Genomic DNA, 72089 nt, shown 5'->3' with positions numbered 1-72089 from the left:
GACTTGAAGACACGGGAAGGGAGAAGGATAAGCTGGGATGAAGTGAGAGAGTGGCATTGACATATATACACTACCAAATGTAAAACAGATAGCTAGTGGGAAGCAGCTGCATAGCACAGGGGAGATCAGCTCGGCGCTTTGTGACCACCTAGAGAGGTGGGATAGGGAGGGTGGGAGGGAGGGAGACGCAAGAGGGAAGAGATATGGGAACATATGTATATGTATAACTGATTCACTTTGTTATAAAGCAGAAACTAACATACCATTGTAAAGCAATTATACTCCAATAAAGATGTTAAAAAAAAAGTCATGCTATATAAATTTGTTTCTCAATATGCAAAGTTGCACACATTATATTCTGCCTCTAGCCGTGCTGGAATAACCAGTACTATTTGTTCCCTTCCTGCCATAAACAAGTAGACAACTGTATAAAATATATGATACAATTATTTTCAGATGTTGGACAGCAGGACTATAATCCCTGAGGGAAGGGAAACAAAACAAGGTGAAAGAACCACGAGGGAGCCATAAACAGAAACACTCTCAGCATTCACAATTATCTGGAAGACAACTGAGTTCCACCCAGTCAGTGTGGAGAAATCTCACTGACCACTGCCTTGGTTTTCTACGGCTGCTGTAACAAATTACTCTCAATGTAGTGGTTTAAAACAACACAAATTTATTAACTTACAGTTCTGTAGACCAGAAGTCTGACACAGATCTCACTGGGGTAAGACCCAAATGCGGGTATGATGCGTTCCTTTCTGGAGGATCTGGGGAAGAATCTGTTTCTTTGCATTTTTTCCCTCCTAGGAACCACCCACTGTTTTTTTACTTATGGCCCCTTTCCTCTGTCTTCAAAGTCAACAACACTGAGCTGCGTCCTTCTCACACTCTGTCTCTCTGGTTCTCTCTTCTGCCTCCCTCTTCAGCTTTTAAAGACCCTTGAGCCCACCTAGATAATCCAGGATAATCTCCCTAATTTAAAGTCAGCTGATTAGCAAAACTTAATTCTTAAACCCCATTTCCCTTTTGTCATTTAACTTAATTATTCCCAGATTCCAGGAATTAGGATGTGGACATTTGGAGAGGCCATTATTTTGCTTATTACAACCACTGAGGCATTTACTAGAGACCTCAGAACAGTTAGGCCATAGTAGTAGAGATAAATTAGCCCTAAAACAATGGATGTTCTAGATTCGACCTAACAAAGCTTGAAAATAAAAAAAAATTAAGCTAGTCCATAAGTAAATTAATGCTTGCCAAAATAAACATCAATACTCTAAAGAAAGACAACAAAAGCCAGACACAAAGCAATGTGAAATTTAAAATCACATCAAGGGGCTTCCCTGGTGGTGCAGTGGTTAAGAATCTACCTGCCAATGCAGGCGACACGGGTTCAAGCCCTGGTCCGGGAAGATCCCACATGCTGCGAAGCAATGAAGCCCCTGAGCCACAACTACTGAGCCTGCGCTCTAGACCCCTTGAGCCACAACTACTGAAGCCTGTGCCTAGAGCCTGTGCTCCCCAACAAGAGAAGCCACTGCAATGAGAAGCCCGCGGACCGCAACAAAGAGTAGCCCCTGCTTGCTGCAACTAAAGAAAGCCTGTGTGCTGCAGTGAAGACCCAACGCAGCCAAAAATAAATAAATTAATTAATTAATTTAAAAAAATTTTAAATCACAGTCAAAAGTCACTAAACATTCAAAGAAGCAAGTTGGTATGATTCATAATCAGGAGAAAAATTACTCATAAGAAACAGATCCAGAAATGATAGCAATAATGGAATCATCAAACAAAAACTTTAAAATAGCTCATATTAATATATTTAAGATATCAAAGGAAAACATGATCATACTGAGGAGAGAAATACAAACTATAAAAAAAGAAATGAATAGAATTTCAATGGAACCAAATGAAGTGAAGAATTCACTGGACAAGTTTTACAAGAGATTGGACACTATAGAAAAAAAAGATCAGTGAACTTGAAGAAATCACAAAGGAAACTATCTAGGCTAAAACACGGAGAAGAAAAAGTCTGAAAAAAATGAAAAGAGCTTTAGTGACCTGTGGAAAAAGATTAAGTGGTCTAACATATATAAAATGGGTGTACCAGAAAAGGGGGGACAGAAATGCTATTTGAAGAAATAATGGCCAAAATTTTCCGAAGTTTAATGAAAACTATAAATATATAGATTCAAGAGGCTCAATGAATCCCAAGCAGAAAATATACAAATAAAAACACATCACAATACATCATTATCAAGTTACTGAAAACCAGTGATAAAAAAAGTTATTAAAAGGAGCCAGAAAAAGAGACATATTACATATACAGAGCAAAGACAAGAATGCTCACAGACTTCTTGTGAGGAACAATGCAAGCTAGAAGACAAGGAAAATGCGTTCTTATAGAGCTGGAAGGGGGGAAAAAAAGGTTAAAGTAGAATTCTGTATCTAGAAAAAATAATCTTCAAAATGAAAGCAAAACAAGGGTTTTTGTCCAGGAGACCTACACCATAAGAAATGTTAAAGGCAAGTTTTCAGGCTGAAGGAAAAATGATACCAGTTGGAAGCTTGGCTCTACACGACGGGAAGAACACTGAAGTGGTGAATGTGTGTATAACTACAAAATAAATGTCTCCCTAATTTAAATTTTTCTTTTAAAAAGAATTGACCATTTAAGGAAAAAAAAATAATAGCTGTGTATTGTGGGGGTTATTATATATGTAGAAGTAAAATGAATGACAACAATTGTTTAAAGGACCCCAAGGGAGAAATGGAAGTACAGCTATTGTGTGGTTCTTAGGGTACATATTAGTGGTATATTACGATTTGAGAGTAGACTGTGATGTTAAAGGTGCTTATTGTGAACTCTATACTCCATCAAAAAAATAAGGCAAGTGGATATTGATAATAAGCCAATAGAGAGAAACTAGAATCTAAAAATAATCCAAAAGATAGCATGAAAAGAGGAAAAAAATACGAATAACCAAGTAGAAAACAAAATAGTAAGGTTGGACTTAAATCCAACCATATCACAAACTACCTTAAATAAAAATACTTTAATTAAAAGTCACATTGGATAAGAAAGTAAAACCCAATCGAACATCGCCTACAAGAGATCTAATTTAAATACAAAGGAATGGAAAAAGATATACTATACAAACATTAATAAGAAGAAAGCTGAGTGGCTATATTAATATCAGACAAGGTGAACTTCAGGATAAAGAATATAACCAGAGAAAAAGAGGAACAATTCACAGTGATAAAGGATCATTCATTAAAAAAGCATAACAGTTCTACACGTGTATATACCTATTCACAGAGCTTCATATACACAAAGCAAACACTAAAAGAACTGAGAAAAGATTTTACACCTCACAGTTATGAGCGTTTTCAAAACTAAACATTGTGGGGTATTTTTTTTTCCACAAATGGTGACAGGAAAACTGGATATTCGCATGCCAAAAAATGAAGTTGGACCTTACACCATATACAAAAATTAACTCAAAATGGATCAGAAACCTAAACATGAGTCAAAGGTATAAAACTCTTCAAAGAAAACATAAAGAAAAAACTTCATGACATTGGATTTGGTGATGATTTTGTGGATATGACACCTAAAGCATAGGTAACAAAAGAAAAAATAGATAAATTGGTCTACATCAAAATTTAAAACTTCTGTGCATGAAAGGACATTATCAACAGAGTGAAAAGCCAACCCAGGAAACAGGATAAAATATTTGTGAATCATATATCTAATAAGGGATTCATATTCAAAATATATAAAGAACTCTTACAACTCAACAATACAATACCAAATAACTCAATTAAAAAATGAGCAAAGGACTTGAATATATAGACATTCCATCAAAGAAGATATACAAAAAGTCACTAAACACATGAAAAGATGCTCAACATCACTGATCACTAGGGAAATGCAAATCAAAACCATAATGAGATACCACTTCACACCCATTAATACGGCCATTATTTTTTTAAAAAAGAAAAACAGAAAATAACAAATACTGCTGAAGAAGTGGAGAAATTGAACCATGGTGCATAGCTAGTGGGAATAGAAAACAGTATAACTGCTAAGGAAAACAGTGTGATGGTTCCTCAAATAATTAAACATAGATTTACCCCATTATCTAGCAATTCCACTTCTGGGCATATAGCCAAAGGAATTGAAATCAGGTACTGGAACATGTATATTTGTACACCGATATTCATAGGAGCATTATTCACAAGAGTCAAAAGGTGCAAGCAATGTAAGTGTCTGTCAACAGATAAATGGATAAACAAAATGTGGTACATACAATGGAACATTATCCAGTCTTAAAAAAGAAGGAAATTCAGGCTCACACCACAACATGAACATTGAAAACATTAAGCTAGGTGAAATAATCCAGTTACAAAACTACAGATACAGTGTGATTCCACTTATATCAGAGACCTAGAGCAGTCAAATTCATAGAAACAGAAAGTAGAATAGTGGATACCAGAGGCTAGGGGGAGGGGAAATGGAGAGCTGGTGTTTAATGTCGACAGTTTCAGGATGGGATGATGAGAAAGTTCTGGAGATGCATGGTGCGGACGGTTGCACAATGTGAAGGTACTCAGTGCCACTGGACGGCACACTTTAACATTATGGATATGGTAAATTTTATACGTATATGTTACCACAGTTTTTCTTAAAAAGAGGAGGAGGAGGAGAAAGAGGAAGAAGAGACTGAGGAGAAAGATAAAGGATTTGGGAAGAAAACCTCAGTACATTTTTGACTGAGATGACTGAAGTTCATTTTCTTTTTCCTTTTTTTCCACAGTGGAGGGAAATTCTGCTATTGCAGTCTGGCCCAGTTCCCCAGTTCTCCTTTAAGACAACTCCCGTGTGCTAGAAATCTGTAGCCAAGTGCGCCTGTGGGTCTGTATGCTGGCATGTGAACTAGTTTTTTCTTACTTCCCAGTTTAATTTAGGGGAAGGCACTTCACCAAAGTGCTTAAACAGGAAGGAGAAATTACCAACACTGTTATTCTCTCTTACAGCAGCCTCAGATTCAAGCTAAAGCTACCATTATCCTTTTCCCTCCGTTCCCTTAAAAATACTTGTTTCCCTACTGGATTCCACAGAGAAGGGAAATTTGCCTGGTTCCACAGGTGCAGATGGAGCCACAGGCTGCCTGGTCCTGACAGGCTCTTGTAGTGATAAGGACCCTGTCCTCCAGGTCTCTCCTATTTGTCCACGGGTGCTCCCTGTGGATTCAGGAATCAGGCCAGATCCCAGACTTGGATGTGGATTTCCTTCTGGGGGGGCCCCGCAGCATGTGGGATCTTAGTTCCCCGACCAGGGATTGAACTCGCTCCCCCTACACTGGAAGTGCAGTCTTAACCACTGGACCGCCAGGGAAGTCCCTTTGTAATTCTTTCTTTCTTTTTTTTTTTTGGGCCGGGATTTCCTTTCTGAATGATTGAATAAATGCTCAGTTTATCCAATAATAGACCTTATGGGTAGTTAATTCAACTTGGTAACAATTCAAATATGACTCCAAAGTAGAGCCTTCACATAGAGCAATAGAACTCTAGCATTGATATAATCATTTTTACGACGGAAATAACAATACAGTAACAATAACTAATAATAGTACCAATCGTATCAACATTTGGGATACTTGCATGTAACATTTTTCTTATTGACTTATTTAATCACAATAATGCCACGAGGGAGGTTTCATTATTATCCCCATTTCACAGATGCAGAAACTTGGGCACAGACAGGGGAGGTAACTTTCCCAGTTCCACACTTGTCCATAAATTTGTAGTCCTTTTTCTTTTGTTTTTTTTCAAGTTTCAGACTATTTATTAATCAGTGTAAACCCCAGCACAATACACCAACATGATTTCGTGCATTTAGAGGGGAAATATTTCCTGGTTAAGTGGAAAATTGTGCAGGTGGCTTGTGGAAGAACTTCATTCTAAGCAGTTTTATAGTGAAACATTTCATTTAGAAGTCTGGACCTTCTTTCTTCAGTTTGCTGTAATCTACATTCACTGAGTAGAACTGGTACTGATCATTGGAACCCAGTTTGTTCCAGGGTTCTGGGTTATTCTTTCTGTTCTAACTGACATCTGGATTGAACAATGCCAGGTGCAAGACATACAGTGCTGCTCCAGTATGTCCCAGTGCAGTAAATATGAAGATGGGGATCAAGCTAGGATGCCTCTTGGCCTGAATGATGATCTGGCGAAGCATGGTTGTGGCAGAAGCCTCGAGTCCAGATGGAGAGAACAACAAACTTTCAAGGCCTGGGACTAAACAGTCTACTGTATTCCTTTTTCTTGACAACTACTTTCACCATGGGATGTCCCACTGAGAAGCAGACTAGTTTGAGGCTTGCTCTGTGTTGTTGTATTATTCAAGTTATTTTGCTAGAAAGCCCGGGAAACCAACTCAAATTTGCTGAAGCACTATGGGAATTTATCGGTGGTGTGTATCCAGTTTCAGGCACGGCTGTATCCAAGTGACTAAATGGTGGCTCACGTGCTCTCTCTCTCTCTCTCCCTCTCTCTTTCTCTTTCCCTCTACCCCCACCATGCCCAAGCGTGTGCAGACCCAGGCATGAGTGCGCGCGCACACACACACACACACACACACACACACATTTTCTCCACCTCTAGAGTTGCCTACCTCTCTGCTAACATGGTTAAACTGACTAGCATCAGGCCTACATCTAAAAGTCTAGAGTTTGGGACTTCCCTGGTGGCGCAGTGGTTAAGAATCTGCCTGCCAATGCAGGGGACACGGGTTCGAGCCCTGGTCCGGGAAGATCCCACATGCCGCTGAACAACTAAGCCTGTGTGCCATAGCTACTGAAGCCCGCGTGCCTAGAGCCCATGCTCCACAGCAAGAGAAGCCACAGCATTGAGAAGCCCGCACACCACAACGAAGAGTAGCCCCCGCTCGCCGCAACTAGAGAAAGCTGGCGCACAGAAACGAAGATAAATAAAGTCTAGAGTTTGGTAAAAAGACAAGGCTTTTCTCTCTAAAGTCCCAGCATGAATCTGGGCTTGAGTCTTGTGGACCTGTCTTGAGTCACCTAATATCCCTAAACCAATCACTGTGGTCAAGTGGGAGGCAACCTTGGCTTGGCCTGACCTGAGCCAATTGCCCATCTTCGCTGGGTGGGGAGAGGGTTTGGCTCCACCTATACTGTGTGAATCAAGACTGAGAAAGGCAAATTGAGATGTTGGTATTCAAAGAAGGAGGGAGTCCATGCAGGACAGACCAAAATAACAGACATTCGTTGCCACTGCCAGTAAAGCAGTCAATAGTAGACACTGGATGATATTTGACCACGAGGTTGAGTGTAGGGAATCTTTATCTTTGGATTGGATGTCCAGTAGCCTGTTTTTTTCCCTACAAAGCTTGCTGACCAAAGTCCTTTTAAAGATTCTAACAGTTTTGAATTCATGACTCATGGATCACTCAAGAAACTGAGCCACTGCCATATTTTTACTTCTATTTTGATATTCATTTATTCATTCAACAAATATTAATGCAGCCCTAGCTAGGTGTAAGGATCTTGAAATACAGAGGTGAATCAGTGTCATGGCCCTGGCTTACATTCCAGCAAGGTGCTTAATATCCATTTAATGTAGGTTTGCTTGACTACCTAAATCACATGAAGCTTTTGAATATAATGTTGGATTTTCCTATGACACCATGGATAGAATTTCAAATAGTAGCAGGTAGTCAATACATGTTTGCTGATTGATTATATGATGGTAAAGATTCATCCTTGTGTATCATTATTTTTTCTCTATTGTTTATCTGTTCCTGGACCAATCAGATCATTAGTGATGGAAACCAGCTATGTTTCCGAGAACATTGATGTAATGCTATTCCTTACAGGTGGTGGAAATGGAAATTATTTGCTATGGGAACCCCATGTCTACTAATTATTGGCGTGGTGGTAAACGTGTGTGGGAATGGGAGGTCTTACAACTGTCTTTCTTTCCCTTCTGTATTTTTGCTACCTTTGATCTGGAATTTTAATCTTATTGGGTTAAATTATTTCTGGTGAGGTGTTCAAAGACTTTCAAGTATCTCTGCCTTTTAGAACATTAGCTTCTTTGTTGTGCGTTTTTTCCGAACTATTCCAAATATAGTATAATGACCAGAAAGCAGAAAGAAAAACCATGTTATGTTCTTGAATTTTTTTTTTTTTTTAGATGTTGGGGGTAGGAGTTTATTAATTAATTAATTTATTTTTTGCCGTGTTGGGTCTTCATTTCTGTGCGAGGGCTTTCTCTAGTTGCAGCAAGCGGGGGCCACTCTTCATTGCAGTGCGCAGGCCTCTCACTATGGCGGCCTCTCTTGCGGAGCACAGGCTCCAGACACGCAGGCTCAGTAGTTGTGGCTCACGGGCCCAGTTGCTCCACGGCATGTGGGATCCTCCCAGACCAGGGCTCGAACCCGTGTCCCCTGCATTAGCAGGCAGATTCTCAACCACTGCGCCACCAGGGAAGCCCTATGTTCTTGAATTTGATATCATATTCATAGCTTCCACTTAGTACCTACCTAGTTCTTAGGTTCATTTCAATATCATTTTCGAGGTGCCTGCCAGGATTATAATCATTTCAATCCAGGTTTCTATACATTTAGGGAATAAATTGGTTCATTTGATTTAAACACAAGACCTTAATATCTGTATTTATACATGGCTCAAAGCTCCTAGTAGAGTTATTGTAGAGCTAGACTACTGTGCATTATTTAATATATTTATTAATTCATTAAGCAACTATTTACTGAACACCTACCATGTGTGAAGGTGGTCAAAAGGTACAAACTTCCAGTTATAAAATAAATAAGTCCTGGGGATGTAACATACTGCATGGTGACTGTAGTCAGTAATATTGTATTGTACATCTGAAAGTTGCTAAGAAAGTAAATAGACCTTAAAAGTTCTCAGCACAAGAAAAAAAATTGTAGCTATGTGCAACGGTGAATGTTAACTAGACTTGCTGTGGTCGTCATTTCACAGTATATATATATATATATATATATATATATATATATATATATATATATATATAAAATCATTACATTGTATACCTGAAACTGACATAATGTTATATGTCAATTAAATCTCAATTTTAAAAAGTATCAACAACAAGGTCCTACTGTATAGCACAGGGAACTATATTCAATACCCTGTGATAAACCATAATGGAAAAGAAAAAAATGAAATGAAACGAAATGAAATTAAATAAATAAACAAACAAACAAACAAACAAATAAATAAATAAATAAGTTAGTACTCTCAAGGGCTAGGAAGAGATGTAAACCACAGAATGGGGGAGAGTAGTCAGGGAAGGGCCCTTAGATTGGGGGAGTGTATTGGCTTGGCGGCCATAACACAATATCACAGAGTGGCTTAAACAACAGAAGTGTGTTTTTTCACAGTTCTAGAGGTTAGAAGTCCAAGATCAAGGTGCCAGCAGTTTGGGTTTCTTCTGAGGCCTCTCTCCTTGGCTTACAGATGGCCATCGTCTCACTGTGTGTTCACTTGGTCATCTCTGTGTGTCTTTGTCTGTGCTAATCTCTTATTCTTATTAGGACACCAGTCATATCGAATTAGGGCCACCCTTACAAACCCTTTTTAACTTAATCACCTCTTTAAAGGCCTTATTGTTGAATATAGTCGCATTCTGAGATGCTGAGGGCTAGGGCTTCAATATGAACTCTGGGAGGACACAATTCAGCCCATAACGGGGATGCAGGGAGGTCCTCTCTGAGGAGGGGAGACATCTGAGCAGAGACCAAATGAGGGAACAAGTCACAGGTGTAGGGTGAGTCATCTGGGGGAAGAGCGCTTCTGGCAGCGGGACAGTGAGTGCACAGGCTCAAGGCTGGAGGCTGGAATATCAAGGAGGCCATGGTGACCAGAGCCCATGAGGGAGGGCAAGGATGCCACAGGTTCAAGCAGAGGCCAGCCATGAGGAAACCTGGAGGCATGGTGAAGACTGAATTTTCTTCCGAATGTCATGGGAAGTTAGGGGAGTGTTTTGAGCAAGGCAGGGACATAATTTCACATATGTTTGTACAGGATTATTTTTAAATTTGCAACAGATTTTCTGTAGACTCCCAAGAATTCTCTTGGAAAGATCATACTGATCATGAAACCCAGAAAAGTTGAGATGCAGACCTCAGCGGTTACTCTCCACTGATTTCCTAGGAATTCCTTCCCTCAAAGATTAAGGTATCAGCTAAGAATTCTCTGGATTACTGCTGAGGTTTCTCCTGCCACATGCAATGATGCTGAGTTTCTGACAAGAGAAATAGCTGGCTCAATTTGCATATATGGAAAAATACCCTTTTCTTGAAGAAAAACTTTGGTTCTGATGATTGGGTCTGTAGTAATTTATTTATAAGAAGTGATGTTAAATTGACATCACTTGGGACAACTTGAGTCAGGGCAAAACTCTGAGGTGTCTTTTCCATCTTTGACAAATGTCATCTCTAGAATAGATGAAGTAACAAGAGAGAATACCAATTACTTTGGAAGTCTTGAGCAACCTGTTGCCAAAAAATAAGGGATCTCCACAAAGCAAGTCATATACCTAGACCCTATTCTGAAATAACCAGAGACTGGCATTCTAAAGCCCCATGTACGGGAAGCCTGCACAACACTGGATTATAACCCAAACCATCAAGACATTTTAAGTCACTTAAAATGGCCATATCCATCTGTACAGGGTATTTATGTTGTACTCAGATTCAGGCACTATACTCAGTAGAAAACATATTTGTTGGATAGATTGGTAGGCATTTTCATGGGAACTTGTGAACATGAGCCATCAACTTTTCCCTCTTGTATCTCCATTAAACTTTGTTACTGAGGGCTGCCTTCTGGAATCTGTAAAAAACTTCCTCATATAGAAGAGTATAACGATTTTGGACACACACACACACACACAGAAACTTTCAACTGTAATTTCCTGGTTAGAGATGGTAGAATTTTAGGTGAGATCAGTTAGATTTCAAAAATAACAGTAGGTCACTTTTTCAGTCTCTCTTCTTTTGGAAACACACTCTCTATTTTATGAATGGCGAGATGGTAAATAGAAAACAAATTTATCTAGTATATGCCATGGAAATCGTTTAGAGATAACTGGAAACAACTTCAATATGAATATGAAAGCTTCCCTCACCCCCAAAGGGAGAGAAAATGGACTAACCTACTCTGGCCAAATAATTAGAATTATATATGTGTGAATTTCCATATCTAAATCCAAACGTTCCTTGTTTAGAACATTCCTCTAAAGATTGTCTTCAGGCACCTGAAGACACGAAATGGCCCAGGATCACAATACATTTTCACAGAGTCTTGGTACTGAAGGATAGAATTCAAGGCATTAACCAGAATATCTCAGTCAAGTTCTCCAGCATTTTGAAGCTATCCTTGAAGCCTGCATTAAAAGGATAGCACAGCGGTAAAGTACTGTCTCATTTGCTTCAATAAGCAAAGTTGGAGATTATTTATGATAATACAGTCATCAGAAGAATGTGTTCCTGTGCATTCTGAAGACATGAAGCCTCACTTTGAGTCTTACTATTAAGTCCTTGCTGTGAAGGGGTGGTAAGTGTGATTAAGCTGTTAGATTAGCAAAGGTTCTACTGCGTTTTTGCTTTAAGCCAGAGTGCTTTCACAGCTGAGCTGTAATGCTCTGAAAATGCCTGCATAACAAGATCCAGACGTGGAGTTGAATCCCAAATGGTAAACGGCCAATGGCATTTATCCACTATTACATTGCCGAAGCTATAAAGAGTCAGCACGTCTGAAAAGACACTGTGCCTAAATCCCAAAGCACAGAGGAAGCCAGCGCAGGAAATAGGTGGCTCTTTCAATAATAACATACCTCTACAGGGTGGGAAGGTAGTTCCATTTTCTAGAGACTACCAGCGTGAACTCCAATCCCTTCTTAGAAGTCAAGTAGAAAGAATGAACCTAAATTATCCTGTTGATGACTAAATGTTACATTTAGCTCCCTGGAGTCCATGCTTGGAAGAAAATTTCAAGGAATCGCATTTAGCTTGCTGGCCAAGTGGGACTTGCCACATACTTGAGTAAACACAGGTTTCCTAATAAACTGCCTTTCTTAGAAATCTGAAGTACTGAAATCCTGGAGTTCAGGAGGACTTAAATGTCTCAGGGAGGCAGGAAAATGGATCAAGTTGTAGAACGATAGAGCTAGAAAGAAAACCAAGTGCACCTTACAACAGATAGCTAAAGGAGTGTGAGAAATTACATTGTAGAAAAGTACATTGCAGCTGCCAAGGTGAGGCTCTAGCTTGCAAAGTTGCCTGGACCCATGAGTAGGTTGAATCTTGTACAGACCCTATTTACCTGGCTTGATAGACTTTCATTTCCCATGAGATTGATACGTTTGGCAGGTGTGACTCTGGACCTGTGCCGAGCAAAATAGGGGAACACAGAACTACAAGACTTGGCCTTAGGCTTGGAGAGGTAGGAAGTGAACATGCACGCCTGCAACAAAGGTGACAACATGCTGATGGGGTTTTAGGGATAGATTTTAATGAAGTTAGGAAGAGTTTAGTGATTGTGACCAAGAACAGAAAGGTAAATTTTTCCTTTGCTTCATTGGTAGCTCATCAGAAGAGTTTAGGGCAGGGCCAGGGGTGCTGAAGCACAGTGTGCTGAGTCACAATATCAGGAATGCTGGATCTAGAAAGGTGAATGAAATCTATCAGTGCCTCCATTGACAGCATCCAAAGTCACAGAGGGCGAAGGTATTACTGTTTTCTAGGAGGATGAAAGATAACATTTAATTGGTTATCTTTGCAAACTTTGGGATATAAATATGAAACGAAACCTTTACCCAGGATCGAAAGTAACCATCATTGTCTTAATTATATATACAAGCTCCGTGACTCCTTTTGGTCCTAATGGTTCCTCTCTTTCACAGACAAAACATTTTAGTACATTGATGTCCTTAAATGTATTACACTGATGTCCTTAAATGTATTACATAGAAATTATTTTAAATGGGGAAAGTCCAAGAAGAAAAAATAAGATACATTTTATCTTCTAAATGGAATAAGTAAAAATAAGTTTCTGACTGCGTATCTGCTATCACATCACCTAGGAGTGACTGGGTGGATTTTTACTGGGTTGGAGGGCACCTTTGCAATGATGTAACGTGAAATATGGGCTCTGTGGTGAAACTTACTCGGAGTTGGGTCCTGGAGGGCTACTTCAAAGAGAATGACAATCATCACTCAAAGACGTGGAGCTGGTAGGGTGGGGTGGGGTGTATGACTGCCAATGACCAAAGGAAAAACACACCATATGTATTATCTTAGGTCAGGTTCTCCCAGAAGCAGACTTGGAAATGAAGATTCATGTGCAAGGAATTTTTAAAGGAGTTGCTCCCTGGGGAAAATCAGAGGGAATGGGGTGGGAGTGGGAGGCCAGACAGGCAGGACAGAGAACACAAAGAAGCCAAGCCAGGGAGCCATTGCAGGCAAGTCCAAGCCTCAGCCTGACCCTGGGAGGGCTGTGGAGTGTAAGTTACACCTCAGACTTGATCCCAACTCTGGGCAGAGAGCTGAGCTTTCATGTTGGGTACCAGTCATTCATTGACCAAGGGCCCCCCAGGAGAATCTAAATTCCAGTCTTCTGAAGAGAGTCACTGGTGCTGGCCATTGGATGCAAACATAGAAGCCAAGGGTAGGGCATCCAGAAATGGATAAAGAATTTTGAGGGGATCAGAGAGACACCCAATAGTTCATCACATGTATTAAAACCTGTGTAAAGGACAAGGAATAGGTATTTCAGATGAGTCCAAAATTCTAAAGGCAGACACTTCAAATTGCAGAAGCTGGTTTTCAGTTGAGCGGCTTCTCTCACGGGTGGGCAACCCTTTGCAGCTGGCAGCAGCGGAGGTGTGTATACTTGGTCATACTTTTGAACAATGCCTGGTGATTCCCGTTCGTAGCTGCTGTATAATCTTAGGTGCCTGCTGAGCTCTTCTCCTGCTGCCCTCGTTGCGGTGGCTGCAGGGCTGCTCTGGAGGTACGTCTGACCCAAAACACCTAACAAGCCTCTTTCTTATTCAGCCTGTGTCTGGAGGAGCCCTTTTTTTCATTCTCTCCAGACTGAGGGAAGGAGAGGCTGAGACAGTTCTCTTTGAGAAGACTACATAGTCAAGGGCTAGATTCTGTGATACAAATACTGTAAGAGTGTCATGAAAATGCAGGTTAATTAGGATTGGAGGAATCATGGAAGGATTCTTGGAGGAGATGGGGCTTCATCTTGGCCTTGTAAATCAGTGGAATTCAGAGAGGTGGTCAACAGAAGGATGGGCATCCTGGCAGAGGGAAACAAACTGGGTGGAGGCACAGAAGCGAGACCCGATATGAGCTTTAATAGCACAAGCTGAAGACTGGCTTAGCCCAAGTAAAGAATCACAGCACAAAAGGCTAACTGTTGGGACTTCTCTGGTGGTGCAGCGGTTAAAAATCCGCCTGCCAATGCAGGGGACACAGGTTCGAGCCCTGGTCCGGGAAGATCCCACGTGCCACGGAGCAACTAAGCCCGTGCGCCACAACTACTGAGCCCGCGTGCCACAACTACTGAAGCCCGTGTTCCTAGAGCCTGGGCTCCGCAACAAGAGAAACCACAGTGAGAAGCCTGAGCACTGCAATGAAGAGTAGCCCCCATTCACCGCAACTAGAGAAAGCCCGTGCGCAGCCCCGAAGACCCAACGCAGCCAAAAATAAATAAATAAAGTTATAAAAAAAAAGGCCGACTGTTGGTCCCCCTGGGCCCGAGAATTGGGTCATGGTCTTAAGCCGTCTCCCACTTCTGCTTGCTTCTGCTTATTTCTGATTCTCTGCCCAGTTGCCCACTCAGGCTTGCTTTCCATCAAGCTGCGACGTGCGCTGGACCATCCTCCTCATTAATACGTGCCAGGTTCCATGAGCTGACAAGCTTTCAATACAGAGAAACAAATGATACAAGCCAGGACGAAAAGCAGAACAAATAAAGACGGCAGGGCGGGCTTCGAGTGAACAGCATCAGGAAACAGGCAAATTTCCGAGACTTTTTGGAAAAGGGGAAACCTGATGTGTTAATTAGGCGTCTATGCCAGTAATAAGCCTGCTCAGAGGAAGGTAATGAAAGAAACAAAAGGGGCAGCAGAAGGGGGCTGTTCAGGCAGAATGGAAGTTACGGTGTAAGGAGAGGGGAGAGAGTTTATTATTCTTCTCTGTTATTTTATGTACGTCTGTGGTCTGTTGGCTCCATGAGACAGGACTCAGCCTTCTGTGTTTTGTAAAGCCCCACGAATAAAGAGCTTTGGGTATAAATGACATTGCAGTTTCTGCCCCTAGGACCCAATTCAACAGGAAGTACTGCAGCCTTACCAGCTCCAACTGGTGGCGGATTTGGGCTTTTCTGAGCGTATTCGACTCAGAGGAACTGTCTGCTGCTGAGATGGGCCAATAGAAGGGTTCAAAGCAAGAGGAAGCACAGCAGGGCCATGAGGCACCAGAGCACCCACAGTGAGGGAAGAGGGCTGTGGAGCCTAAGCCTTCATCCAGCTTCAGTCCACTTGGCTGAGGGGATTTGAACTCAGGCACTGGAATCAGACAGATGTGGCTCTAACCCCAGCTCTGCCCCTTGCTGGCTCTGCGGTCGGATCTTCCAGCTGATACTACTGAGCCGAGAAAAGACAGTCTCTCTTCTACGCCGCTGCCAGATTCGTTTTCCAAAAGTGCAGCATCAGATGTATGTTTCTGCTGTTCAGAACTGGCTCCCAACTACTTAGCCGGGTGGATCCCTGCAGGCTTTGGGGACTGAGCAAGTTACTTACTCCTCCTACACCTCACTTTCTTCTTCTGTGAAGTAAGGATAATAGTCACTGCATTGTTGCACTGCTGTAAAAATTAAAGATAATCCTTATAAAGCATTTGGGACATACTAAGTGCTCAGTTAACATTCATTATCTGTTAAGGGACTGCTTGAGTGCAAAGCCCAGCTCTCCACTTGCTAGCTCTGTGATCTTGGGCAAATTTCTTTTCTTTTTTTTTTTTTTTTTTACATCTTTATTGGAGTATAATTGCTTTACAATGGTGTGTTAGTTTCTGCTTTATAACAAAGTGAATCAGTTATACATATACATATATCTCCTCCCTCTTGAGTCTCCCTCCTTCCCACCCTCCCTATCCCACCCCTCTAGATGGTCACAAAGCACCGAGCTGATCTCCCTGTGCTATGCAGCTGCTTCCCACTAGCTATCTATTTTACATTTGGTAGTGTATATATGTCCTTGGGCAAATTTCTTAATTTCTCTATGCCTCAGTTTCTTACCTGTAAAACAGAGTTGTTGAGAGGATTAGATGAGTTAATGCCTCTTAAGCATCTTGAGCAGTACTTGGGTGTGTTCAGTAAGTTTTAGTTTTATATTATTATGCTATCACTGTCATTAGCAGCGCCATCACCATCATCATTTAGATCTGGGAGAAAAAAGAAGGACATTGGGAATATGCGTATTGAAAACTGTCCCTGAGGTTGCCTGGGTAGGGGAAGCAGTGGAAGGAGCAACTGGACACTCTCCACGCTCCTCACCAGGGACTCAGGCAGGCCCCTTGGTCACTGGGACATTTATGATGAGGGAGGGGCTTCCAGATACCGAGGCCTATGGCTTCTGGCTGTTCTCTCCTGGCCTGTCTGGCTCTAATGCTGGGCCCCCTCCCATCCCAAGCCAACTGGAAATGGGGGGTAAATCTTCCCAAATTAGCCTGTGGTGATCATGGGGGTTAAGTGGAGAACTCATGTTCTCTCTGCTGTCATGAGTGTTCCTCAGGGAAAATTTGTTATGTGGACCGAGGTGGATAGTTATTGCTTCCCTTTCTAAAGGTAATGGGTAACATTACACCAATTTTGTGTCATGTCCCTGAGGCTGTCAAACATGTCCCCACCCCTTTGCCAAAGGGATGGCTATGCAACCCAAACAGGGTAAATCAAAATCATTATGGGGGTTTGTATGAGAGCTGGGGGTGAGGGTGGGGTAGGGGTGAGTTTCTTTCTCTTGCCGTGAGATCAAGAGAGGTAGGGATCATAGGAACCTAGATATACCAGGGCATTCTTGCTGCCACGTTGGAGAGATTCTATCTGAGAGAAGTCAAACCAAGTCAAAAGATAAACAGACAAACTCTTCATGTCATTGCTTGAGCCACTTGATACAGCCATGCCTGGAGGCAGCGCCCCCAGACATCCCAGGTACCTGAGCCAGTTAATTCCCTAAAACTGATTGAATGGGGTTCAGTCGCTTGTGCTGACTAACACGGTGCCGTTTTTTGCAACCATGAAAATTTTGCTTCATATACGTGAAACTCATTTCCGTTAAGAATAATCAGATGAAAAAGATAGTTGTTGGGAATCAGCTAAGAGTGAGGAATAGGAAACTGAGGTACAGCAGAAGGCAGAGAAGAAGCACTGAAGCCTTGGGAAAGATCAAGGAAGCTGAGAAGTAAACAAAGGCTGGAGACCAACCAGCTGGCTGAGTTTGAGAGGAGGCAGAGAACAGGGTCACATCTAAGAGGAACAGCCAGAGTAAATTTAAGAAAATTGAAATCATATCAAGCATCTTTTCTGACCACAATGCTACGAGATTAGAAATCAATTACAGGGGAAAAAAACGTAAAAAACACAAACACATGGAGGCTAAGCAATACCTTACTAAATAACCAAAAGATCACTGAAGAAATCAAAGAGGAGATCAAAAAATACCTAGAGACAAATGACAATGAAAACACGACAATCCAAAACCTATGGGTTGCAGCAAAAGCAGTTCTAAGAGGGAAGTTTATAGCTATAAAAGCCTACCTCAAGAAACAAGAAAAATCTCCAATAAACAATCTAAACTTACACCTAAAGGAACTAGAGAAAGAAGAACAAACAAAACCCAAAGTTAGCAGAAGGAAAGAAATCATAAAGATCAGAGCAGAAATAAATGAAATAGAAACAAGAAAAATCTCAAATAAACAATCTAACCTTACAAAAAAAAAAAAAAGAGGGGCCATGTTATACATCACTAGTTCTAAAGTTCCATCTTTTAGGATTCTAGGACCAGTCTTGCTTCTTGTTTGTTTCTTGGTTATTTTTCTCTTTTTCAGTCTTCAAGAGCTCGTCACAATAGTATCTCAGATTCTGGTTTTATTGTAAATAGCGCAGACAAGAGGCAGGGATTTGTCTCAGTGGCTGGAGGAGAAAGTTGAGAAGGTCAAAATGTAGACAGCTCTTGGGAGGGTCAAAGCACGAAGGGTTTTTACCCAGGTGAACTCTCCCTTGGTAGTGGGTTGAATTACATCCCCCCAAAAGATATGTCCAAGTCCTAACCCCTAGTACCTGTGAATGTGACCTTATTTGGAAATAGGATCCTTGCAGATGTTAAAGATCTTAAGGTCAACCTGGATAAGGTATTTGCTTATCTGCAGAAGTGCGGGCCCTAAATCCAGCAGCTGGAGTCCTTATAAGAGAAAGGAGATTTGAGACACATACACAGACACACAGAAGAGAAGGCCATGTAAAGATGGAGCAGAGATCAGAATGACGTGTCTACAAGCCAACAAACGCCCAGGATTGCCCACACCACCAGAAGCTAAGAGGTATGGAAGGCATTCTCCCTCAGAGCCTCCTGAAGGAACCAATCCTGCTGACACCTCAATGTTGGACTCCCGGCCTCCAGAACTGTGAGAGAATAGATTTCTATTGCCGCCAAGTTTGTGGTAATTTCTAACGGCAGCCCCAGGAAGCTAATACACCCTCTATATCTTATGCTCTCTTCTTTCATTTTATTCTTGTTTCCTGACTTGCCTGGTGAGCCATTGAATGCCTTTTCAACAGACCTGGGAAGTCAGTCCTGGTAAGTGGGGTCAGGCCTACTTCAGTTTCCTGAACAAAATGTTCAGAAAACATTGGAGTTTTTCCCAGAATAACAGCATAATGTACAAATTGGGCCCCCTGGCTCTAAAAATTCAAACTGATAAAGGCAGTTTAAGACTCTGAGCAAAACTACAGTAGTGATTTATGGTTTACAAAGTATTTAGACCAAAGTCCACTAGAACTTCCAAAATAGTAACAAAGTCCCAACTCCCAGTACTTGTTTTAAAGTCACCCCATTCTAGAGAGCACTGGGGTCCGATGAGGAATGCCCAAATTATCAAGTCTCATCTCTGACTCAACTGTTATTGCTGCTGATAATAGCTGAGGAGGTATCAAAGCAAGAGTGTGCCCTGCACAGAGAGAATTCCCTTCTAAATAAAAATCAATTTTGCTAATAAACACTATATTTTAGAAGCATTTTTTTTTAGATCTTCTTAGCTATTTTTCTGTCCTGTACTAGCACTACATGAAGCACATCTTACTGTATTTACCCTTCCTTTCATTATTAGGCCAGCAGAAGAAAATGCATGTCACACTTTCTAAGAAAAGTTGCGGAGGGAGGGTGAGAGGCAGCGTTGTCTAGGGGGGCTTATTCCCATAGAATGATGGGAGTCTGTAAGAAATGAAAATAGATGGATTTGGAAGCAGTACTGGGGTCTAACATTTGAGAACTGGTTTCCAATTTTGTGCTTTACATTACAGCAATGAATTTCATGTGGTTAACATTTCAAAAGTTAATTTTGTTTTCAGGAAAATTTTCTATTGTGCTAACAGCTTTTACTTTACGTAAACTGTCATTCATTTGGATTGAAATGTATAAACTGGACTAATTACAATTTAGATCCGCTCAAAGTAGAGAAACAAAGGTTACAGGAGAGTAATGAGAAATACATTCAACCGATTTTTATTTTAGTGTTTTTAGTTTCTTGCGTGAACCAGGCCCCTGTGCTGGGTGTCGAGACACCCTGTCTAGGAGTTCAGAGTCCAGCAGGGGAATCAGACAACGCTAACGCAGTGGGGCTGTGCCGGGAGCCATAGCACCCTTGAGGAGGGCACCGAGCCTCAGCGGAGGGAAGGCTTCCCAGGCGGTGACATCTTAGCGGGGACCTGTGGAGGCCGGCTGGGCTCGGGGTTGGGTAGGAGAGGAAGGGGAACAAGATGGAGGGAACCACAAATGCAAAGGCCCAGGGCTTTGGAGATCATAGAGAATTTGAGAAACCAAAAATAGAACAGAAGGGTGGGAATATGGAGGCTGGAAGGTGGGGAAAACCTCTGAAAGATGAAGTCAGTCAGAGGAGTAAGGACTGGATGACAGAGGGCTTGGATATCAGGCCAAGAAGTGTACCCTGTCTTGAGGGGCCTGGGAGAGTCAGTACAAAGTTTTAACCAAGGTGTGATGTGACCAGGTTTGTGTGGCTCAGCCAGGATGGCACGAAAAGAGAGGAAGAAGGCCAAAAAAGGCCAAGGAAATTAAGCTCAGTTGTTCACATCTTATTAGGGAGAAAATCCCACTGCCTGAAATGGCAGAGTCCACTTTTATGAAGCAAAGGATGACTGTATAGGCAAACCCTCCCATACGTTTTTATCTGTGTCGAGAAACCAAAGCAACTTAATCTTAAAAACTGTTAACTATTATTCTGATTCCAGTACCTGAAAACAATGAAATATGAGACAAGACTTGAGCTTCCTTCCTTCTTCGGACAAATTGTGTGGCTAAGCAACCATCTTTCACTTCATGTGCTTGGAGTAGGCAGGCCTAATAAAGGGTGATGTTTGAACATTTCAAACCAAATTCCCTCAGTGGCGGGGGTTAAACAACTTGTTATTTTAAGCAATTTAGACAGATATTTGCATATACAAACAAGCACATGCTTTGAACCAGCCCATTATATAACCTCGCTTATCCCTGCAGGTAATAAGCTGCTATAAAGGCAGAATTAGATATAATCCTGGGTTTTCTGTGTGTGCGCGTGCAGTCAGACCAGTAAGAAATGAACACACTTGTTAGGGACAATAGCCGCCTTCCACTTCACTTACCTCTTATGAATTATTTTCTGCTCTCAATTCCAAATCAAGAAAAACACATCCTATTTCCTAAGTCATGCTATCAGATAAGCACTGGCAGAGGTAATATTGGTAGCAACTGCAAAGAAACGTGTTGGGGGGTGAGACGTTTGAGTCTGCTGGTGTGATATCTAGAAACAGAGCCTTCTGTGCGTTCCCTTTTCTTTTCTCTCCACATCCTATTCAAGGCATCTCATTCATTCATTCATTCATTTACTCCCTCACTCATTCAGCCAACTTGTAAGGCTCCTACTATAGCCATGTTTTGAAGATTAAAAGTGAGATTTCATATCAAATAAGGTACATTCCTGCCCTCCAACAGTTGACGAGCAGCGGCTGACAGGTTGGAGTTCTTTCTGGTGCTTCAGAAAAGGACAGTGTTTGGGTGGCACTGATCCCCATCTCTTCCCAGGTCTGAGAGCAGCACAGGCTCTGGAGCCAGGCTATCTAAGGCTTGAATCCCAGCCCTGCCACTCACAAGCGTCAGACCTGGGTAAGTTATTTGTCCTCTGCAAGGCTCATTTTTCTGCTCCAAAATGGAAATCCTAATCTGATCATCAATGAGGATTAAATAAATTAAGATTTGTAAAGTGTCTACAACAAGGCCTGGCACATAGTAAGGACTCAATCCATTTTTGTTATTCTCATAAATGCCTGGATTTCCTACCTAGAAATCATTATCTGTGTGACTGCTATGTGCAGGGCAATACCCTAGCTGCTGCAGGGAGACCCAGAAGTGGGCACTGCATTCTAGCAGGTAGATATAATCTGTACACAGATAACCATCTGTAAGGAGGATATGCTCAAGCCTACAGGCCAGCTGCAGAATGTTAGCATTTGTTATCTATTGCTGCATAACCAGTTGCCACAGACTTAGTGGCTTGAAATAACATATCAATCTTATCTCACAGTTCTTATGGGTTAGGGATCTGGGATTGGTTTAGCCAGCTACTATCTTCAGGGTCTCTCAAAGGCTGCTGTCTAGGTATTGGCCAGGGCTGTGTTCTCATCTGAAGGCTCAACCCACAAAGAATCCTAAACTCATGCTGGTAGAATTCAGTTCCTTGAGGGCTATTGTACTGAGGGCCTCAGATCTTTGCTGGCTGTTGGCTGGAGGCCTCCACCTCTTCCTTGCCACGTGGGCCTCTCCAACATGGCAGCTTGCTTTATCAAGACATGCAACCCAGACATACAGTAGAGAGAGTGTACTAGCAAGATGGAAGTCATAATCTTATGTAGCCTAATCACAGAAGGCAATAATCTGCTCAGGGCAGTGAGGGAAGCAAAAGTCTCCATAGCACCCATCTCTGTGATGCTCTGAACGTCCATGCACTGTGCCCCCCATCAACACACATGGGGACCCAACCTCTCTATGTCTCCCTACCAGTTTCTTCAGAGTTAGATTCTGGGAGAAGGCAGAAGCTCAACTTAGTTTACCATCTTGTCAGCAACCAGAAGCTCTATGTCAGTTTTCCATATGTGAATCTTAGCTCCTTTAGCAATTGTGGCTCTCTGTCTAAATCCCTGTAGGCTCCCATTATTGGTTCAGTGCACCCACCCCCCAGTTTCTACAGGCTCTGCTCCAAAGAGTTCATATCTATAACTTTCTTCAGAGCATTACCCTGGATCCCCTGGAACCACTTCATTCAGATGCTTCCAGAACCAAAACAGCCTGGGAAATTTCAAATCCCCATTTTGGCCTGTAGCTAATGACTGACTGGTGCAGAAGTATTAAAACCTAGCTCCCTTACTTTCAGGCAGGATAAACTCTACCGGACAATTTATTCTCAAAAGCTCCTCAGGGGGTCAAGTTGAGTCTGGAACTTTACTTGAAATCACAACCTTGCCTGGCTAATTTTTGTTCCCTATTCTGCTTTTCCTACTCCCTTTCTAATTTCTCTTGAGGCAACTTGCTTAATAAATTATTTACACAAAAACCCTTTCCTCAGGGTCTGCATCTGGGGAACCTGCCTAAAACAGATGGTGCCATAAGTAGTCCCAGGAAGCTGACTTTAAGAAAGGGATTCTGGATGCAGCTCATTCACCAGCAAGCTGAAAATGGAGATCTCATCTCTGGTGGTAGGTGGCGTTCTGTATTTTTTTTCCTGTGTTTGTTAGAAAATCAGCATATCTTCATTTTATACAAAAGAAAATTACATATAATAATTTATCTAATTTTACATTTAAGGACATACATATTGATACAAACCTCTAAGTAGTAGTTTATGATGAAGCATCAAGAAAGCAGAATAGGGACTTCCCTGGTGGTCCAGTGGTAAGGGATCCGCCTTACAATGCAGGGGATGTGGGTTAGATCCCTGTCAGGGAACTAAGATCCCACATACCACAGGGCAACTAAACCCGCACACCACAACTACTGAGCTCGCGTGCCTCAAGGAGAGAGCCTGCACGCCACAACTAAAGAGCCCACACGCCCTGGAGCCTGTGTGCCACAACTAGAGAAGAGAAAACCCGCACGCCACAACTAGAGAGAAGCCCGCTTGCCACAACTAAGACCCGACACAGCCAAATATAAATAAATAATAAATAAACTTTTTTTTTTTTTGCGGTACGCGGGCCTCTCGCTGTTGTGGCCTCTCCCGTTGCGGAGCACAGGCTCCGGACGCACAGGCTCAGTGGCCATGGCTCACGGGCCCAGCCGCTCCGCGGCATGTGGGATCTTCCCGGACCGGGGCACGAACCTGTGTCCCCTGCATTGGCAGGCGGACTCTCAACCACTGCGCCGCCAGGGAAGCCCTAAACCTTTTTTTTTTTTAATGGGCAAAAGCACCTTTATCTTTAAAAAAAGAGGAAAGCAGAATATTTTTTATGTACCAAGCATTAATTGTGGCATTCTATATCTTTGTATCATTAAAGTGACTAAGACTTTCAGTCTTGGTGAACTGTGATGGCATACAACTAAAAGGAGCTGCATTGGCTTGTGCAACATCTCTAGCTTTTGAGAAATAGAGGAAATAACAACTATAAGGACTATGTAATTGGGTGGAATTGGGCTTGAGCAGGTCCAGAACATATGAGTAAATTGCACAAAGTAGGGACCCAGACTCTATGTTATCCACCAACCAAGACATCTTCATCAGCTCACACCTATGGCCTCATGGGGTATCCCCCATGACCAGCTAATAGAGGAAAGATCCCAAGTTTGGTTCACAGATGGGTTGACTCAGTATACTGGCACAAACTGAAAATGGACAGCTGCACTGTAGCCCCACCCAGAGGTGGCTCTGAAGAGACCAATGAAGATAAATTGTTGTAATAGGCAGAGCTTTGGGCATTGCACCTGGTGATCCAATTTGTGTGGAGAGAGAGGTGGCCCAAGGTAAAGATACAGATAGACTTATGGGCAATGGACACTGACTCCACAGGCTGGTCACGGAACTGGAAGGCACACAACTGGAAGATGGGGGACAAGGAGGTTTGAGGAAAGAGGACCCATGGGAGTGAAGACCTTTGTATTGTACACTGATGCCCACCAGGGAGCACTGACTGCAGAAGAGGCATTAAGCAAACTGGTGGGCAGGATAACTCATCAATAGATGTCAGCCAGCATTTGTTGTTAGCTACCTCAGTTCTTGTCCTAAAGGCTCTTGTCCTAAAGGCTCATTTTTGTTACTGTAGCTACAGTAACAAAAATGGAGGCTACACATCAGTCCAAAAGCCTGGGGCTCCTTCTCACTACAGCTGATCTAGCTGTTGCCACTGCTGAATGTCTGACCTGTCAGAGGTTGACTTTGAGTCCCCACTATAGGTCCATTCCTTGAAGAGACCAACCAGAGCCTTGATGGCAAGTTAATTATGTAGGACCCCTTTTACCCTAGCAATGGCAGCATTTTGTTCTGACTGATTGGTACAAATTCACTGTGTGAATTTGCCTTTCCTGACTGCAGTGCTTTGATAAGATCCACTATTTGAGGTCTCAGAATGTCTGATTTATGGACACAGAATCTCACAAAACATTTTTTGTCCCAAAGAGGTATGGTAATGGGCAAATGACTAGGGGATCCACAGATCCCACAACATACCACGCCATTCTAGCATAATATATTGTAACCACCTTCTGAAGGCACTAACTTAGAAATGATACCCTGTGAGGTTGGGGCACCATCCTTCAGGATGCATCATGTGCCTTAAACCAAAAGCCATTATGTTGTGTTGTCTCCAGTGAGTTGAATACATGGGTCTGGGAACCAAGGGGTGGAAAGAGGAGTAGCCTGGCTCACTGCCACTCTCAGTGACCTGCTTGGGGTCACTTCCTGTCCTCACAACTCTAGGGCATTGGGTCTAGAGGTTCTAGTTCCCAAAGGGAGAATACTTCACACTAAACCTAAAGCTACTGCTGTAGTCCTATTGTTTTGGACTCCATGTGAGCAAAGAAAGCTATGATCATACTGGCAGAGGTAACTGACCCCAATCATCATAAGAATGCAGGGCTGCTGTTACATAATGGGGAAGGAATGTGTTTGGCACTCAGCTGATTCACTGGAGTCTCTCTTGCCAAGTTTTAACTGAAAATAGGCAGTCGTGGCAACTACTGCCTGATAAAGACCTGGTAGCAAGGAACTCAGATCCCTCAAGGATGAAGATTTGGGTCACTCCACCAGGCAAACCCCTAGATCGGTAGAAGGGCTAGTTGAGGATGAGAGGAGTCTAGAATGGATGGTAGAGAAGAGAGGTGATGGATGTTAGTAATAATCTTGGGACCAGTTGCAGCAGCAAGGGCTGTAGTTTGTCCCACTCGATTTGTGACCAATTAGAATCTTGAATAAGCTGTGACAAGATGGAGACTTAATGTGAGAACATGTGAGTCTGAGTGTTGCAAGGGGTGGACTGTAGTGGATGCTTCTGGTGCTCTGCCAGATCCCTTCAGAGACCTTTGACTGGTTCACTGTACACATCCCCCAGCTACTGGGTGCTTCTCTCCTAATGGCTCACACCTCCAACCTTCAGAGAACTACCTTAATCTACCAGAGCCACTTCACCCAGGCTCACTCTGGAATCAGAAGTGCTGGGTGCTATGTCCCCCACCCCCTCCAGGAAGGCCTGGAGCCGGTGACTGATTAGTGCAGGGGTATAAAAATCCAGCTCCCTTGCCTCAAGGTGGGATCAACTCACTGTGTAATTTGTGCTCCAGAGAGCTGCCTTTGGATCAAGCTGAGGTTGGAACTTGACCTTAAATTGCTGCCTTGCTTGTCTTCTTCTCCTGCCCTATTCTGTTTCCCTTACTAGTTTCTCCTGGAAGCATGTCCTTAATAAATTACTTGCAAAGAAATCCTTGACAAGACAGTTCCCTAGTAGCACATAAACTCTTTGTGGATAGACACTAATTAGGGGAAAAAAAAAACCTTTTAATCTCCCACCATATGTAGCCCGGCATGGGATACCTACCAGAAGTTGATCTGGGTTTTGGCAAATTCTTGCGTTTAGACTCTCTTCCCTTAGTAAGAATCTGAGGATGCTAAGTGGCGATTGCATTAGTATATTACAGACGGGGACATCTGTAAATTATCAGTGATACATCAATGTAAAACACATGTCCCAGGTTTTTTGGACAACACTGATTTCAGTTGTTTAATCTCCCTGTCAGACCATTTCCAGACAGTGTGTCCCAGTTGGTGTGGTGTTTGGATAGCAAAGGATAATGTGCTAGCCAAGAGGCAGCTGAGGGAGAACACTTAAGCATTATGAAAAAGCAGGGACCTTGAAGTTAAGCAAGACAGGACCTCAAATCCTGCCTCCACCCAACCAGCTCTATGACCTTGGCCACATTTTGTTCATGTTCTAATGGAGTTAACTAGCTCCTACTTCACAGAACTGAAAGTGAATTAATGTAGGCAAAGTGCTTAGCGTTGCTCCTTGACCTAGTAAAGCTCAAGAAATGGTTCCTTTCGGAAGGGGAAGAACGGCGGATACTGCGTCTTCAGTGGAGTCCGGGGACATCACTACCCTTATAGAGCCAGCCTGGGCAGAGGCAACGCCCAAGTGTTTTCATTCACTTTTACTCCCAGGGCACAGGACACCCTACTTGCAAGGCAAAGGGAAAGAGGACGTCATGCCGGCCGGAAGGGCAGGCCTCAAAGGAGCAAGGCCCTGACACCCTCGGCCACCACGTGGCTCCTCGACCTCCTCTCCGACCCTCCGCTACAGCCCTCTCGGCAGGGTTGAAGTAGGTGAAGGGTGGAAGCCGAGAGCCCACGCCGCGGAGGCTGACGCCCGCCGGCGGTGTCCTAGCAACACCCGCCCCGCCCCATCCCGCCCGGCTTGGCGCGGCGGCGCCGGGAAGCTGGGGGGGCAGGCCGCCGTTGCCATGGTAGCGCGTCTGCCGCGCCCGACGCCGTCGGCGCCGGAGGGAAACCAGGGTTCCGGGCCCAGCGTGGGCGGCCGGGCGGCGCCCATCCACCTCCGCTGCTCCAGCTCCGGCTTAGAGGGGGCCAGGCGCTCGCTCGGAGCCCAGGGGGACCCGAGCTCTCTGCAACCGTGGCCGGGGCGCAAGGTCGTTGGTCCCGACTCGCTCCCCCGCCGCCTGAGCCAGCTAACGGCCTGGAGACTTTACATCTGTCTCGTGGGGACGGAGTTGGTCGTCCGGGCCAGGTCTAGGCTGAATGAACTGTTTGGTTTTGGAATCTTATCGCACCTTTTTCCCCCAGCTACACAAGAAACACGTACACACACGGCCTAGCGTCCCGTGCTTTTCTCTCAAGTGTTTCACCTGAAGGATCTTTAATCTTGGAAAGAGAATATGCAGAACAGAGCGGCTTCCAAATCAGCCTTTTAAAAACAACCCTGCAAATAAGTATCATGTTTCACGAGGGCCATTTTAAACTGAAAATGTCCATGCCTGGAAGGGTAGTCTGGATTCTGGACTTGAATTTGCATTCTCCTAAATCCCTCTGCAGTGAGCTGCGTTTGGAGAATTCAGCCCCTAGCTAGTATTGTGTGTTATGAATGCTCTGTTAAAGGACCCACTCACAAAGACAAAGCCACACGATTCTCACTCATTCTCTGGCCTGAGAATTTTTTTGTTTGTTTGTTTTTGCGGTACGAGGGCCTCTCACTGTTGTGGCCTCTCCCGTTGCGGAGCACAGGCTCCGGACGCGCAGGCTCAGCGGCCATGGCTCACGGGCCTATCCGCTCCGCGGCATGTGGGATCTTCCCGGACCGGGGCACGAACCCCTGTGCCCCGCATCGGCAGGCGGACTCTCAACCACTGCGCCACCAGGGAAGCCCTGACTTGAGAGTATTTTTAACAGAGGCGGAGTCAGTCACGTGCTCGTGAGTTTAATCAAATGGACAAGGGATCTGAGCGAGAAAAGCTTGCTATGTAATGCGAAGACTGCATTGGGTACATAGAGATGCATTCTCTTTGGATTTATTTGAATCAGAGCTTTTCAAATGGAATCTTCTCCTGCATATATTTTTTTCGATCTGCTGCAACTGGAAAATTTAAATCAAAATCCTATTTCTTATATTCATTTTTATGGTAAATGTGTCTAGGCTGAGATTATGCATTTCTTGATCAACAAGCAAATGCGCAGCAATCACTGTGAATTGAGCACCTTGCTGATTGAGCAACACTTGAAGCTGGAGGCAAGAACCACCATAATCTCAGAACGAGAATCCTCCTCAGCGTAGTTCACAGGCATGTTCACAGCTCACCTTTTCCCACTCTAAAGGATCATTCACTTGGAACGTCTTTATTCTTCATTTTGCCAGAATATTTAATCTCTCAGAAAGCCTCTTTCACATACTTTTTCGTTTGAAAATGTAATTGTAATTGGGCAAATGATCATATTATTTATATTTATATATGAATATGTGTGTTTGTATCTTTTTCCCCCAGTATCACAACAGAACCTTTATTTTGCATTCGGAAAGCTAAATCAAGGATCTGAAAATAATAGTTTTATGTTTAGCACTAATTGGAGGGGAAAAAAAGAATGTACAAAACTATGTATAGTAACAACTTTTTTTGTGCGTAAGGCACATTGCGGAATGTGCTTCAGATTCGGTAGTTTAAATGGTAGAAACAGCAATATATTTTATAATAAAATATTAGCATTTGCAAACATTAATTTTTCTTTGGTAATTTTCCTAGTATCTGATTCTTCATTCATTACCCTGAAGCTCTTTTCACAGAAGTTATTCATCAGTATGAGCTTAGACCAGCTTGATTGCAAGATATTGGTAAGGATCCACACGTGCCTGGCACGGCAAATAGAACTGACCAGCTCAGCTCTTTAACTGGTTGGTTGTTCTCTCTAGGTAGGTAGAGGTTTGATTATACCCATGAGTTAGCCCAGCCTTCACTCCTTAGAATTCATTGACCGTTTTAGAGAGTTACTGCATGCCCTACTTTATTAAGAATACATGAATGTCGAGAACCTTACTAGATTTTCTGCATAATTTCCTAATGTGAAAATGATCTCCACATAGCCATTGCAGTTAGTTTCCATTATTACAAGGTTTCTACCTTATCATTTATGGTTATTGTTTCTTAGGAACCTAATATTTATCAAACACAGGATCCATTTTGCATGCTCACCTTTCCTCTTTTCCAAATGATCAGTGGCCTTAAGCTTTGAGCATCTTATCCTTATTACTGGCTACCAGCCTCTTATTTAATCCTGTGTTAAACTTGATTTACTGCTTTATCTATACTACTTTAATCCTTTAGAGGCTTATCATAATATGGAATGAAATATTTTATCATAAGAATAAACTAACCTTTCTCTACTTTTCCAGATTTCTCTATTTTTGCTCATTTACCTGTGTACCTTTTTCCTTCTTTAAATATTCATGTTTCCCACTTTCATTATACGATGAAATAAACCAAAATGCTTACTTGTTACTACAGAAATGACTGTGTTACCACAAAGTGTTCTTGTTTAGTGCTTAATTAGTTAAGACATTAATTCTTAATGTCTTAAGTTTAGCTCTCCCGATCTCGGGAAAATATAAATGCATCTGTTGCTAGAAGGTTCCCCCATCTTGAAATCTCAAAATATTTGTTCCCATCCAGCTGCAAGGTCACCTAATATTCTCAGATCATTCCGTGCGATTTGAGGAGGCAATGTAGTATAGAAGTCAGGAGACTACTACACTGAACTCAGACTGGGATTCAAATCCTGGTTCTAACGCTTACTAGCTATGTGATGTTTTGTTTTGTTTTGTTTTAATTTATTTAATTTATTCTTTTATACAGCAGGTTCTTATTAGTCATCAATTTTATATACATCAGTGTATACATTGAGCTATGTCATGTTAATCAAGTTTTTTTAACCTCTCTAGGCCTCAGTTTCCTCATCTGTAAAATGGAGATAACAGCACTTAGTTCATTAAGTTTGGCAATTTTAAAGGATTAAACGACATAATTCTTGTAAAGCTCTTGGCACGCAATCAACACTCAGTGAATGATGTTAGTCAGCAGTGGCTGTGCTCATCATGATTATCATCTATATTAAAACATTGTTTCCACTGTCACCAATTAACTTAGGCTAAATTAGTTTATTAGATTAGACTATCCACAGATAGACAGGATTCTGACAGCACATAAAACAGACATTTTGACTAAGGAGGGGAGCGTACAAGGAGAAAAGTCCAGACACCTAGCAGGCTAGTATGGGCACCAGTGTTAACCTTGTTGACCCCAGTGGCTTCTTGAGCATGCTTGCTGGCAGGAACAGCCCAACCCAGAAGTGAACGTGGGATAGTGCCAGTGTGCCGTGAGAACCTAAATTATATCCAGAACTTTGCTTCAAGGAAGTCTGAATATTGTGGCGTTCCCACCACCTCTGCAGTCGAGGAAGGCATATGAAAGGGAGGTTGGAACTTGGTCCACTGCTCTTCCCAAACTTAAACTTCCAAATTATAGCAATAATGGGAATTACCTGGAGGTCCAGTGGTTAGGACTCTGGGCTCTCACTGCCGGGGGCCTGGGTTCAATCCCAGGTCGGGGAACTAAGATCCCACAAGCCACACAGTGCGGCCCAAAACAACAACAACAAAAAAACCCAAAGAAACAAAAAACACATTATAGCAATAACAACAGATCCTCCCTAACATACAAATGCACTTCCCTCCCCACGAAGGGAGACCAACACTTCCCTGTATCTATGTGGGGAATGTCCATTTCCTCTTAAGCCCAGTCACAATCCAGGCTTGATGTTCCACAACCTATGGACTGAACTGTAAAGTTAATCATGCCCCCCAGACCCTTTATAAAACATTAGGGGGCTTCCCTGGTGGCGCAGTGGTTGAGAGTCTGCCTGCCAACGCAGGGGACACGGGTTCGTGCCCTGGTCCGGGAAGATCCCACATGCCGCGGAGCGGCTGGGCCCGTGAGCCATGGCCGCTGAGTCTGCGCGTCCGGAGCCTGTGCTCCGCAACGGGAGAGGCCACAACAGTGAGAGGCCCGCGTACCGCAAAAAAACAAAAAAAACAAAAAAAATACACATTAGGGACAAAGGGGAGGGGAAAAAAATGAAAGTGGTTAATGTATGTAAATGATACATAAAGAGCAAGAAAAAACTATGATCTCTACTACGATCCTCCGTTTCGCTGTGGTTCACAAGTCCAGGGCTGGCAGTCACAACTTCCTTCCTCTGCTACCTGCTCCATGGTGTCTCTGCTCCCAGCAGGTTTGCTCAGTGGGCCAGCATCTTTGCCCAGTGGCATGATCTAAACCTTCCTTTCCCAGGTGTCTGAGTTCTAGGGCTGCTGACGTCTTCTCTAACTTTTGCCCCTGGGTGTGGAAGTCCTGGGAGGCGCTCCAGAGCACCTACTGGCCCTCACTGTGTAGCAGCGACCTTCATTTTCCCTCATAGTCAGGAGCCCAATGATGACCAGGTGGGAGCCTCAACTTCCAGTCCAGTGAAACCGTGTGTTCCCCGATGGGGGAGTCCACAAACCTCCAATTCCATGATAACTCCAAGTCACAGTGAGGCAAATAAAAGCTTTTACATAGCACCAGGTTTACTAAGGAGAGGTGCCGTTCTCTTTTCCACCCCTTGGTTTCCAGATCTGTGAGAGCCGCCTGTGGGAGCATCAGCACCCCCTAAGAGCACCTGTTTTGGAGTGTATGTCACACCGGGAAGGAAAGCACCTCGCAAGGTGTGGCTCAGCTGTGTCCCCTGGCCGTTGCTCTCTGCGTGGCAGCCTTCTGAGTGATGGGCACATAGGTAGGTCAGTGAGTCCCATGGAGGTCAGCCACCTGTTTTTTTCTGGCAGTAACATTCGTTTCTTGGTCAGAAATAATGTTGTGTGGGGCTTCCCTGGTGGCGCAGTGGTTGAGAGTCCGCCTGCCGATGCAGGGGACATGGGCTCGTGCCCCGGTCCGGGAAGATCCCACATGCCGCGGAGCGGCTGGGCCCGTGAGCCATGGCCGCTGAGCCTGCGCGTCCGGAGCCTGTGCTCCGCAAAGGGAGAGGCCACAGCAGTGAGAGGCCTGCGTACCAGAAAGAAAGGAAGAAAGAACGAAAGAAAGAAAGAAAAGAAGGAAGAAAGGAAGAAAGAAAGAAAGAAAGGAAGAAGGAAGGAAGGAAGAAAGGAAGAAAGGAAGGAAGAAAGAAAGAAAGAAAGAAAGAAAGAAGAAAGAAAGAAAGAAAGAAAGAAGAAAGAAAGAAAGAAAGAAAGAAAGAGAAAGAAAGTTGTGTGGAATATTGTGAGAATGAATAATGCATTTAATGCGTCCATAAATGACATTGCTGGCAGAATCATGGCAGGCGGAGAAGGCGAATCCAAACCGAAATAGTCCAGTGAGGACAAGTTGTCGCCCGCCCCACGATGGAGGAGGTCAGTTATATGAAACCTGCTGCCAGGCAGTACGATGTGGCACCAGGGGCTCAGCATTAGTCCACTGTTGGTAAGGTGGCCCTCAGCAGTGAGAGGTATCCAGATGTGCCTTGATACGTGGAAGCCCCTATGACTGAGCCCAGGTGTGACCCCCATCCTTGCTTTTTGGCTGCTTTCTGGGCAGTCTGGTGTGGTTGAGGAAAGCAGCTGACTCACAGGCACTGAACAAGACATCTTATCTGCCTTATCATTTGGATTCATGCCTCCCTCCCAAATGCCTGTGCTGCCCTTTGGCAAGCAAACCTGTGGGATGCATCACACTCTGGGTTTATTCCAGGAGGGCTATACACATCCCTATTTCCCTGACCACCGTGTCACCAGTCACCTCTTTTTATTTCCAAGTCCCTAAATAAACCCATGCTTTTCGTGGGGAACTCCTCATGAGGGTTTACGTGTGGTTTGAAGGAGACAAGCAACCAGAGCAGGCGCTGTGGGAGTGTGAGCTAACCACTTGAGCTCCTTGGACCATCTGAACATGCACAGGCTCAGTATCCCATAGACCACTTCCACTTCTGCCAGCTTTGTGGGTGAGTGGATCCATGCAGCACCCACTTCATGATGGGAAGACAGGTCACAAGATCACTTGGTTTTCCATTGTCAAGCATTCAGCAAACCGAGAGCTGTTTCTTAATAGTTCTTTGCAAAGAAGATGCAGCTTTAGTTTCAAAATATCAAAATCCGGGCTTCCCTGGTGGCGCAGTGGTTGAGAATCTGCCTGCCAATGCAGGGGACACGGGTTCGAGCCCTGGTTCTGGGAAGATCCCACATGCCACGGAGCAACTGGGCCCGTGAGCCACAACTACCGAGCCTGCGCATCTGGAGCCTGTGCTCCGCAGCAAGAGAGGCCGCGATAGTGAGAGGCCCGCACACCGCGATGAAGAGTGGCCCCCGCTCGCCGCAACTAGAGAAAGGCCTCGCACAGAAACAAAGACCCAACGCAGCTAAAAATAAATAAATAAATGTATTTAAAAGAAGTCAGGAGACACTTTCTAAAAAAAAAAAAAAAAAAAAATCGAAATCCTATGCTGTGACCCTCCCACTGGGGCTCATCACAGGCTCCAGAGAGCACTCTGACCTGTCATAGATGCTGGGCCCACCATTCGATACTCTGAGTCATAAGAACCAAATTGCAGAACTGCTTGCGTTGGATCAGCTTGAGGTCTTTCTCTTGCTCACTCTCTCTCCCACTCAAAACTGACTGCCCTATAGCCTACTTGGTAAATGGATCAGTCACCTTAATACAGTGTAGATTGCTTCCTTCAGACTCATCTGTTCTGGCCATGGTCTGGAAGGCTACCATATTCAGGGAGTGACCACAGTCAAGAATCTTTCACTAGACCCAGCTCCAAACCACTGTGGTCCGCCGAAAACTCTCATAGAAAAACAAAATGCCTCCATGCCCATGCTTTCCAGAAGAAATAGCAGAAGCAGGACCTCTGCCCCATTGTTGTCTTCCAAATTTTACTTGAGTACTGAATCTACGTTAGAGCCACCATCCCAATATCAAGAGAATTCAGGAAAGATAGTTTTAGCCTTCCAGTCTTTGCTGTCAAGACTATGGATATGGACTCTGTCCATGGATTTAATTGTGTCCCCCACAAAATTCATATGTTGAAGTCCTAACCCTCACTACCTCAGAATGTGACCTTATTTGGAAATAGGGTTGTTGCAGATATAGTTGGTTAACTTAAGATGAGGTCATTAGAGTGGGCACTAATGCAATATGACTGAAGTTCTTATAAAAAAGGAGAAATCTGAACACAAAGACATACATACACACATGGAGAATGTCATATGAAGCTGAAGGCAGAGATCAGGGTTATGTTTCCACAAGCCAAGGAATATCAAAGATTTCCAGCAACCACCAGAAGCTAGAGGACAGTCCTGGAACAGATCCTTTCGTTACAGCCCTCAGAAGGAGCCAACCCTGCCTGCTGACACCTTGATTTTGGATTTCTAGCCTCCAAAACTGAGAGACAATTAATTTCTGTTGTTCAAGTCACCCAGTTTGTGGTATTTGGTTATGGCAGCCGTAGCAAACTAATATAGACCGTTGTGACCACCCCTACTGTAATGTATGGTGCCCTTGTCATGGCTCATAAATGGAGCTCAGCAAGTCCCATCGCTGTTGCCAAGAAATGTCCAGTCTGTTATCTCCACTGCTATTACTGCAATATCCATCATTGAGAGGGGAGGCCCCCAAACTATTTATAATGACGATATAATTATTTCCTTAATGAGTTGCCATATTTTAACTCTGAGATGATTTAGAATTAAGCATAGAAACATGTAAGAGGATCCAACCTTTAATATTTATATTTTATTTCAAGAAGGAATCTGTTCATATCTGTTAATTTTTAAGAGAATTTAACCTCTTGGTTAAATAGGTCAGTCTTGTTATCTTAAATAGAAATTATAATTGATTTAGACGTCTGACTTCTAATTGAAACTTTTCCACATTTATACAAAGTATTGAAACATTCAAGGGAACGTAATAGTTGTAGGATTATAGTAATGGTTATGTTATATAAAAATAATATAAATATATGGTTATATTTACAAGATTCAACATGGTTTACTAGATTTACAAGAATAATACAAACACTTGGAAAGTTGTTTGTTAAGATAGACACCTGAGTTACATTAAAAGGAAATCTAATACATCAAGTATATACCTGTAGTTAAAAATGTTTGATGGCATTTTAACTGAATTTATAAAAGCCTCCTTAAAAGTGATTGTCAAGATTTGCTAACTTTATATAAAGAATAATAAGATCTGTAAACTGAACCCAAGAGAGGGATTGGCAAGCTTTTTGTAAAGGGCCAGTGGTAAATACCTTAGGCTTTGTGAGCCCTGTGGTCTCTGCTGCAACTACTCACCTCTGCCACTGTAGCACAAGAGCAACCATAAACAATGTGTAAATGAACAGGTGTGGCTGTGTTCCAGTAAAACTTTATTTTAAAAAGTAGGCAGCCTACCAGATTGGACCCATGGGCTATAGTTTGCCAACCTCTGACCTAAAAGATTGACAAATTTTTTAATTTATACCTTGCTGTATAATTTCAGAGCTAGAGGGAATCTTAGAAATCATTCTGTTCAATCCTATAACTATTTACAAATGAGGTTATGGAGGATTTGATGGGCTACGTGACTTGTCCAAGAGTACATTATTAGGAGCACATTTATAACTTAATTCCATTGTAAATTAAAGCACAAAACCAATAATGATGGAGTCTTTGTATTTGTAGAACCTATTTGGTGTGTATGTTCCAAACCTTCCACAAATAATGTGCAACTAGAAGGAGCAGGTAAGTGCTTTACAGCTAAGAATGCATACTATAGTCTTTTCAAAGTTTATTAGAGTGAACCACTTGGAATCATAGGTGTAGGAAAAAAGATTGCTCATTCCTTTGGGTTCTTTATTGTTCTCATTTGTACTATAATTCCTCTGTAGATTTCCTAGGATTTATCGATGGAAGAAAGTAGTAAACAAATCAACTCTAACATCCTTTTTCAGTGTTCGTCCAGAGAGGGTTTGCCTGTTTTGTTTACTACTTTATTTTATTTAGTCTAATTAGCTCCCTGTAAGAAATACCACTGAGGAAGATTGTCTAAGGTATATGTTTTCATGCTGGCATTGAAAAGCATTAATAGAAGTTAAATGTGGAAATCCCAGCATGCTGAAATCAGTTTACAACTGTAAAATATAATTTCCTTCCAAGCCTTTTCAAATCTGGAAGGTTGAGAATGGCTCGTTAAACTCAAATATTTATGTCATTTTGATAGTATCAGAAAAAGGAACTTATTTTCATTTTTTCTTTTATCTTAGTCTTGTTACAGAGTTTACAACACAATCCACTAAAACTAGGTTTTCCTCAATTTGGGGGACAGGCGTCTCACACAGACATGCACTTGTATGACCAGCATGGATTTATGGGGGTGGAGATCCTTCCTTTCTCACCGAATTGCCATCCAGTACTTTCTGTATGTATAGAATGCACATATGTGTGTACAGTTTATTACACAGTCGGTGTTATGCTTATACATTGTTGTGTAACCTGCTTTTGTCACTTAGTATGGATGTTTTCTCCAATGATGAAGTGTTCTTTTGCAGCCTGATATTTAATGGCCTCGTGGTATTCCGTCAACCACATGAACCATCATTAATTTACCCACTCTATTGTTGGACATTTGTGTTTCCAATTTTTCACTATTATAAATGATGTTGTGATGAATATCCATGTACATAAATCTTAATGCTCAGTTCTGATTATTTTTGTAAGATAAATGCCTAGCTATGAAATTGCTGGTCCAAGGAATGTATTTGTAGAACTCTTTGTTATAAGGATCACGAATATACATTCTATTGGACTCCATATGCTGGGGAGTATGCTATCAACATATTCCCATTTAATCCTCACAACAAATTCATGAGATAAGTACTATTAATATCCACATTTTTTTTCAGAAGAAACTGAGACCTGTGCCCAGAAAATGGTTACTACATGACAGTGGTTGGCAGACCTGGTGTTTGGGCCCAAGTCTGTCTGATTTTGAGACCAATATTCTTAATCACTGCACTATTTGGCCCCTTCCATATTGCCAGAATAGCTTCCCCCCAAAATTATTACAATCTAGATTTCTACCAGCAGTATGTGAGTGTGCCTGCTTCCCTGTACTGTTGAGGATTCTTTGATTACAAGTGAAGCTGAACAAATTTTTTCATGTTTGTTGGCCGTTTGTGGATTGTCTATTCACGTCCTTTGCAAAGAATACATGTCTGAAAAATTTCCCTTTGAGATAGAGAGTCAGATGATCTGAATTCTAATCACAGCTCTATCCCTAATTAGCTTTGCGATGTCAGGAAAAAAAAAATCACTGCAGAGTCTGAGTCTCCATTTCCTCTTGTGGAAAACTAGATGATTAAATTAAATCATCTCATTGTTGTTCTCTAACATTTTGTGATTCCATCCGTCGGTCCACCCATCAGCAGGCCTTGTCAGTGGTCAACGTGGGAGGAGATAGGTGACCACCTATGCAGTATATTTTCATTTATGTATTTAAGGAAGGGCCTCTAAATCATCTCTCCCATCCCCTGGGATTCAGGTGCCCGAAATCCCACCCTTCACTCCCTGGGGCTTTCATTCTTCATTTTCGTTCCTTCTTCTGCATCTCTCCTTGCTGCACGAAGGTTTCCTGTTCTTTGGCCTCAGTGGCTTTCCTTCCTTATGGTTCACTCCTTCTCAGGTTTCTCCCCCTTTCTCCTAAAATGTTGGGATTCCCCAGGTTTGCCCCTGGCCCACTGCTCTTTTAACTAGATCACTCTCAGCCACAATGATCCAGATGGGATTCCTTGCACACGCCATGATTCTTGCCTCTGAAACTTTGAAAGTGTTCTCTTTGCCCGGGATACTTTTTTTTTTTTTTTTTTTTTTTTTTTTTGTGGTACACGGGCCTCTCACTGTTGTGGCCGCTCCCGTTGCGGAGCACAGGCTCCGGACGCGCAGGCTCAGCGGCCATGGCTCACAGGCCCAGCCGCTCCGCGGCATGTGGGATCTTCCCGGACTGGGGCACGAACCCGTGTCCCCTGCATCGGCAGGCGGACTCTCAACCACTGCGCCACCAAGGAAGCCCTCCTGGGATGCTTTTAATCCTTTTCTTTCTAAACTGAGTCTGAGCGTGTCTTCTTCTGGGAAGGAGCCTGGCTAAAACATGATGCACGGGGTTGGAGTCAGTCAAGTCCAGGTTCTTCCATGTACTCACCGTGTGACCTTGGGTAAATTATGTATCCTTCCTAACCTCCATTTCCTCATCTGCATGATGGGAGTAATGAAAGTATGTACCTCTCAAGATTGTAGTGAGAAGGCACTGAAATCATGCATGCAGAGCTTGGCCCACTAGGCTTGATTTTTTCTGAGCTTTCAAGCACCTCGTGCATACATCTATCTTAGCATTTAACATACTGCATTCTGAATATTCATCATTTCATCTCCATTCATTAACACTGTGTCTGGCACATGTAGGCTCCCAGCCACCATTTGTTAAGGGAATAAGTGAATCACATTGTAAACACCTTAGGGAGACCTTTTTTTGGTGGCTATTGTTTTGGGTTTTTTTATTGTTATTATGGTTTGTTTCTTGGTTTGTTTCACTACAACCCTATCAGGAATGATTTCCAACCTGACATGTCAGGAAACAAAATAAATTCCCTAAAATAGATCTTTAGGGTTGGGGAACAAGGATGCCCAACCCAGAGACACAGAATGGCACCAAATAAGGAAGTAAGACTGTATGGAAGACAAACTTTGTATCTTGGTGCTTTTGCTGTGGATACTCTAAGAAGATCCCCTAATTCCCCTGCTTTTCTCCCTAATTCTAGCTGAAACTTTGGCCCTGTTAGTTCATCTTCAATGGGCAGGTTCAAGCGTATCCATATACGGAGATACCTAATGTCACCTGTTTCTCCCTGAACATCTCAACACAACCTCAAAGAACAAATGAGCAATAAAATATCTCAAACCAGATATCATCACTAAAATTTCTTTAAAAGTATACATGTTTAGGAAATGGACTACCTTGGAAGGTAGCCACAGGCTAGAGATAGCAGAGAAAAAAAGGAGAAGAGTGTATGGGAAGAGGCAGGCCGAAAGACTTGTTGAAAACTGAGATGTCTTTGGGGGAAGAAAAATCAATATGGGCTATGAATCTTTTAGTATAGACTGATGGTGAAAAGCATCACAACAGTCTTTTTTTTTTAAGCATTTAAAAATAATCACCCGGGCTTCCCTGGTGGCGCAGTGGTTGAAAGTCCGCCTGCCGATGCAGGGGACGTGGGTTCGTGCCCTGGTCTGGGAGGATCCCACGTGCCACGGAGCGGCTGGGCCCGTGAGCCATGGCCGCTGAGCCTGCGCGTCCGGAGCCTGTGCTCCGCAACGGGAGAGGCCACAACAGTGAGAGGCCCGCGTACTGCAAAAAAAAAAAAAAAAAAAAAAAATCACCCATGCCCATTAGCTGGTATTTCTTTTCTTTTTTTTTAATTTTTTTTTTTTTTACTACATTGGGTCTTCGTTGCTGTGCACAGGCTTTCTCTAGTTGTGGTGAGCGGGGTCTACTCTTCTTTGCCGTGTGTGGGCTTCTCATTGCAGTGGCTTCTCTTGTTGCGGAGCATGGGCTCTAGGCACACAGGCTTCAGTAGTTGTGGCTTGCGGGCTCTAGAGCACAGGCTCAGTAGTTGTGGTGCACTGGCTTAGTTCCTCCATGGCATGTGAGACCTTCCCAGACCAGGGCTCGAACCCGTGTCCCCTGCACTGGCAGGCAGATTCTTAGCCACTGCACCACCAGGGAGGCCCCCTTACTTCTTTATGAACACAGAGAATTGCATATTTTTGACATTGGATAAAAGTATTTTCAAAAATATTTTTCTTTTGCTACTTTCTAGTGTTTTCCTCTCCATCTTTATCCACTTTGGATGATTAATTTTAAAAAGGTAAAGAGAATGGATGTAGGCATAAGAGTTTGAAAGTGACAAAAGGGGGCTTCCCTGGTGGCGCAGTGGTTGAAAGTCCGCCTGCCGATGCAGGGGACACAGGTTTGTGCCCCGGTCCGGGAAGATCCCACATGCCGCGGAGCGCCTCGGCCCGTGAGCCATGGCCGCTGAGCCTGCGCGTCTGGAGCCTGTGCTCCGCAACGGGAGAGGCCACAACAGTGAGAGGCCCGCGTACCGCAAAAAAAAAAAAAAAAAAAAAAAAGAAAGTGACAAAAGGAAACACACCTCTTTGCCTCTGCCTAGAATTCCTTCTTCTTCCTGATGTTATTAGCATCTACTCATCCAGAAGACCTGGCTCAAGCGCCAGGTCCTCTGAGAATTGCTCCCTGACTCTGCAATCTGTGTTAGACATGGCTCCTCTGAACTTCTGGAGCCCCTTCCAGCCTCAATCACATCATCTCCCCCCAGTAAACCACATTGTTCTCAATGACAAGAGCTGGACCTTTCTTATCTCTATCCCCAGAGCAGTACCCAGCACAAGTACCCCTCAACCAATATTCGTTAAAGGAACAAATGAATGAATGAATGAATGAGGGAATGAATGAATGAATGAATATCCAAAGAAGGAAAAGAAAAAGGTGCAGGTGGTAAGCAGGTTTCAGAACGTAAGAAATAAGAGAACCAATACTCATTCAAACAATTTAAACACAGAGCAGTCTGAAATGAAATTTATTTTTCAGCCTCTGCTGACAGATCTGTTATACAGATTCTTGCCCAAAGTATGTCAATTTTCAGTAAACCACAGTCCCAGGAAATGAGGAAAACCGTGTAATGTGGAAGAGCTGAGGGCCATGTTTAAGCACAGTCATAACAATTTGATTTAAACACAGCAAAAGCTGTGTTTTCCAGAAATTTACTGCAGAAAAAGAAGTTCTAGAAAAAATCTATTTCTGTTATTTTCAAATGTAAATATTCAAATGAGTACATTATCCCACACTGTAGCAAATACTTCTGAGTGATCTGTAGCAGTGGAAAAAACTTGGATGGCAAGGGCAAAGGCTGATATGCTTGGTGGTACTTTTAGCATCAAATGTTTTCCTTCTCCAACATGTTTGCTCTACTGCCCTCTCTCCTAGAACTTAAAATACCCTTCATAAGAAAGTCAGTTTTTTGATGATGGCCATTCTGACCAGTGTGAGATGCTATCGCATTGTAGTTTTGATTTGCATTTCTCTAATGATTAATGATGTTGAGCATTCTTTCATGTATTTGTTGGCAATCTGTATATCTTCTTTGGAGAAATGTCTATTTAGGTCTTCTGCCCATTTTTGGACTGGGCTGTTTGTTTTTTTGATATTGAGCTGCATGAGCTGCTTGTAAATTTTGGAGACTAATCCTTTGTCAATTGCTTCATTTGCAAATATTTTCTCCCATTCTGAGGGTTGTCTTTTGGTCTTGTTTATGGTTTCCTTTGCTATGAAAAAGCTTTGAAGTTTCATTAGGTCCCATTTGCTTGTTTTTGTTTTTATTTCCATTTCTCTAGGAGGTGGGTCCAAAAGGATTTTGCTGTGATTTATGTCATAGAGTGTTCTGCCTGTGTTTTCCTCTAAGAGTTTGATAGTGTCTAGCCTTACATTTAGGTCTTTAATCCATTTTGAGTTTATTTTTGTGTATGGTGTTAGGGAGTGTTTTAATTTCATTCTTTTACATGTAGCTGTCCAGTTTTCCCAGCACCATTTATTGAAGAGGCTGTCTTTTCTTCATTGTATATTCTTGCCTCCTTTATCAAAGATAAGGTGGCCATATGTGTGTGGGTTTATCTCTGGGCTTTCTATCCTGTTCCATTGATCTATATTTCTGTTTTTGTGCCAGTACCATACTGTCTTGATTACTGTAGCTTTGTAGTATAGTCTGAAGTCTGGGAGCCAATTCCTCCAGCTCTGTTTTTCTTTCTCAAGATTGCTTTGGCTATTCGGGGTCTTTTGTGTTTCCATACGAATTGTGAAATTTTTTGTTCTAGTTCCGTGAAAAATGCCAGTGGCAGTTTGATAGGGATTGTATTGAATCTGTAGATTGCTTTGGGTAGTATAGTCATTTTCACAGTGTTGATTCTTCCAATGCAAGAACATGGTATATCTCTCCATCTGTTTGTACCATCTTTAATTTCTTTCATCAATGTCTTATAATTTTCTGCATACAGGTCTTTTGTCTCATTGCTGGAGAGGGTGTGGAGAAAAGGGAACCCTCATACACTGTTGGTGGGAAAGTAAATTGATACAGCCACTATGGAGAACAGTATGGAGGTTCCTTAAAAAACTACAAACAGAACTACCATATGACCCAGCAATCCCACTACTAGACATATACCCTGAGAAAACCATAATTCAAAAAGAGTCATGTACCACAATGTTCATTGCAGCTGTATTTACAATAGCCAGGACATGGAAGCAACCTAAGTGTCCATCGACAGATGAATGGATGAAGAAGATGTGGCACATATATACAATGGAATATTACTCAGCCATAAAAGAAACGAAATTGAGTTATTTGTAGTGAGGTGGATGGACCTAGAGTCTGTCATACAGAGTGAAGTAAGTCAGAAATAAAAAAACAAGTAACATATGCTAACACATATATATAGGGAATCTTAAAAAAAAAAGGTCATGAAGAACCTAGGGACAAGACGGGAATAAAGATGCAGACCTACTAGAGAATGGACTTGAGGACATGGGGAGGGGGAAGGGTAAGCTGGGACATAGTGAGAGAGTGGTAGTGTATATATGGACATATATACACTACCAAATGTAAAATAGATAGTTAGTGGGAAGCAGTCGCATAGCACAGGGAGATCAGCTCAGTGCTTTGTGACCAGCTAGAAGGGTGGGATAGGGAGGGTGGGAGGGAGGGAGACGCAAGAGGGAAGAGATATGGGGATATATGTATATGTATAACTGATTCACTTTATTATAAAGCAGAAACTAACACACCATTGTAAAGCAATCATACTCCAATAAAAATGTTTAAAAAAAGCCAGTTTTTAGAAGGGTTGTCATTACATTTCTAGGAACTATTCAATTCAACTGAAGTTCAATTATATTAACTTTTATTAGCTAATAGGAGTAAGGCACTAAGATACTCATTGTAATACATATCACCCTCGTACTGATTAAAGGGGAGCAGTTAAGTTTTGATAAAATAAAGTATATGAAAAAAAAAAAGAAAAGTGCGTGAAAGGCCTAATCCATCCTTCACACTGCTATTGGGATTTTCCTCCTAAAATACAGAGCTGATTGTCATAGCCCCAACTCAAATGCTTTTGATGACTCTATCTACTATGGAATAAATGTCACATTCCTTAATGTAAAAGATGTTTATCTGCCTTATCCAAACAAGAAAGCCCCCTGCCCTGTCCCCACCTCACCCCAACTCTCCCACTTAAGAAACAAATATCTAAAGCATTTTAACCAGGACAAGAGCACTGAGACCATACTGGTTGATTAGATATCCCTTCTTTAAAAACCTGAAAGAGTTCATAAAATCAGAGTGATGATCAAAAGGGATTTTTTTTTTTTTTTTTTTTTTTTTGCGGTTCGCGGGCCTCTCACTGCCGTGGCCTCTCCCGTTGCGGAGCACCGGACGCGCAGGCTCAGCGGCCATGGCTCACGGGCCCAGCCGTTCCGCGGCATGTGGGATCTTCACAGACCGGGGCACGAACCCGTGTCCCCTGCATCGGCAGGCGGACTCTCAACCACTGCGCCACCAGGGAAGCCCTAAAAGGGATTTTTGAGAAATTTCTAAGCAAATACTGTGGCTGATCTCTAAATGAAATTACTGAACAGTATATTGACAAGCATCCATTGAAGCAAAGCATATTACTAACATGACCTCCGGTGTACTAAAACGCGACTATGGCATTAACTGCCACCTCTCCTCAGCCAGCAACCTCTATGTACATGGTCATTGCTCCTTGCCGCTCATCATTGTCTGCAGTTCTCTTCTGGAAACCTACCTATGTCCCCATGAGATTTGTCACCCCCTTGCTGAAAGGCACCAGTTTGGTGACAGTGTTCAAACTCTTCTGTCTGCAGTGTCTCAGACCTCTGTCCTTAAAATTCAGGCTTTCTGCCTCACCTACAGAGGATTCATCAACTACCATTAATATATCTCTATAATCTGCTCCTATTTTTTTTGTTGTTTTATGTTCTTGACTCTGGACAAACCCCAGGAGGCACTGAAACAGCAGGTTCTGCCTTACAGGATCCTGGGATAATGGATTTGGCTGAGACTTTGCTGTTTGATCATTTTATACCTACTGCACATGGGCTACATTAACAGAGGTTCAAAGCTTGACTCCTCCTGCTATTCCATCCCAATTCCTGTTACCCCCCTCTTCATCCAACTGCCCTTGGGTGCATCACGTGATCATTTTTGCTGTCACATTTGTATCTATAATGATAGCCACTTAGTGAGGGCTTATTATGTGCCATGAGCTTTCAGGAAGGCAACATGGGGCAGATTTAGACTGGGGTTTAAATGTGGGCTCTATCACCTAAGACTCTGATGACCTTGGGCAAGTCTTTCCAACTTTTGTATCTTTTAGAGCTTGCATTTCTTATCTGCGAAACAGAAATAACAACTACCTCATGGTATTGGGATGTGTGTGTAGATATATATGATATAGGTATAGATGTACAATTGCTCATCTCTTCCCTTCATGTTTAGTGTTTGCTTTTACTGTTTCTTCCTTTTTCTGGAATGCCATTTGCCTGCATCCTCCACCTGTCAAAACCCTACTCATATTTCAAAGCTCAACTAAAAGGCCACCTTTTCTAAGAAGGCTTCTCAGCTCTTGCAAGTCAATTGTCCATGGGTCCCCACAGTCCCTTTTTATAGGTTTTGTACCCTGTTTTTCCAGGGTACCCAGACTTGGCATAATGACAGAGCCATAACACCAGTCACAGCCAGCTTTTTTCCAGTCCTGTCCCTGCCTACAATTGTAGGAACTTCTCCACCCAACTCCCTTTGCCCAACTACTTCTTGCCTCAAGGAAGCATTTATAACCCCTCAGATGACCTTGCCCCTAACTTCTTTATACTCTCCCAATTCGATGCTTTTCCTTCAGAGCACTTACCCAATGAAATAATCATTTATGCAAGTATGAGTTAATACTTGTTTGCCCCCAGCAGACCATCAGCCCTTTGGGGCAGGGGCTAGTGTCTGACTGGTTGGTCCTTGTGGCCCTAGGGTCTAATCCAATGCTAGGCACATGGGTGATGCCCAATAAACATTCAGGTTGTAAAGAACACAGGCTCCATGGGGCACCTGAGTTTTGTTCATCTGCAGTTAGCCTTGCCCTCCAGGGTCTCTTATTTTCTCCCTTCCTGTTCTGCTATCTGTGATGTTATGAAGGCACAATTGCTGACGCCTGCCAAAGAGAAGCCTTTCAAAGGAACTATCTTCTGAGGCCACCAGGTTGCTGCTGACAATCACAATGGCAGATGCACATTGTCCTCTTACACATCTTCTTTGGTCCAGCTCCTGGCTGGACTGTCCAGCTGCTTAGAACAGTGGGTCTGTGCCATGTCCATATAGGCTCCAACAATAACTCCAGAGGGAGATGAAGTTGGTCTATTAGCAAGGACACAATGTAGCCTTGGGCCATAGATACCCCCATGGGCATGTAATTGATAGAAGGATTCTGTCCACTTGGGCCTCACCCTGTAAGACTCAGGGATGCAGCTGACAGCCCTGTTGCACTGAGCATGTCTCATTACTCTGACCTGGAAGCACTGAATTTGCAGCCATCTTATGCACCTCTAATCTCTCTCCCCCTTACTTTTTCCCGAAAGGCGTCTCAATTCTTTGGGCATTTAGACTTCCACCTGCATCCCATGGGACTTCCAGGCACTCTGAGACAAGCCCTATCCTAGGGCATTTTCAGGTTTCCTGCCACACAATCACAGCACTTGATATACTCGGTATTTTATTACAATCTTCATATTTATCTCCCCTGGATTTTAAATTCCTTTAAGAAAGTTATTATATCTTAATTGTCTTTGCATCTCTCTCTCCCCCTCCCCAAAGCCCCCTCTCTAAGCATCTAATCCAGGCTTTGCACATTTTAGTTGCTTAATAAATATTTGTTGTAAGGGTCGGTGAATCAGCAGACGGGTAGCCATCAAGGAAGAAGGGGTTTGGCAGAGACTCACGCAGTCGGCATGAAACTCTGGAGGGGATGCGGCAAAAGGGAGGGCAGAGAGCAAAGGAGACACCAGAGGAGATGCCTCTTCAACCTGACAGCTGTGTTTGCGTCTGGATGTTTCCCTCGTTGCTCTCGTTCCCCACGATGAAAATGAAGGAAGCGGTAGATCTCTGCCTTACAGGGCTTCCGCCAAAATCGATATTTTCTGTTCACAAATTATTTCCTTTCTATTGATGTACAAGTCTTACAGAGAAAAGGAAGGAAAGAGGAGAGAAATAACTCTGAGACTTACAGTTCGGGAGGGGTCAACATGAATTAGCCAGATTTATGGGCCAGATTTGTGGACTAGGGAAGGTGACTCCATTTTCCTGATATCAGGTGACGAGGCTTTCACTCTGCTAATGCAGCCATACATTTTTCTGGAGGCTGAATATTTCAAAAATACATTTGTCTAGAGCGGTAGCTATTTTTTAGTTTTCTGTTTGCATGCAGAGTCGTTCTGTTCTAGCAGACAGAGTTTGCCACCATTATGCAATAAGTCTTTCACTTCTTCAGAAACATGTCGTCTATTTTTATAGTTCCCACTCTCTGGGTGAATGTTAAAGTCCCAGAAGGCGTGTGCAGAGACAGGCAGGATTTGTGTACCAGCCTCGCTACTGCTCAGGGCTTCCTGTTGTGCTTCCTTCTTCATGGTTTTGCAGGTGGGAAGTTATTTAACTTCTACTTGATCAAAGTTTCCTGATTAGAACGTGACTTTTGTCTCATTAAGGTGCACATACTTTATGGCTGAAGGCTTGAAAGCTTGGATTTCTATGCAGTAGGAAAAAAATTTCCCTTCCCCATCTTTCCTTTTTTGTATATGTTGAAATTAAACTTTTTTCTGCTGGCTGCAGCATTTGCCCTCCATGAGATGCTTTTGATGACAGATTCAGAAGCCACCCCTACTTCTAAAAAACAGACCAAAAAATAGGTCTTGGACATCAAGTGTATTGGAATGACTGTGCTGTGTTTCTTAAATCTTCTTGAGAAAGGGAAGACCTGAGATTAAAATAATGAAATCTGAGTCCTTTATGGCCTCAGCCCTCCTGATTTACTGAGGGTGCTTACACCTTAGTCTACGCCTTATGGTTCCCCATCTAAAAGAGAGGTTCTGGATTTCAAGGTGGTGATGATCTGACGTAAATTCTCAAACAAACACGACAATGTTTTTTCTCAGATTGGGGCTGGAAATAGGACACATCTACTGGAAGCAGGACTGAAAATTTGAGCCTAGTTTCTCACAGAATTCTGTAGAAACTTCTCAAACCATGTCCTAATCCCATCCACCAAAGGAAGGAGGATTAAGGGGAATATAGGTTCTGCTTGACACTCAGCTATACTGCTCGTGGTTTTAAATATTTGGGTGTGTCTCCCTCTCCTCCTAGGCCACATACAGGCAACTCATGGTGCATTTTCCCAACATTCTAACACTCCATGTGGAAGGGGAAGTTGCATTACAAAATCCGTCTCCTGAGGTGTGCACAATTTAGCTTTGTTTTTCCTTGCCCCTTCTTGCTGATTCTCTACACCCTTCTCTCTTCCATAGCACCTGACTCAGAACTTCATGATCTAGCTCAGTGGTGTCCAATAAAAATATAATGTGTGCATTAATTTAAATATTAAATTTAAACTTAAAATTTTCTAGTAGCCACGTTAAAACAGTAAAAAGAAACAGGTGAAATTAATTTTAATAATAGTATATAATATTTAATAATCTATCCAAAAGATCATCATTTCCACGTGTAATCAATATAAACATTTTCATGTGGTATTTTACATTCTTTTTTTCATTCTAAGTCTTGGAAATCCAGTGTGTATTTTACCCTTACAGCACGTCTCAATTCAGACTAGCCACGTTTCAAGGGTTAAATAAGCTGCATGTAGTGGCTACCTTGCTGGACAGCATGGATACAGGACATTCCCATCACTGCAGAAAGTTCTATGGGATGGCACACATCTAGCCCATTCATGAGGATTTTTATGTAGAAATATTTCTTTCTGAAGAAGGCATTACCTGTCATCTTTACTTTCCAAAGAGCCTTAGGCAGGGTCTTTCTGGTCAGCAGAATAATGAGAAGAGCCATTTCTGATTATTTAGACCTGTGCTTTTTTCCTCAGGGCTCACATTATACCATAGTCCCCCGAAAGCAAAGCAAACACCGTCAGAGGCTCTCTGCGTCCTCCATTCACCTGCTGCCTAGAGCAGGGGTGGTGCTGCCTCTGTTACTCCCTAACAGATGCAAAAGTTAATTTGCATATCATTTCTTAAAGCACCCAAGCCTCATTTTTGTTTTTCATTTATATACGTTTATTTGGAAACATTTATATCAATACATTGAAACTAAATTTTAGAGACACTGGATGTCATTAGTTTGGATATCATTAGTGTATTTTACACAGAGAAATGTGAACATTATTTACATGATGAAAGATTTCAGAACTTCAGTGGAACGGGCAGCTTCACGTGATGCCATTTCAATAGTGACATATTTCAGTCGACATATTTCCAAGAATGTCACCATCTCCAAATAAGAAATAATCCTTGTTGTCTAGAACTACTTTGGTGCCTCCATATTCTGAGAGAACTTTATCTCCAACTTTCATGCTAACTGGTTGAATCTCTTTACCCTTTCCTTTAGAGCCTGGTCCAACAGCTACTACCGTTGCTTGCAATACTTTTCCTTGTGATTTTTCTGGAAGTGTAATACCTCCTTTGGTTACAGTTTTGGCTGCATTTCTTTCAACTAGTACTCAGTCAAAGAGGGGAAGAAACTTTCTAAATGCCCGTCCTGCCAGGATTCCGGCCGCCACAGCTTGCAGTTTGTACTCTGCTCTCATGCCACTGCTGAAAGGAGAGACCACCAAGCCTCATTTTAAAAGGGCCTGCCTTCCCCTCACCCTCAAAAAAGTGGTTTCCTTGTAAATGTTTGACAGTCAACTCTCTCAACGAAGAAACACTGATTTGTAGCATTTGCCAACTACTGTGGTGTAAATACTCCCACTGTGGTCAATGATTTCAAGCTACCAATGTGACATCTCTGAACGCTGGAGGGGGGTGGGGAGCGATGCTCATGGTCTGGTAGAAAATGGCTCCAGCACATCACTTGGAGCACAGTGACATTTATGTGGAGTCCTCCCACTTCCACCCCCCCCCATTTTCAGGAAACTATGGAATCTATATCTTAGAATATCCTTCACATACAAAGCAAAAATGTCCAAGGGCCTTGGTGTGTTGGATAAAAGTGAAATTTTAAGCATAGCTGAATTGAGTAAGAAAGCTCACAAGTTAGTTTAACAAAATGTATAGAGGATTATAAACTTACCATTATTATTATTTTTTTGTGTGTGTGGTACGCGGGCCTCTCACTGTTGTGGCCTCTCCCGTTGCGGAGCACAGGCTCCGGATGCACAGGCTCAGCGGCCATGGCTCACGGTCCCAGCCGCTCCGCGGCATGTGGGATCCTCCCCGACTGGGGCACGAACCCGTGTCCTCTGCATCGGCAGGTGGACTCTCAGCCACTGAGCCACCAGGGAAGCCCAAAACTTATCATTCTTATAGTCCACATCTATACTCATAATTAACAACACAGACCTAATCAATATTACTCTGTTTAAATGTAGCTCACCGTGATAAGTGAGATAAGTCAGAGAAAGACAAGTACTAAATGATATCATTTATATGTGGAATCTAAAAAAGTTAAACCTGTAAAAAAACCAGAGAGTGTAATGGTCACCAGGGGTTGGTGGGTAAGGCGGGGATAAGAGTGATGATGTTTAAGGGTACAAACTTGTAAGGAGTCGTAAATAAACCCTAGAGAGCTAATGCACAGTATGATGAATATAGACAATAATAGTGTACTATAATTACATAATGTGATAAATATGGCTACAATGGCAATTATATTGCAATATATAAATATATGAAAGTAACAGGATACACACCTTAAACTGACACAGTGTTACATGTCAAATTTATTCAATTAAAAAAATGTAGCTGAAAGTGAGATCAGCTTTCATTAGCACTTTTTATTCTGGTCCAATGACAACTGTACTCATTGTCATAAAAAGGAACAACATCAAATACATAAATAGCTTGAGAATTTATCTGAATTTCTCATTGACCCATTCTTCCAGGAAAAAGATGTGTGTGCTCCATGAGGCTGAAATAAATGTTGTAAAGGCAAGATAGTCAATCTTAGGTGCAATACATAGAGTGTGGGGCTGTAAACTGTAGAATCCAAACTGCCTCTGACAAGCCATAGGATCTTGGGGAAACCTTTAAAACTATTCAGGACCTGCCGTTCCTCACCTATACAATTAGGGGTTGGAGTAGGTCAGTATTTTCTAAATTTTAGTCATTCTTACATATGGCCATCACTATTTTTGTCATTTCCATATGCCACCTGCACTATTATTTTGTTAATATTTTTCTTTAATCAACTCACTTTTTGCTTAATTACTGATCCTTTTCCTAAGTAATACCATCTATGAAATCATAGCTTCAATATGCTAGTTATGTTTTTTTCTAATACACATTGATATACAAACGTAACTGTAACTTCAACCAATGTGTGTGTAATTCCTAAAATTATCTTGTATACCACATGTGGCTGGCATCCTATGGATGAGGTGATCTCTGTGGGTCCCACAGCATTGCTGGTTTGAGAGCTGTCATAATTTCAGCCACTTTAGTGCTTACTATGGAAATCTCAGGATTGAGTCACATTGCAGTGACACTTGTCAATCAAGAAGACGAGTGAAACCGATGGATCATCTAGCCACAATGTTGTCCAGGTCTTTCATTACAGATAAACATGGTATGAGACTTCTATGCTGAAATGTATTTACTCCTATACCAATATAACTTTCTCATGCCATCAAGCAGCAGAAAGATCTGATCAAAAATTTAAATGAACACATTTTGCATATAATATTTTGTCTCTCACTATTAAGCTCAGTAAATAGGTTGAAATCTGTATATAAATCACTTATATTTGCCTAGATGTCTCTATGGGGGTTGCAGCAATGGTGCTTTAAATATCATGTAAAATTTTTAAGAGATTGCTGGGTATGGAAAAGCCTATGGAATTATTTTTATAAAAAAATAGGAATTAGAAAGTAGGACTTTCTTTAGAGTTGATGTGGCTTAAATAATTTCAACCAGATGAACAGTTGTCAGCAATTTGCATTTAAAATATAATTAATTATGTTTGTCTGTCTGCTATTATACTAGGAAATTAAGATACCATACATGTTTATAATAGGAAATTTCTCAATTGTCTTTTTAATCCACTATGAAGCTGCACATTTATTTCCACAGGAGGAAAGAAAAACATATTATACTGCTAAGTAATTCCAGTCTTTTCTAGGATTAGAAATCAGTGGATGGTTTGTGGGATTAGTGATTTCTATTCTCAAATGAAAACCAGATGGGCAAAACCAACAGCATAAACAGTTAAGGGAAAAAATTGGCAGAAAAAGTCACATTTGTTCATTACATTTGTTGTCACACCTTCTCTTATTTATTGAGATAGTCAGAAACTTGGTTTGAAAGATAATGTAACTCCTGAGCTCTGGTTTAACTCAATAAAGGTTCAGACTGTTTTGTTCGGGAATAATTAAGTAACAATATGATAATCGAGTAGTTCTTTTTATTAGAAACAAAATTCTTGCCCACAAAAAAGTTTCAGCAAATGTTTGGCCTGTTGTTCATTTAAATGTGTAATAATCAGTTTATGTATCTATTTATACATAAAAAACAAGATAAATAAATTTAGTGTATGCCTCCTACTGTAAATGTATATATAAGTATTAACCATACATCTTAGTAATATTTCGTGTTTTGGCACAAATGCCAGGAACTAATTTACATCTACTTACGAACTAGAGAGTAGGAACAGTTATGTTAATCACTCAGTATTTTAGAGAACATGATACTGAAGAAATAGTGCACAGTTTAATCTAGGCAATTTGTCTAGCATCCCAGATTCACTGGCTCGTACAGTCATCCACATTCCATGATGGTTGACCGTGAGTTGGCTTCTGTGCTCAGCTCCTTGCCAATATTATCCCATTTATTAGTCCCACTTTTCAAAGGAGGAGACTGAGGTTCTGAAGGGTTAAGGTAACGGCCTCGGTTTACCCAGCCAGAATGTGGCAGAGCTGGGTTTGAACAGACACCCCACAGCTGGGCTGTGCTCTCAAGTCCCTGCTGCGTGCCAAACCCTCGGCTGAGTGCTGGAAACACAACCACAAGTAAGACGTGGGCGCCGAGTTTAAGGAGATTATGCAGCCCTTCACTTAAAACCTCTGAAATTTTGAGTTGGAGGACACCATGGAAATCATCTGGCCAAATTCCCTTTTATCACAGATTAAAAAAAACCAGCGGCCTAAAGAGGGTAAGTGTCTTATCCACAGTGCATATTGTAGAAAAGAGTATACATAAAGATAATGAATTGGTTGTTTAAAATGCTGACAATAGCATTGCAGTATCTTTGTGGCTTGAATATGTATAAATGAACACTTTGGCCTATTTGCTCAAACACGTGATAAGAATATGGATGTCAGTGAGTATTATATATGTCGACAAAAAATTAATCAGTCAATCTAAGAAAGAAATGGAAAATTTTATTCGAGCCAAATTTGAGGATTATAGCTCGGGAACAGCATCTCAGAAAGCTCTGAGGACTCTTCCACTGGTTAGAAATCAAGGCACAGTTATAGAAGTTTTTTGAGACAGAGAGCTGTGCGTCAAATGACATGTTATTGACAGTTCACATAACCCAGATCTAAGCGTAATCCTGGTGGGTCACGTGACCTCTTACAAGATTAAGGAGGAATGTTATTTTTTAAGGAGTTGTCTTGTTGGTGCTGGGAGAATGTTGCTCTTTATGGCTGAGCAGGTGTTTCTGCCAACGGGGGAGGTCTGATCCATGGATAATGAAGATACACAATGCACAGTGGAGCGAGAGGGAGGCCAAAGAGCAGAGAAGAATTTATGTTTAAATTTGTCTTGTCTTGCCATAAAATATGAATTTTATTTCATATAACTACGGCTAAAATAGAGCTTAAGAACATAAAATGGGGTGGGGGGAGGGATAAATTAGGAGTTTGGGATTAACAGATGCACACTACTATATAAAAAATAGATAGGGGCTTCCCTGGTGGCACAGTGGTTAAGAATCCACCTGCCAACGCAGGGGACACGGGTTCGAGCCCTGGTCTGGGAAGATCCCACATGCCGCGGAGCAGCTAAGCCCATGTGCCACAAATACTGAGCCTGCTCTCTAGAGCCCACGAGCCACAACTACTGAGACTGTGTGCCACAGCTACTGAAGCCCGTGCACCTAGAGCCCATGCTCTGCAACAAGAGAAGCCACCACAATGAGAAGCCCGTGCACCACAATGAAGAGTAGCCCCCACTTGCCACAGCTAGAGACAAGCCCACGGGCAGCAATGAAGACCCAAAGCAGCCAAAAATAAATAAATAAAATGAATTTATTAAAAAAAAATGATCAACAGCAGGACCTACTGTATAGCACAGGGAACTATATTCAGTATCTTGTAATAACCTATAATGGAAAAGAATCTGAAGAAGAATATACATACTGAATTACTTTGCTGTACACCTGATGCTAACACAACCTTGTATTGGATTGGCCAAAAAGTTCGTTCGGAATTTTCCGTAAGAAGTTACAATAAATCAACTGTACTTCTGAAACTGTGCACCTCAGATTGGGACTTGAACCTCCATGGCGGGACTCGAACCCAACCTAAACCCACCGTCTTCCAACTGAGATCACACACCTGGTTTCAGGACTTAATGAAGCTCAGGTTCTTGATGTCTCATCGCAGAAAGAATTCAGTGAGAGACAAAGTGATAGGTAAGAAGTGGATTTATTTAGAGAGAAACACACTCCACAGACAGAGTGTGGGCCAAGTCAGAAGGCGAGAAAGGCACCAGGGTATGGGATTCTCAGTTTTTATAGGGGTAGGTAATTTCATAGGCTAATGAGCGGGAGGAGTATTCCAGCTACTTTGGGGAAGGGGCGGGGATTTCCAGGAATTGGGCCACCGCCCAGTTTTAATCCTTATGGTCGGTCTTGGAACTGTCATGGCGCCTGTGGGTGTGTCATTTAGCTTGCTGATGTGTTACAGTGAGTGTATACTGAGGCTCAAGGTCTAGTGGAAGTCGACTTGTCCGCCATCTTGAACCCATTTGGTTCTAATCAGTTTATGTCATGTCCTTGGGCTATGCCATTCTTTCAAATGTTGTGCCCTGCCCCCTTCTCTCCTGTTTCACTTTGATAAATTTTTTTTTTAAAAAAGAACATAAAATAATTCTGGTTGATTCAATTCAACAACAGAAATTGAGTGCCTATGTGCAGGGCACAGAGATAACTTGCTGGGTAAATAACTACGAACAAGCTGTACAGGGTAGGAGAGCCAGATAATTAATATAATTACTATTCAGTGTGATAAGGGGAGGTTCAGGGTGTTATTGACACGTGTCAAGGACACATAGCCCAGTGAAGGGACATCAGAGCTGGAGAGAGCGTTAGGGCGAGGGCAGGAGGGAGGAAGGTGACCCAGATAGAGGGATGTTCATCTGCTACGCCCCCTCGAGAGATCGCTGGACCTGTTTAAGGACCTTGTGCCCCGTTCCTTCCATTTGCTCCTTGAGGTCTACCTTCCACCCTTTGCCCCCTACTCTCTGAAGGGAGACTGACCTGCAGGGACTACACTGGTGAGCACCAGTGTGCTCTATGGCTGCCAGTTGTGGTTAAGCCAATGGGGAGCTCCAAGAGGAGATATGGATGGAGGAGATTTGGATGAAGGACCTGAAGTGAGTTCAGGTCCTTATGGAGGGGTTTCTGGCTGGCTGATGGTGTCCTGGGACACCTCTCCATTTTCTCTTCCAAGGTCCTGTAACTGCTCCCTCCTTCAGGTGATAACAGCCCTGAGGCACTGCACTATCTCTGTGGTTTTCCTACACCCCACCCAACGCTTTGTACACAGTCCCACAATTAATTATCTTAATTATCTTAATTATCTTAATTATCTTGAATTATCTTAATTTCATGTGCAGGGATTCCTGAAAGGGAAGAAGCAGGAATGGGGAGTGGTATTGGTGGGATTAGCTAGGTGGGTGGGGACAGACTCAGGAGAGGTTTATAATCTAGGTTAGCAGAGTTTGGAATGTAGCCCAAGGAGAGCCTTGTGGGCACAGTAGGAATTTGGATTGTATTCTTCAAGTGTTGGAAGGGCATTGGAGGATCCACAGCAGGGAAGTGACAAGATCTGATTTATGCTTTTCAAAGATCAGTGGACTTTGAGTAAAGCAGATTACCGATTACCCTCCATCATGGAGCGGTGCCGGAGGTGGGGGGTGGAGCTCATCCAATTAGTTGAAGGTCTTTTTTTAATGAACTTATTTATTTATTTTTATTTATTTGTGGCTGCGTTGGGTCTTCGTTGCTGTGCATGGGCTTTCTCTAGTTGTGGTGAGTGGGGGCTACTCTTTGTTGTGGTGTGCGTGGCTTCTCTTGTTGTACAGCATGGGCTTCAGTAGTTGTGGCGTGTGGGCTCAGTAGTTGTGGCGCATGGGCTTAGTTGCTCCGCAGAATGTGGGATCTTCCTGTACCAGGGCTTGAACCCATGTCCCCTGCATTGGCAGGCAGATTCTTAACCACTGCACCACCAGGGAAGTCCCAGTTGAAGGTCTTAAGAGAACAAAGACTGATGGCCCCTGAGCAAGAAGGAATTCTGCCAGCAGGTGACCTTTAGACTTGAGCTGCAACATCAGCTCTTCCCTGGGTCTCCAGACTGCTGGTCTACCCTGCAGATTTTGGACTTACCAAGCATCTATAATCACATGAACTTGTTTCTTAAAATCAGTCTCTCTCTCTCTCTCTCGCTCAATAAATATAGGTATATATCTATATCTATCTATCATCTATCTATATATATATATATAGATAGAGAGAGAGAGAGAGACACTGGGTATACTATATGATCTCTGTGTTTATTATACCCATTTCTAAGACGTGTGTGTATGCACGGGTATGCATGCATGCATGCGTATCTCCTGTTGTTTCTGTGTTTCTGGAGAACCCTGAGTAATACAGACAGCAAGTGCCCTTGATTTGGAGGCAGTGGTTTGGATATGAGCTTTGATACCCTGATCACTGTCGGATGAGGTGGCCACACTGTGCACAGAGCACAGGTCCACAAACTGGTAGAGCTCCTCCTCCATTCATAGATCTCAGATCATGCACCTCTAGCAGGTCTTTGAGGCCCCTTTGGGGCTCAATTTCCTCCTCTTTAAAATGGGAAAAGTAATATCTTCCCTGCCCAACTCACATGATCTTTGTGCACATCAAATAAGACAATGTATTCAAGCACATTAAAAAATGACCACATACAGACACAACATATTAGGTATTATTTTATTTGGCCTGTAATTCTGCCACACACATTCTTGAAATTGTGTGTTGGCAGCAGACAGTTTTGAAGGTCAGACAAACATGTGGCACCCATTCACCCATTTAGCGCTTGCACACGCTGTCCTTTCTGTCTGGAGCGGCTCTTCTGCTACCTTAAGTCTTAATTTGGAGCAAGGGGAGGGTGTTGGGTGGAGATAGAAAGAGGAGTTAAGAATCAGGCAAAGGTTTTGGGCTCAAACACATGTATGGATACTGATCGCATTAAATGAAATAACAAAATAACTTGGCAAAATGAAATATTGCAAATGAGCTCTCCATCTCAAGGATGCTATCTGACATTAGGGTATGTTACTGAAGGAAGACTATATTTAGGGGTGTGTGTATGGGGTGACAGCGGGGACAGTGAGGTGGAGAGGGTGGGATGATGAGTTTTAAATGGAACCTGTTGCATCTGCAGTGTTTATGGGACATCTAAATGATAATATGCAAGATAACGCAGGTTGGAGATATTGGCTGGAAATAGACTCTAAGAAGAGCAGCTGACATTTCATGTGTTTTTATACCATGTGCCAGACACTGTACTAAACATGTTGTATGTATGATCTCATTTAATCATTAAACAGTCCTGTGAGATCAGTCCTTTTATTATACCCATTTCTGAGATTCTACAGCTAGAACATGGTTCATTTGAGATTTAATCCCAAACAATCTGGCTGGAAGGTCTCACTTTACAGGCAACAGATAAAGCTACAGGGATAAGTGAGTGTGCTTAAGCAGAGTATGCAGTTTAAGCAGAGGGCAGACAGTGGAATTCTAGGGAACAAGAACTTTTACTAGTAAATCATGAGAGATTTCCTTGGAAAAGATGGAAAGGGAGTGTTCAGAAGGAGAAGAGGAAAGCTGTGTAGAAGGTGAGTTAGTGAATTCAAGGGAGGAGCATGTTTCCAGAGATCCTTCACCTTTGCAGGGAGGCCAAGTGAAGCAAGAATGTTACATGAATATTGGAATTAGGAACCAGGGGTGGTGTTGGGGGCGTGCAGATGTCTTCAAGAGGAGCTTCAGCAGATGGGTCGCTGTGGTAAGGGATGTGGGCTCAGTCATGGGCTTTCAACCAAGCCTGGGTCACCTGGCCTCTCCCCTGCGGAGGGCCACTGACACGACACACATCATTGATTTCTCTGATAAAGGAATGTTGCCACTCGCTCACTCTCTTTTTTTCTTTTCCTTGGCAATTTGTCATTTCGTTTATTTGGTTTTACCACGTTCCCAGCTTCGCTGCAGTAATGAGACCATCTTTGCCACAAGTTGCAACTTTGAATGACGCATCTCTTCTTCTTTTTCCTACCTTCAGTAAGTTTCCTCTGACACTAGAGGGAAGATGTGATAAAGATAAATTTAAGAGTGGAATTGGGAAGTTAAGGCAGCTCTCAATCTGTTTATCTTTGGAAACCATTATACAGAGGAAAAATTTTCATTTAGCTCATGGTTGCTGAATACACACAAATATAATGCAAGGTCTTTTTTCCCCACAGATGATCTCTCAGAAAAGAAGCTGTTGCCTTAAGTTAGAATCTTTACAAAGTCACTCATATTACAGAGTACTGTCTGAGTTGCTTTATTTTCAATAATAACCCCATTGGGAGAAGATGTTGTTTTAATATTCTTATAGTGGTAAGTTATGGCATCAGTTAAAAAGAAAACTTCAACACAGATTTAGTAATTATTAATAGTAAAATGAGCTCTCAGTCACGTGTGTTGGAAATTGTTGAGAATAAACCTTTTAAAAACACTTTAAGAAGTGAGATAAGTCAGACAGAGGAAGGTAAATACTGTACGATATCACTTATATGTGAAATCCAAAAAAGCCAAATTCATAAAAACAGATTGCAATGGTGGTTACCAGGGACTGGGGCTGGGGAGATAGGAGAGATGTTGTTTAAGGGAACAAACTTGTAACTAGTAGATAAATAAGTTCTGGGGATCTATACACAGCGTAGTGATTATAGTTAACAATACTGTGTTATAAACTTCAAAGTTGCTCAGAGACTGGATCTTAATTTTTTCACCGTAAAAATGAAACGATAATCATGTGGCATAGTAGAGGTGTTAACTAACACTACTGTTGTAATCATACTGCAATATATAAATGTACCAAATCAAAATATTGTACACCTTAAACTTATACAAAGTTATATGTCAATTGTTTCAAGAAAAAAAAGACAAACAATTTAAGAAGTAATAAAGTAAGTGATTATGGAGTTCACAAATACTAAATGGCTACTTTTAACTTAGGGTACAATTTCCAAGGTCATTCATTATTATATAGAGATTCCAAAAGTACTGTATCTTAAACAATTTAGAAGGAAACAAAGGTGATGTGTTCTAAAAAACTCTAGAAAACTCAAAAACTGACTCCAGTGATGACAGATATGGTAAAGCATATAAAGACTTTGAATAAAATTGTCGCATGAGAGTTTATAACATGAGATTTTAAATATACGTAATTAAAGTAAATATTATGCATAGCTATTTGGCTGTTTCATCTGCATTCCTGAAAGTTTATATTATATTCAAATTGCCAAAAGGCTTTTGTTCCCTATTTTCTCATAGAGTATTGCCTATATACACAATTGCCTTACATTTGGGCACGTGAAGTACTCCATAAGCCACAATGTCAAGAGGGTAGGTATTTTGGGCTCAGTATTCATACGTGACTGCCTATAAGCACAGCAAAGAAAGAGCTGGACAACTTTAAAAGATGCAGCTCCTAAAGGCCATCCCAAGCACGGCTGTATCCACAGAGCGTTTGAACGTTCAATAATGTGCCTCGTGAATTTGATCAGCGTTGGCAGTGGCCACAGGCTGCATTGCCCTGATGGAATAGCCGAGGTTGGAGAGAGCTATCCCACTTATAGTCATACTCCTTTTCCAGGTCAGCCCACAGCCAATGGCTGGTCACCACGGTACAGAGGCCCCACCCCAGTGCCCCAACTCAGAACAACTCTGAATGGCTATCCCAGCTCCAGAGCTCCCGGCGGGGTCGGCTGAGACCTAGCAGTGGCTACACTGCAGCTCAGCTTCTCCTCTTCTCAGTCTACCATCCTTCCCTTCCCCCGACAGGTGTTCCTCTCAAGAGCACTCCCCAAATAAATCTCCTACATGCTAATTTCTGCCTCAAAAGAAGAGGGAAACAAAACTGCCTAAGTGCTGAAGAAAATAGTGAAAAATATAAATGTGATTTATTTGACTCCACTGAGGACAAGCTTCTGTTTGTCAGGCAACACAAAAAATGGACAGTGAATAGAGATTCTGCTTTTCACATGAAAGCATGTTGGCCATTGCAGGCCAGAAGGGGGGCTGATACCCATAACATCTTTAAATGAAGGATGAGACAAAGTTATTTCTTTATGACACTAATAGTGCCAGTGAAGTCATTTTACATTACCAAGTGGTTTTTCTCACTAATCATTTCACTGCCCATCACCACAATTCTTAAGGCAGAGGACCAGACATTAGATTTTTCTAGAAATACAAACTCAGGTCCAAATGATTTCAGCACAGTGTTTGAAGATTTCTCAATTTTACACTTGATTTTTTAAAAAAATTGTTGAAGACATAAGAAAAATATACAATATTGGGTATGTTAGTTTTAAACACATCCAACATCTAAATGTTGCAAAAAAACATAAACAATAACTATGATTTACAAATTGTAAATAAATATATAAAAGTGAGCTCAACCACATAAGCCATTAGGGAAACTAAAATTAAAACCATAATAAGATACCATTACATACACTCCAAAATGCCTAAAATAGGAAAAACCAAAAACCCTGACAGTACTGAGTGTCAATTAGAGCAATGGATCTTCTGAGAAAATGCTGGTGGAGTATGTGAATTGGTAGAACTACTTTTGGCATCATCTTGATCCAGTATTTCTAGGGCTTTATCAAATTTTTTGGACTTTTCAAGGACCCAACTCTGTACACTCCGCTGATTTTGTTATGTTTGTTTTCTATTTCATTAATTTCTCCTCTTATTTATGTTATTTCCCTCCTTCTCCTTTCTTTGGGCCTATAATGCTATTTTCCCCTAACTTCTTGAGAGGTTGCTTAGCTAATTCATTTTTAGCCTTTTTATTTTTTCAAACCTATGCATTTAATGATAAAAATTTTCTCTAAACACTGCTTTAGCTGTATCTTACAAGTTTTGGTATGTTGTATTTTCATTATTATTCACTTCAGAATATTTTCTCTTTTGCATTATGCTTTATTTTTAACCTATGCTAATTAAGAACTATACTCTTTAATTTCCAAATATTGGGGGGGTTTCTAGGTTTTTTTTAATTATTATTAACTTCTATTAAATTCAGTTGCAGCCTGAGAAGCTGTGTATGATTTTAATTATTTTAAATCTATGGCTCAACATATGGACAATTTTCTCCATATGGATAATACATTCTCCATATATGTTTGATAAGAATGTATATTCTACAGTTGTTGGGTAAAGTGTTCTCTCTATGTTAAATTTTTTAGCTCATGCTATTCAATTAACTTATAGCCTTACTGATCTTTTTGTCTGTTGCTCTATCAGCTTACTGAGTGGAGTATATTAAATTTTTTCATTATGTGTATGGATTTATCTATTTCTCCTTTTAACTTTGTCTTGTAGAGATATATAATTAAATATCCTTCATTATCTCCAGTAATGCTTCTTGCTTTAAAGTCTACTTTGACTGATAATAGTACATCAGTTTTCTTCTCATTTTGTTCACATAGTATATCTTTTTCTATCTTTTTGCTTTCAACTTATCTGTATTCTTATGCTTAAGATGTGACTAGTGTAAACAGTATGTCATTGTTTCAATCTAGTTTCAAATTTTTGCCTCTTAACTGAAAAATGTAGTCAATTTACATTTAATGTAATTACCAATGTATCTGGATTTAAATCTACCATCTTACCATTTGTTTTCTATTTGTTCTACATGTTCTATGTTCCCTTTTCTCTCTTCCTTGTGTTATTATTCATTAATTCCATTTTTGTTATTACATTTTCTAGTTCTCTTCACTTGTTATCTATGTATTTTAAACTATTCTTTTTAGTAGTTGCCCAATAGATTACAACATGCATTCCTGGTTTACTTAAAGTATGATATAACAAAACTACAGTGAGGTATCACCTCACACCGGTTAGAATGGCCATCATCAAAAAATCTACAAACAATAAATCCTGGAGAAGGTGTGGAGAAAAGGGAACCCTCTTGCACTGTTGGTGGGAATGTAAATTGATACAGCCACTATGGAGAACAGTATGGAGGTTCCTTAAAAAACTAAAAATAGAACTACCATATGACCCAGCAATCCCACTACTGGGCATATACCCTGAGAAAACCATAATTCAAAAAGAGTCATGTACCACAATGTTCATTGCAGCTCTATTTATAATAGTCAGGACATGGAAGCAACCTAAGTGTCCATCGACAGATGAATGGATAAAGAAGATGTGGCACATACATACAATGGAATATTACTCAGTCATAAAAAGAAATGAAATTGAGTTATTTGTAGTGAGGTGGATGGACCTAGAGTCTGTCATACAGAGTGAAGTAAGTCAAAAATAGAAAAACAAATACCGTATGCTAACACATATATATGGAATCTAAAAAAAAAAAAAAAGGTTCTGAAGACCCTAGGGGCAGGACAGGAATAAAGATGCAGATGTAGAGAATGGACTTGAGGACACGGGGAGGGGGAAGGGTAAGCTGGGATGAAGTGAGAGAGTGGCATTGACATATATACACTACCAAATGTAAAATAGCTAGTGGGAAGTAGCCACATAGCAAAGGGAGATCAGCTCCATGCTTTGTGACCACCTAGAGGGGCAAGATAGGAAGGGTGGGAGGGAGACGCAAGAGGGAGGGGGTATGGAGATATATGTATACATATAGCTGATTCACTTTGTTATACAGCAGAAACTAACACACCATTGTAAAGCAATTTTACTTCAATAAAGATGTTTAAAAAAAAGTAAGATATAAATTGTTACTTTATTTCTTCTTTGATAATACTTGAAACTAAAAATACATTAAGTCCATTTACCCCTCACATTTTGGGCTGTTATTGTAATGTACCTTAATTGTATCTGTATATTTCAAGCCCCACAGGACATTATAACTATTGCTTCGTAGGGTAAATATTTAAATTTATGTACATATTTATCATTCATTCTTTTTCTGCAAATACCATCTAGGATCATAGTTCTTCTTCCTAAAATTTTCTCTTTCACATTTGCAAAAGAGAATGTTTGCTGCTAAAAGAATCTCAGTTTTCACTTGCCTAAATATGTTTTTATTTTATCCTCATTTTTGAGGAATATTTTTGCTGGACATAGAATTCTAGGTTGGCAGTTATCTATCTTCTTTCAGTACTTGGAGGATATGATTCCACTGCCTTCTGGATTCATTACTTCTGTTGAGAAGTCAGCTGTAAGTCCTATAGTATTGCTTCTTTGAAGCTCATATATAATTTTTCTTCTGGAGGCATCTAAGATTATCTCTTTGTCTTTGTATTTTAGCAGCTTTACTATCAAGCATATGTAATATACATACTGCTTGGGTATTCATAGCACTTCTTGAATCTATGAGACCACTAATATCTCTGCTTACTTTCTCATTTTCTCAGCCACACTCCACTCCAAATACCAGGCTTACCTCTTTGGGTTTTTCCTTATTCAAATCTTGATCCTACAAATTATCTCTGCTTTGATATTTCTATGATATCTTTAGAGTTTTGGGGTGTGTGTGTGTGTGTGTGTGTGTGTTTAATATTTGCTTCAGCTTTTCTAATTTTTCTCAGAAGGAGCATTGGTATAAAACACCTCATTTGTCGCTCTAAAAGTTTTGATTAATCTTTTAAAAAATAATTTGCCTACATTTGAATATCCACATGTGTTCTAAATGGCCATAAAGTTGTTTGAAGATATCAAAATTCAGAGAAACACTTAGGTGGATGGTTTGATAGGGAACAAAGTAAGGACAGTAAGGGATTGATTTGGAGCACACTTCAAGAATTTTAAATTGTTTAAAGTGTGTGAGTTAGTAAAGTGCTCTAGATGATGGTAAAGTGTAGTACAATCATGAGTGTGGAGGTATAAATCTTTGGAGTTGAGTTGTAAAAAAAGAGTGAGCTAAGGATTTTAGACAGGTTACCCTCTTGGAAACCAAGAACCCCTAAAATGACTGTGGTACCTGTGGTGGAGGGACTGAATTGTCTTTGATGAATCTGGGGAAATATATTGATTATTTCATAAACTCCTTCCCTATTTGTGAAGTGCCTCTACCATGCAAACCTCTGGACCAGTAGATGCCAGACATGAGGGGTGGTAAAATGCTACATAATTGGATGGCACGAGGTTCAAAGAGGAAGGAAAGCCTAGATGAAGGTAGAGAAGTAATGACTTGGCTGTCACAATGAGAAGCCAAGGGAATATCAAGCCCTCTTGCACTCACACCACCCCCAGCTCCTGGCCTATTCACATGTCAATCCTGTGAGAATGAACAGCTGCTTAAGAGTCCTATAAAGAACACCCATGTCCTCGAGGGAGAGCAGATTTCAGTTATAATTAGGAAGTGGAGGGAATATTTTGTGACGTGATGGAATATGTTAGGAAATTTGCTTAGCATTTAATAGGGATTCCAGGGGATAAAATGGAGAGTTTGGGAGAGAGAAGAACACCCGTAAAAAACACTTCCATGCCATTTGAAGAGCATGATGATGAAGTTAGGGCTGAGATATTCTAGCAATCAGTACTGAGACCAGTGATGTTTACTCATGACAGTGGGAGAGTAAACTGAAAAATGGTTGCTGACAACACAGCATCCTTCAGATAACTTAGAGCCAAAGAGATCTACAGATGGTCCTAACTCAATTAGGAAATGATTAACACAATGACAGGCATAGTTTTTATAAATTATGTAAATAGATAAGAATAACTTAGAGTGTAATGATTTACTTATTCAATTTAAATTGCTATAAGATAACCCATTAAAGAAAAAGCATCATAGCCTTTGACATGGTGCTACACTATTGTGTTATATGCTATATATATTGAAGGCAAGTAATAGACTGAGCTAAAAAGAGCAACAGTATTAAAATCATTCTGAATCCCATTAGACAAATAGATGACATTCCCATCTCTAGAAAGTAACAAATAGGAAAAACAAGAAAGAACAAGACAACAAAGAGATTGTAGTAACATTAAGAGAGGGAAAGTTTCCAAAAACTATTGTTAAAAGAAAATGTAGCCTCGAGCAAGAGGCAAGTTTGGAAAAAGTGATCATTTTTTTAGGAAGTTGCTAGTGCATGGGATCCTTTTCAAGTAGACGTTCTCCAGCTTGGGACCATCAATTTGCCTTTGAGATGCCAAAGGCGAAAATGGCATTTCTAGAACAAATGTGATACATGAATACAGAAAAATAAAAAGTGTAAGGCATTGTTACATTTTCCCCCATCTTTGTATACGGTCAAATTGGTAATTTTCATGGTAGTCTGTACGTGGTGGAGAGTGGGTAAGGGCAAGGCATATAAAGGCTTTCGAGATAACATTTGGCAACCAGCATATCCTTTGACTTCCTTTTTTTTAGACCATGCTTTAGTTTTTCTTCCTTGGATTTTTGTCTCTGTGTAAGTTATCTTTAAATAATAACATCCGGGCTTCCCTGGTGGTGCAGTGGTTGAGAGTCTGCCTGCCAATGCAGGGGACACGGGTTCATGCCCCGGTCTGGGAAGATCCCACATGCCGTGGAGCGGCTGGGCCCGTGAGCCATGGCCGCTGAGCCTGCACGTCCGGAGCCTGTGCTCTGCAATGGGAGAGGTCACAACAGTGAGAGGCCCGCATGCTGCAAAAAAAAAAAATAATAATAAAAGACATTAAATCTTCTAAAAAAAAAAAAAAAAATAATAATAATAATAATAATAATAATAACATCCATTTTCTTACTAGTATGCACTGCTTGTAATGACTTCAATGAAATATGCAGGTCATTTGGAGCACAGAACTGTTTTGTGATTTACATCATTTCAAAATATGTCCCATTAAGATGATGCACAAGCTGAACTGGAGTTAATGAACCTGCATTCTTGCAGGATAATTCAAACTTTAAGGGTGATATTAACTTAAATAAAGTAAGAAAGGTAGGAAAAATCAGGTTCATTGTACACCAGAGATCATGATCTTTATCCTCTCAGTTCATTAAGGCATATCTATTGCTCACGTTACTCTCAGACCATTATTAGAGTGGTTGTAGAGCACATATACATATGTAATTAAGTACCCCTCTGCGTCCATAAAAGAACTGCACGTGTTTCCACAGGGAATGCATGGGGAATTTGATTCAGAAGCCTGTAAGAGAGTGTAAGTACCTTTAACCTTTATGGAATGCTGCATGGAATTGTGTGGAATATTCTCACTTAGTATTCAAAACAAGGGTGGAAACACTATAGCCCATGGCCAAAGCCAGCCCACTGCTTGTTTTGTAAATAAAGTTTTATTGGAACACAGCCACTCCTATTTGTTACATATTGTCTGCTTTAGCCCTGTAACAGTAGAACTGGGTAGGTGCCACAGAGACTGCATGGCCCAGAAAACCTAGAATATTTACTACCTGGCTCTTTAAAGAAAAAGTTTGCCAAGTCTCTACCTACCTGTTTTTTGTTACCTACCTGTTGACCATATACATCATCACAAAATGAGTAAAAACCTCTCTTAATCAAATATTATTTGAGAGCAGAATATTTAAATGGTATATAGTGTCAAGGTCCTAGGATCCACTTGACCTACTTAGGAATATCAGTCTTTTTAAAAAGCCTATACTTGGTATCTTAAACTCTCCTGTTGTCAAGAAATCAAATAAATAAATAAATAAATACAATAGCCACCAGTTTCGTAAACCCTCCTGAAATACAATGTCTCGTGTTCCCCTTCTGGCTCTGTGGCAGCTGTTAACTATCAAATACTATTTCTAGAACTGTGCTGACATCAGTCGACAATCATACACAAAGCTGTTTGGCAGGACGTACACCGAGCAAGTTGAGGCTGTTAAAATGAAACGGCTCTGTTCAAATTAACCCTATTCACATGGCAGGGAAAATACCTAAGTTTGCCAAATCAAACCCTTCCTATATCAGTGGGGAAGAACCATTTGCCAACCTCTAAAAAGGTAATTTAGACACAGGAGAGGAAAAAAACGAAGAAAAACCCTCCAAAATTAAAATGATAAAAATTTGCTTGACAGCAAAAGTACTTCCAAATGTATGAAATTGAATCCAAAACTGAGCCTGCAACAAATTTAACTGACAAGAAAATCTGCATAATGGACTTGGTTTTATTATTAATGCTAATACGGGTCCTCTTTTGTTCTATTGTGCTGATGGCAAGAAGATAAATGCCCACCGAAGGCACTAAAATATCTCCACTCTGTTGAAATACTGATTGTAGTTAGAATGCAAACACTTATTCTTCACTTGTAACAGAAAAAAACTTTTTTAAAGGAAGTGCTACTATAGAAGCCATTTCAGAATCAGGTACAGCTTTGAAATAGAATTTCTTAAAATAACTAAATGCAACATTAAAAAAACCCCACTTTCTTTGTGAAATTTAAAATTATGTAGATACAATTTTATCAAAATGGTAAATACATTCCTTACATGATTTTTAATTAGCACCTCTTTAAAATGAATAATTAGCCTTACATAGTCCTTATAATTCATGGCTGACGTTTACCTTCAGGGCAACCAATCAAATACTGGGTGCTATCACTTATATGTGGAAACTAAAAAATAATACAAAGGAATGTGTATGCAAAACAGAAACAGACTCACAGATATAGAAAACAAATTAGTGGTTACCTGAAGGGAGGGGTGAGGGGAGAGGCAAGGGAGGCGTACAGGATTAAGAGATAAAAACTACTACATATAGAATAGATAAGCAACAAAGATAGATTGTAGAGCACAGGGAATTATAGCCATTATCTGGTAATAACTTTTAATGGAGTATAAGCTGTAAAAAACTAAATCACTATGCTGTACACCTGAAACTAATATAACATTGTAAGTCGACAATACTTCAATTAAAAAAGAGAAACCAAATGGTGTAAATGCTTTTTTTCTGCCAGTGCACCTCTCCCTGAAAATCAATATTTAAAGTCCTCTCCTCCTCCGAAACCCAAGTCACTTGGGGGATGGGCAGCACCTAGACAGGGCTTGCAAGAGGAGGGGACTGTGCCCAAGAATGTTTGCAGTTGGAGGGGCCAAGGGTCTGGAAGCCAGGGAGTTCAGGCCAGGGCTGGACTCTGTCAAGCCAGTAAACCAGTAAATCTGAGAAGGAGCAATTGGGTTTTGCAGATCAAAACTAGCAGAAGGTCAGAAACTCTTGGAGGTTAGTAACTGCAAGGAAATAGAATCTAGGGATGTCAGCTCTTAAGGTAGCATCTATTTGTGTTCGCTTTTATGGGTTTTGTTTATACTGCTCCCCGGTTGCAGGCAGAGTAGTGGTTACAGCTACTTTGAGGGTGAAATTACTGTGGATAAACCTTGATCCTGGTTGCAGCCAGTCTTTAATTACAAGAAGGCTGTTACAGACCTCGGTGATGTAGAGGTTATTTAAATAGAGATTACACTTGTGGTCCAAGCCTGTGCTAATCACTCGAAATTCTCCCGCCACTTGCCTTCTCTATTTATTAATTTATTTAAGTTTTTCCCACTTTCTAGATCAGTTCTGTCTGTGGTACACAGAATTTTAAGATGGCCCTGAAGGTTCCCCCATGTCCTGGCATATACACCCTATATAATCACCTCCACTTGAATGTGTGTAAACCAGTGAGTATGATGGGATATCCCTCCTTTGATTAGGTTACTCTTCAGTTGACTGAGTTAGTCAAAAGGGAAATTATCAGAGGAGAAATAATATCCTGCTGGCCTCAAGGATAAAAAACAAACTGCCATGTTATGAGATGAGGGGGACACATGGTAAGGACCTCAAGATGGCTGCTAGGAGCTGCAAGCAGCCCCTTGGCTATGTGGATACAACAAAATGAATTCCAACAACTAGGGGGCTTGGAAGAAGATCCCGAGCCTTAGAGAAGACCCTAGGCTACAGGCTGATTGCAGCCTGGTGAGACCCTGCGGAGAGGACCCACATAAGCTGTACCTGGATTCCTGACTTATGGAATCTGAAATAATACATTTGTGCTGTTTTAAGCCACTCAGTTTATGGTAATTTGTTACACAGTAAAAAGAAACTAAGACCCTGTTCAGTAGAATTTTCCATCATAATGGAAATGTTCTATATTTGTGCAGTTGATATGGTAGCCACTAGCCACATGGGCTACTGGGCATTTGAAATGAGGCTAGTACAAGTGAGGAACTGAATTTTCATTACTTTGAACTTAAGTTGCCATATGTGGCTAGTGGCTACCCTAATGGACCGTGCAGTTCTAGATTAATCATAATGAAGACAGCAATCCTTTGATTTTAATGTCCTTGATTACCAATAGCTCTCCTCTGAGTCCAATTTTTGAAATTTAATCTGAAATTCTCTAAAAAGACTATATGAGGAACCATGCATGATCTAGCCCCTGCTCCCCATCTTCAGCTCATCCTGTTCTCTAAACCTTCTTCCAATCATCTGAGTGATCAAGTTCTTTCTCCCCTGAAGCCTCCGGTCTGTAAGAACATTCTTACTTTCATTCTTCATCTGTCTAATACCTACTTAATATTTTGGTCTCAGTCCAAATGTCACTGTCTGGGAGAGAATTCTCTGATGCCCTGCATCAGTTAGCTGTTTCTAACAATAGCTGTGTAACAAGCCAAAACTCAGTGGCTCAAAAAATAATCACTTATTATTGTAGTTCATGCACCTATAGGTCCACTGGGTCATCTGATGTAAGGTGGGATCACACATGAGCCTGTGGGATGGCCGGAGGCTTCGCTTTAAGCCAGGATCGACTGGAGCACATTAGGAGGGTCAGGGTGCTTTGAGTGTCTGTCCTCCTTCTGGGACCAGCAGGCTAATCTGGGTATAGTCTTCTCACAGCAATGACAGAAGTACAATAGGCAAATATAAATACAGGTGGACTCTTGAGACTTAGACTCAAGACTGGCACAACATCATTTTTGCCTCCTTCTCTTGGTCAAACCAAATTCCAAGGCCAAAGCCAGAATTAAAGGTGGGAAGTGCCCTCCACCCCTTATGTGGGAGAGGCTGGAACAATCACATGACAAAAGGCTTGGATACAGGAAAGGAAGAAGAATTGGGGGTCAGTGATGACATCTTCCATATTTGCTTCATTTAAATTAGATTCTTCACTCTTTTTTTTTTTTTTTGGCTATGTTGGGTCTTTGTTGCTGCACACAGGTTTTCTCTAGTTGTGGCGAGTGGAGGCTACTCTTTGTTGCGGTGCACGGGCTTCTCATTGTGGTGGTTTCTCTTGTTGCAGAGCACGGGCTCTAGGCGCACGGGCTTCATTAGCTGTGGCATGCAAGCTTCAGTAGTTGTGGCTCGCAGGCTCTAGAGCGCAGGCTCAGTAGTTGTGGCACACGGGCTTAGTTGCTCTGTGGCATGTGGGATCTTCCCAGACCAGGGATTGAACTGTGTCTCCTGCATTGGCAGGCAGATTCTTAACCACTGTGCCACCAGGGAAGTCCAGATTCTTCATTCTTAATGTCTCAGGAAAGACTTTTCTTTCAAGGCACTTGTACTTGGTAATTGTTTACTTATTTGTGAGATTACTTGTTTACTGACAGTCTCCCTCATAATGCTGTAAGCCCAATGAGGTCAGGAATCATATTTACTTTATTTGCTGTGGTGTCACCAGAACCTGTGACACTCAATTATTTAATTGAATAAAAATGAACAGAATATCTGAAAAACATCTTAAAAGCTGAATATGTTCTGATAAGCAGGATCTGATAACAGATACTTAAAGGTTGAGCAAAATTTGGTAGCTGTTATCAGAGCATGAGGAGGTATCAGTTGTCATATTCATGAAAATCAAGAGAAGTAATTGAACAGTAGGAGAATGTGTGTGTATGTCTGTGTGTATACATATACATATAAAATTGGTATGTATGTGTATGAATATATAAGGGCAATAGAGTTAGAAGAAGGAGAGAAGGAGGGAAGGAAAAAAGGAAGGAAGGAAAGAAGGAGTAATTGACAGGTTAAAGCAGTCACTGACCAGATATATCTACCCTTGGAAGTGTAACACAAAAATCCCCTAATCATCAATGAGTAATCAACCAGAATATACATCATGTAGGAGCTCATAATAGAACAATAGACTCCGTGAATATAAAATTGTTTACATTTGAAGATGCTGATTTTCAGTTCTCCAGGTATCCCTCCACAGGCAATTGTACCACAAATAGTCTTTAGACCCAGTACGCATATAGTCCACTGTTTATAAGCAGCCACATCAGATGTTCTTATAGGCTCTATTTTTTCTCTTTACCTCACGGACTATAGAGAATCTCAAAAAATTTTAAAGTTCCTTCGTCTCTTATTGCCATCCTCCAATTAGTCTGTTACTTGGGAATTCTCAGCTGTGTTTGTAAAAAATACATAGAAAAGATCACTGAAATAGAGTTTCCCTTTCTCTGATGCTGCATTGCTGGGAGGAATATGGAACCATCTTTGATTTTCACTGAGTCATACAGAGTTTCAGAGACAAACACAAGTTTTTGGTTTGGTGTCAGTCTAGTTGGTCCTAGATTCTAATAAAGATTTCAGATGTTTCTTCACTCTATTTGCATGCATGACGTATACATGTCCTCTTTAATCAGGATCACAAATAGCTACAGGGTGTTAACAACATATTACTTTCTTTGCTGCAAGCAGCATCTTGAACTCTGAGTCACTGACAACAGTCTAATCCTACTGACGCTAGCCGGAAGGGTGCAGGGTTTCTAAACGTCTTAGAGAAACAGTGTGTTTTTAAAGTTGTGCGTTTGCTATTTAT

The 72089-nt window shown here is 41.6% G+C and overlaps 2 pseudogenes across 2 annotated transcripts; both read right to left on the bottom strand.

Moving 5' to 3' along the window:
* Nucleotides 1–5939: 5939 nt before the first annotated feature.
* LOC307050790 (cytochrome c oxidase subunit NDUFA4-like) lies at nucleotides 5940–6250 on the bottom strand (annotated as a pseudogene). The gene has a single exon. The product of its transcript is annotated as a cytochrome c oxidase subunit NDUFA4-like (transcript).
* Nucleotides 6251–49122: 42872 nt separating this feature from the next.
* Nucleotides 49123–49469, bottom strand: LOC307049674 (10 kDa heat shock protein, mitochondrial-like; annotated as a pseudogene). Its single transcript has one exon. The product of its transcript is annotated as a 10 kDa heat shock protein, mitochondrial-like (transcript).
* Nucleotides 49470–72089: the final 22620 nt, after the last annotated feature.

This window comes from Hyperoodon ampullatus, assembly GCF_949752795.1.
Source record: "Hyperoodon ampullatus genome assembly, chromosome: 3".
NCBI classification, from domain to species: Eukaryota; Metazoa; Chordata; class Mammalia; order Artiodactyla; family Ziphiidae; genus Hyperoodon; species Hyperoodon ampullatus.
This window is presented reverse-complemented; position numbering and strand designations above follow the sequence as displayed.